The sequence below is a fragment of the Ambystoma mexicanum genome, chromosome 13, assembly GCF_040938575.1.
Source record: "Ambystoma mexicanum isolate Mex_15411 chromosome 13, UKY_AmexF1_1, whole genome shotgun sequence".
NCBI classification, from domain to species: Eukaryota; Metazoa; Chordata; class Amphibia; order Caudata; family Ambystomatidae; genus Ambystoma; species Ambystoma mexicanum.
This window is the reverse complement of record NC_090938.1, coordinates 622,128,133-622,200,221: the sequence shown is the minus strand read 5'-3', so window position 1 is coordinate 622,200,221 and position 72,089 is coordinate 622,128,133. Positions and strand designations below refer to the sequence as shown.

Sequence of the window (72,089 nt, the reverse complement as noted above, 5' to 3'; positions counted from 1 at the left end):
AGAGTCAAGGTTTGAGAGCAGGTCCTCACGGATGTTCAGGAGAGCAGTTTCCGTGCTTCTGGCAGCTTTGAAGCCAGACTGATGGTCATGAAGACTACCAACAGATTCAGCATGGAGATTAAGCTGGTCGATGGCGAGTTTCTCAAGGAGCTTGCCCAGGATGTGAGTGATAGAGATTGGGTGATAGTTAGCTGGGCAGGAGGGGTTGGAAGAGGGTTTCTTAAGAAGGGGGTGCACAAGGGAGTGCTTGAGGGGGGATGGGAAGACTCCAGAGGCAAAGGAGTGATTGCAGAAGTCAGCCAGGGCAGGAGCCATGGAGTCGATGTGGTCCTTGATAGTTTTGGAGGAACAGGGGTGGACCTGTTTTGACGAGACTTTCATAGATCGGACTTGTCTCGAAACCTCCTCAGCAGAAAAAAGGGGAAGGCAGAGAAGGAGGGAGGAGGGGTGGCTGCAGAAGGGCCAGAGGGAGAGCAGGGAATAGAGGGGGGGAGTTCATAGGAGGAGAGTGAGTATGATATGATATGATATGATATGGTATTTGTAACGCGCCTATACACGAGTGTTTCAAGGCGCGACGAGGCAGGGAGGGGGGGAAACAAGGGGAAGACAGACAAACGATCCTACTAGGCCAGGTGTCATTCAGATCGCGCAAGTGCAGAGGTAAGGGGAAAAGGAGAAGTGCAGGGGGAGGAGGTGGGGGGAAAGTGCAATACAAGGTAAGTAGCGTAATAAAATAATAAATAATAAATAAAAGGGCCAGCTGGTGGCAAGTGCGAGGGAAGTGCAGAGTAAGTGCTGGGAAGGGGGCTGTAGGGATGCAGTGACAGTCCCGCAGTGCAGGGGGAGCCAGGGAGGCCGTGCAAGTGGAGAGTGGCTGGGCCCTGGGCCGAGGTCACAGAGTGGCCCAGATGCAGGTTAAGTGCAGACTTCGGAGGGGAGTTAAGCAGGTTTAGCAGGGGAGAGGGAGAGAGAAGGCAGAAGCGAAGAGGAAGGTTTTGAGGTGCTTCCGGAACCGGAGATGGTTCTCCTCAAGTTTCAGGGAAGCAGGAAGGCTGTTCCAGAGGGAGGCCCCTGCTGCGGAGAGAGATCTGCCCCCAGCTCGTTGCTTCGAGAAGCGGCTGACCATGAGGGAGTTGGAGACGGATGAGCGAAGGGCTCGTGAAGGCAGATATTTAGGAAGAGAGAGTTGAAGGTATTGTGGCCCCAGGCCCCAGAAGGCCTTGTGGACAATGCAGAGGGTTTTGAACTTAATCCTCGCAGCCACTGGGAGCCAGTGAAGAGATTTCAGTCCTGGAGAGATACGGTCCCTGGGCTTGAGGCCAAGGACAAGTCTCGCAGTTCTGTTCTGGATAAGTTGCAGAGGGCGGAGAGTGGAGGCAGGCAGATTAAGATAGAGGCTATTACAGTAGTCCAGCCTTGAGAGAACCAGGGCTCGGGAGACAGTGAGCTTCTGGGGGAAGGAGAGGAAGGGAAGAATACCTCTGAGGAGGTGCAGCTGGTAATGTGACTTCTTAGAGACGTCGGAAATATGAGGAGAGAAGGAGAGTGTGGAGTCGAAGATGACCCCGAGGTTTTTAGCTTTGCAGGTAGTGGCAGGAAGGGGGCCAAGGGAGGCCGGCCAGAGAGCTGCAGGAAAGGAGGGAGTGGGTGTGCCGATGAGTAGAATCTCAGTCTTACTGGCGTTAAGGCAGAGGTCATTGGCGGCACACCATTCCTGGATAGCAGACAGACAGTCGGAGATGAGGGAAGGAGAGGAGGAGGCCGAGGGTAGCCTGAAAATGAGCTGGGTATCGTCCGCATAGCACTGAAAGTGGGGGCAGAGAGCGGCGATGCGGTGGGCAAGGAGTGCCAGATACTGATTGAAAAGCCAGGGAGAGAGGTTGGATCCCTGGGGGACACCACAGGTGGAGAAAAAGATGTCAGAGAGGAAGGAGCCCATTTGGACCTGGGAGGGTCGACCAGAAAGGAAAGAGGTCAGCCATGCCAGAGCCTGACCAGTGATACCCAGGTTATCACGGAGACGGTTGAGCAGGATGGCATGGTTGACAGTGTCAAAGGCAGAGGAGAGATCGAGCAGAATGAGAACACAGGGAGTGTTGGAATCGAGGTTCAGGAGCAGGTCCTCACGGATGTTCAGGAGAGCAGTTCAGAGAGTAGAGGATGTCCTGTGTTTTTGAAATGAAGTGAGAGGCCAATGCCGTGCAGAGGGCCTGGGAGGGGACAGGAGAGGTGGAGACAGCTGCAGGGTTGGCCAGCTCCTTGCAGATTTTAAAGAGTTCAGCCGAATTGTTAGATGCCGCAGAGATGCGGGCTTGGATAAGGGTTCTCTTCTTAGTGAGGACGGAGAGCCGGTATTGCCTTTGGAGCAGGCGGCAGGCCAGTTTGTCAGAGGATGAACATGAAGCACGCCATTTCCTCTCTGCCACCCTGCACTCACGTTTAAGGGTGACGAGATCCGAGTCATACCAGGAGTTAGATTTGGCTTTGGGCTTCAGGCGGATTCTCATGACAGGGGCAAGGATATCAAGGAAATCAGATATAGCAGAGTGGAGAGTGGAGAGGGCTGTGTGAGGGTGTGAGTCAGCCGAAGGGGGAGGGGGGGCGAGAAGGTGGTAGCGAAAGCCTCAACTGACACGCGCTTCATGGGTCGGATGACCGTGAAGGTGAGTGGCAGTGATGAGGGTGACTTTGCCTGTGGGGTAGGGAAGGTGAGGTGGGAGAATAGGAGAAAGTGATCACTCCAGGAGAGAGGAGTGGAGAAAGGGACAGAGAGGGGAAGGTCAGAAGAGATCAGGGCATCATGAGTGTGCCCTGCAGAATGGGTTGGCCCAGACGGGAGAATAGAGAGTGAGAGAGAGTCGCAGAGGTCGCGAAAGAGTCCAGAGGGAGGACAGGAGGCATCAATTCGGATATTGAAGTCTCCAAGAAAGAGGAGTTGAGTGGTTGAGGACAGGAGTGAGGAGGATAGGTCAGCCCACTCCGAGAGGAAGGAGGAAATTTGACCAGGTGGCCGATAGATAGTAGCCATGGTCAGGGAATGGCTAGGAGAGAGAGAGAGTCGGCAGACGAGGCATTCAAAGGAGGAGTAGGTCTGTGTAGGAGTGACGGTGGCAGGAATCCACTCAGGGAAGATAAGGGCCACACCCCCCAACAGCACGGTTGGGCCTGGGCAAGGAGAGGATATTGTAACCGTCAGGTAGGAGTGTGTCAAAGCTGGTGACAGAGCTGGCTGTGAACCATGTCTCGGTGAGACCGAGGACGTCAAGGTCCAGTTCCTCAAGAAGGAGACAGATATCAGAGGAATGTTTGACGGCAGAACAAGAGTTGAGAGTGGCAATGTGGAGAGGGTTGCCATCCTTGAAGGACTTCTGGGGAGGGGAACAGATCAGTGGTACGCCCTGCAGAGGTGAAGAAGAAGGAGCAACAGAGAGGGCAGGGTGAGAGGGTGGAGGCAAGGTAGCCGAGGACAGAGAAGAGGGGACAGCAGGAGAGGTAAGGAAGTTGATGAGGTGCGGGAAGCGTCTATCAAAGAGGTGGAGGTTGGCCTGAGGGCCTTGGACCAAGACGGTCCCATTAGCATAGACATTAATGATGGCCTTAGAGGAGCGAAGGGGGCCACGAGGGCATCTCAACGGGTGCCACCATTAATGGGAGAAGAGGAGAAGGGAGAGAGCACAGAGACCATATGAAGGGTCCATTGGTCAGGGGAAGGCACGAAAAAGAGGATGTCAGTAAGAGTTTCCTTGGAAGAGGCACTGGTGTAGGTGTCAGCGATAGGGAGGCCTGGGTTGGAGACCAGGATATCCTTTTTAAACTTTTTCCTACCAGATTTAGTGAGGAGAGCATAATAGTCAATGGAGAAGCAGTTAGAGAAGATAGGTGAGATAGAGAGCACTATGGAATAAGGAGGGAGTGGGGGGGGAAGACAGACGAGAACAAGCGGACAGGACTGAAGTGGCAAGCCCTAGTTTACCACAATTACAGAGCAACAGTAGCACAGTAAATACGAATTAGGTACCCAGAGTAGAGGCCACCTAAGTTTGAGAGTCCTGCGAGGGGAGAAAACCCTAGTTTACCACAATTACAGAGCAACAGTAGCACAGTAAATACGAATTAGGTACCCAGAGTAGAGGCCACCTAAGTTTGAGAGTCCTGCGAGGGGAGAAAAACCCTAGTTTATCACAATAGCGGTACACACTGGAATGTAGAAACCATGTGAATGAAAAGGAAAGGTGTAGGTTGGTGGGCTGGGCGAGCACGTGGCGCTGACCAGAAAGAAAGGCGGACCGGCGCCTGGCGTCCCCTGCGGACACCTGCAGACACAGTGGGAGCCGCACCCGTAGGAGCCGCCCTTTGCCTAAGGGCCCTTAGCTGAGGGGGCTGCCGGGCAGGGGGCTGCCCAGGAGGAACAGGTATAAGGCAGAAGGAGAGGAAAGGGAGGGGGGGTGTGGGCGGGCAGGGAGGCGGGCAGGGGACGAGGACCAGGAAGTCGCTGAAGGGGAGGGGGGGAGCAGGCACAACAACGGGCTGTGCCATAATGTCCCCAGTATTGGGTGGTTGCACAGTCTTGTAAGTTTTGGCCTGGGGACCCATAACCATTCTGCGAGAGTTGCGGGGGTTAGATTATTGTTGTCCAACTGAACCCATTGCAGGTCCCTTCTGTCGCAGAGGTGTGGAATCAGTATTCTGAGTTGTGCCGCCTGGTAGTATCGTTCTATATCCGGAAGACCCACTCCTCCCTGCTCCTTTGGTAGTATCAAGGTTTCGTAGGGTATCCTGGGTTTCTTTCCTTTCCTCAGGAATTCCGATATGGCCTTCTTGACTTGTTTAAAAAATTGGCCCAGGACTGTAATAGACAGGACCTAAAAGAGGTATAGGAAGCGTGGGAGGCTCACCACCTTAATGGCATTTAGACGTACCATCCAGGAAATTGTAAGTGATTTCCATTTTGTGAGATCCGCTTTAAGGGCATTGAGGAGTTGGGGAAAGTTTGCTTCATATAGGTGTTCGAGATATCTTGTTAGATTGACCCCCAAGTATCTCAGTGTTGGGCTTCCGATGATTAGTCCTAGGCGCTCGAGGTCTATTAATTGGTCTGGGGAGGGTTCGTGGAGCGGGAAGAGGATGGATTTGGTTTTGTTCATTTTGAAGCCTGAGAGTGCGCCATATTCTTCTATCAGGCAAATCGCGCGGGGGATCGATGACGTCGGATTCTATACATGGAGCAGGATATCGTCTGCACACAAGGCCAGCTTATACTCTCTGCCGTTTACTCTCATCCCCTCTACACTGGCATCTGTTCGAAGCATTTGAGCAAGTGGTTCCAGCAATAACGCGAAGAGTATTGCTGAGAGGGGGCAACCTTGTCTTGATCCTCTACTGAGGGGGAACCAGGCGGAGTGTTGGGAATTCACTACTACAGCTCGTGGCCCAGTGTAGACCGCTTTAACCCCTCATCGGAGAGTGGAACCTAGGCCTATTTTCTCTAGTGTGGCCTCCAGGAAGTGCCATTGAACTCTGTTGAACGACTTCTCGGCATCAATTGAAAATAGTGCGGGCATGTTTGGCATCTTTTTGGCCATGTGTATGAGGTGAAGGGTTTTCCGGGTAGAATCTGCGCCTTGTCTGCCGAGGATGAAACCCACTTGGTCATTATGAATTATTGCGGGCATGTGTTACTCGAGCCGCGCGGTGAGAACTCTCGTATAGATTTTGGCGTCAGTGTTCAGGAGGGAAATTGGGCGGATGCGCACTGTTTGGGATCCTTGCCTTCTCTAGGTATGACCGTTATAAGTGCTTCTGAGAAGGATTCGGGCGCCACACCAGATTGGAGGATGTTGTTGAAGAGGTGGACCATGAATGGGGGGAGGGCATCCTTGAAGGTCTTTTAAAACCCTGCTGTATAGCCATCATTTCCGGGGGCTTTCCCCGCTGGAAGTCTTTTAATTGCCTCCTCAATTTCCTCTCCTGTGATAGGGGCATCTATGGCTTGTGCTATGTCCAGGGGGAGGCTTGGCAGGAATACTTTGTTCATATATTTTGTGATCGCCCCTGGGTGTGGGGCCGCATCTGAAGTGTATAGCTTCTCGTAGAAGTCAGCAAAGACTTCAGCAGTATCGGAGGATGGTGTCCGTGAGGTGCATCTTCATTCTGTATTGTTGAAATTCATCGCTCACTGCGTTGCCCACGGAGTCTTGCGGCAAGTAGGTCGCCTGCTTTGTCCCCATGTTCGTATTGTTTTTGCTTAAGGCATTGGAGTTGCGCACAATGCTACCAGTTTCTATTTGCCGAAGTTCCTCCCTCTTGTTGTTGGCTTGCTTGATTTTTTTGATTCTGTCGGGCCCGAAGATTGGGCGACGAGGTCCAGTTGGGTGATTTCATTTCGGAGCCTGTTTTCTATGAGTTGGCATTCTCTTTTCTTCGCTGCCCCTTCTCTAATGAGTATTCCTCTCCAAGTGGCTTTACCCGCCTCCCATACTGTATTTACGGAAGTTTTGCCTGTATTGTTTTGTTCAAAGTATTGGGTGATGTCCTGCTCGAGTTGATCTTGAAAGGTCGGATCCTTGAAGAGAGTCTCATGACATTGCCATTTAGAGTTTCTCTGGGGGAGAGCCATCCGATCGATGATGACCGTGACCATGTCATGGTCCAACCATGTCACAGGAGATATACTGGATTCTGACATTGCCTCGGTGGTGTGCAGTCATAATATCGAAAATAAAATGTCGAATTACAATAATGTCGAAAAAATAATGTCGAAAACAAAAATGTCGAATTTTAAATTTTTTTATTTACATGTTTTTTTTGGGTTCTGGGGGTAAAAAAATGGGTAAAACAAAAACAAAAAAAAATATACAAAAAAGGGGGGTTGGGGTGGAACCCCCCCATTTTGAATAAAAAGCAACCAAAAAAAGAAATTTGATTTAATGACTATAAACCTGCCTCTGTGAGTTCTGGGGTGAGATATATATAGTCAATTCTGGTAAACGTAGCATGCGGTGTCGAGTAGAAAGTGAAACCTGTTTGATTCGGGTTCATGTATCGCCATGCATCATTGAGGTTGGAGGCATCCATCATGTCTGTGACCTGTGAGCATCCGGAGCCAGATAGGGGGGTTGCAAGTGAATTTCCCGCTTGTCTGTCCTGGACTGGATCCATCCACGAATTAAGGTCACCTCGCAAGATCACTTCGCCTTCCACTTCGTTCATGACTTTGGGAACAATTTGTTGTAGGAACCTGGTCTGTCCAGTGTTAGGTGCATATATGGCTGCAAGTGTGATGATGGTGCCTTGTATTTTGCCAACCAGTACAAGGGCTCTGCAATTTACGTCAGCCCAGGTTTTCAGGAGTTCAAACCGGATCGCTTTGTTGACTAAGATGCCGACCCCAGCTTTCTTGAGTGGGCCTGAACCCCAATAATCAGAGCCTGCTTTGCTGTAGAGGACCTTCCTCTCATCTCCCTTACTGTATTGGGTTTCCTTTAGAAAAAGTATGTCTAGGTTCGCCCTCTTGAATTCTTTGGACACTAGCGACCTTTTGGTGGGAGAGTTAAGTCCCTTGACGTTCAGTGTGCCAATTTTGAGTGTGCCATGCCTGTCACTTGATTTGTCATGTCTGTTGATCAGTGATGTGTCCTTTGGGTTCGCTCATCACGTTGCGTCGCCCGTCACTGAATGTCGCTGCAGTGTAAGTAACCAGATAGGTGCCCCCAACTAACTGGGGCTGTGAAGCTTTCCACATCCGTCCCGCCTCCCTCCCCTTCAAGGTATTAAACGTAATACCCCTTGCCCTCAGTTCTGTCTCTTTGCCCTTCCCTTTTTCCATGAGGTTCTGCATCTTGGTTCGGTGACGTCCGAGTTGGACTGAGTGTATACAGCCGGTCCAATATCGGACCACCAGTGAGGGTCGTAACCGCACAACCCCTACTACAACTATTATCATTATAACATTCTGAGCCTCCTCCCCCCTTTCCTTCAAACATTGTATTAAACAACAACAAATTTTACTGTATAATAGTAAGTTTAGTGATACATGCGATTTCCGGATTCATCGTCCACTGACTGCTTTTTCCTGTGCTCCAGGCGGGAAGTCCGCTATGAATCAGGCCCCGCAGTAGGGGTGTGCCGGATTTCGGGGGTGTTGATAGATATCCGTGCAATATTATCGAGGTAAACATCGTTGAGATATAGACTTAAGTGAACAGTACCATTTGTTACTGTCTGGCGTGTCGTTGGGTCGTCTATACTTTCTGGATCCCTTGACTCTTTTCCTCCTCGGGCCCTGGAGCTCCCATCTCGCTCTGTCCTGCGTGGGGTCCTCTTGTGTTCCTTCTTTTGGGCCTGTCCCAAGAAGATCTGTGATGCATTCTCGTATTTTCTCTTCAGAGCGGAGCAGTATCCTCCTGCTTCCATGCTCAAACGTGAGGGTGAAGGGATATCCCCACCTGTTTCTCGTGCCTTGGTCTTTAATCCATTTCATTAGGGGGCTACAGAGAAGTTGCAGGGTCAGGGTGAGCGAGGATAGATTCTGGAAGATAGTGATCTGAGCCCCACCCGAGGGTGAGGGGGACCCCCGGTCCAGGCTTTGCCGCGTATCCTTGTTCTGTCCTGATATCTGTGGAATCTGGCGAGGACTGACCTTGGCCCGCCCGCTGGGCCACCGGCTCTATGTATTCTCTCGGTTTTAGGTTCCTCGATGTCTTCATCTGAAGTCAGGATTTTAATGATATCATGTATTGTTTGTTTGAGGTTTTCTTCTGTTTCCCCTTCGCGCTCCGGAATCCCAAAGAATCGTAGGTTATTCCTTCTTTCTCTATTTTCTAAGTCGTCCATCTTGAGGCGTATCTCATCCTCTCTCTTCTCTATGTTACGTATCCTGAGGTCCAATTGGGTTTCCAAGATGTCTATCGAGGCTTGATTGTTCTCTACGCCCTCCAATCTCTCCTCAATGTTATCAACTCTCTGTGTTATCTTATCGATTTTGCTGCCGAGGTTAGCCCCCATGTTTCGGATGTCTGTCAGGAGAGCTGCGATGTCTCCCTTGGTGGCTGCCGCTCCCGTTTCCGAGGCTTCCAACGACATTCTGGTTCTTCGATCTGAGTCCGGAAGAAGCGGCGTATATGCTTATCTCGCAAACTTGCTTTTAATATTCATATGGTGCTTTTGTGCGAGGAGGCACACGCCCCGGGTCTGGGGGCCCCACCCGCTGCACTGCTGTGTTGTATGGGTCTTGAAGTATGCTGCGGGACGTTGTGCAAGGCGTCTCGTGGATCATGGGTCTGTGGATGGGAGGAGGCACACGCCCTGGGTCCAGGTGCCCTACCCTCCGCCTGAGTTGGCTTCTGTCAGTGGGCTCAGTGCAATTTCAAGGGTGCTCCGCTGTTGGTGTGGTCCTAAGTGTAGGCACTGGTGGTGTTGCATGGGAAAGATCTCTTAGCAGGGGACTTTGGCTCCAGTTAAAGTTCAGGGGGGACACCCTCAGATGCTTGGTTTCTCTTTGTCGCTGGTCCGCCTGTCCGGTTCTGGGAGGGACAAAAGACTGGCAGTTGCTCAGAGGAGCGCACACACCCCGTGGATGGGGACCCAACCCTCTGCACTGCCCTCGCTGTGGGCCAAGCCCCTTGCCTTGCTGTGGCCTTCAGTGATGTATTTTGCAGAAATTATATGAATAGGTCCTCAGTCGCTTGCGTTGGGTCCAGGGCCGCCAGTTATGGTGTTGTGGTTGGGTGGACGGGGTCTGGACTTTCTGTGGGATGTTCCCAGCGCAAAACGCTTCACATGGCTGGTGGGAAGAGTTCCTTAAGTCTGAGCATGTTGCTGCCCTCCGAGGGGAGTTAGATGGCTGTTGGTTCCCTTGTGACTGTGCCTGGGGGAAGCAGTGCCTCTATAGGGGATGTTTAGTGGAGCAGCCTCACTCAGTGGTATACTGCACCCTTGTGATTGAAAGGGGTGTGGCACAAGGTGTGCTGTAGGGTGCTTATAGTTGGGGGCAGTTTAGTGGCCCATATAGCTTTGTGGGCTGTTGTCTTGGGCTGGAATCAATGTTGTGCGCAGTACAGGGAACGCGGCAGGGCCAACGGCTCCAGCTGGGAGTTAGGGTCTCCTTCTTTGGGCCCTCGATGCTATGTTTATTGGGGTCCTCCGGGGCTGCTGGGGCAAGGGTGTAGACAGAGTCCAGCGTATAAGTGGCCCGCCTCAGGGACCCGTGTGTCAGGCCTTGTTGTGGGGGGCGGCGCGCTCAGCGAGGGGTCCTCGTGGGCCCGCACGCCACCAGCTACAGTGGCTCCTGTCCGGTCTTCAGTTGGGGTGGGGGCTGCAGGGGGCGCTCTTCCTCTGCAACCCGGGCACTGCCACCCAGCCCCGGACCACGGGTGGGGAGTGTTCCAGGGGGAGAAGGGGCCCCAGGACGGACGGGGTGCCTCCGCGTGTTCCGGGGGGGGCCACTTACCCTCTCCGCAGCTTCTCTTTGCTCGGCGGGGTGCCGGAGTCCAGAGCTGCACAGGCAGCCACACGGGGAGTGCGCACACAATCGCCTGTGCGAGGTGTTTGCCCGTCCCACAGGAGATGCGGGACAGGCGGAGAGACAGCGGCTGCTGGGGGAGCTGCAGCGGGGCCTGCGCCTTCCACAGGGGAATGGTAGGAGGAGCTGGGTACCTCGGGTCGCGTGTAGCCACGGCCTGCTTTCTGGCTGCTGCGTACGTGGCTGGGAGGGGGAGGCGCAGACTTTTCGCTTGGTTGGCACGTCCGTTTTTCACCAAATGGGTGGGGTTCAAGTCGGACAGCTTGGGCAGCTGTTGTTGTGCACAGGGGGGGTCAAAAGTGGGGGCTCAGGTCACCTTTGGGGCACGTGGGTCTGGAGCTCACACGGAGGTGTTCATCATCCGTGCGGCCCATGGTGGCCAACTTGCTAGCACCTTTTACTTCCAGTTGAGGGCTCAACACCTTCCTCCTTACGCTGACTAAGTATCCACTCCTCAGATGGCAGATCTTCCCTCTCTTCCTGATACATTTTCCAGAGTTATAGAATCGCTAATATTTTCTCTAATTTCTTCCCAGTGTACGCAGCGTGCAAGTATGTTGTCATGTGTTGCAATACCGCTTTTTACAATGATACCCCTTGTGGCCACGACAAGAACATTTTATCTGCCGTGCCTTTCACCCATTCCGCATTATACTGTTTGAGCTTGGGCATGTGATTTGGCAGTGTCTTACACAAGTGCATCAGCGGAGTGTCTCCCATGATGACAAGACTCAATTGACTGTCAATACTTACCAGGCTTATAAAATAAGCTCTATACTTTTCCTTAAATCACCACTTTTTCAATGCTTTTAAAACAACAAATATGAGCGTGTACCATCAATTGTCGCTAAAGCCTCTATTTTCTTAGTTAGCTATCTCTGCCTTTGGATTGGTACAAACCACTACGCTAGGGTAGTTACTATAGCTCCTCAACTGTTTTCAATGACTTCACAACTTCTATCTTTGATATTTTTACTCACCAAACAACAGACAGACTAGTCGACATTACACCTTAAAAACATTGTGATAACCTTTTTTCTCTCGCCTTTTCTATGTACCCTGTACAGGGATTGTGACGTCACCTTACGTGAACCTGTTCACGCATTTTATATTTCAGTCTACTCCCATTGGAGTTTGAGAGGTCTCCTTCTTATCTCCCTTGAGCTAGGACTCTAGGCGCTATCTCCTCTTCACACAATATTTCCTGTTACTCAAAATTGATCACAACCCCATTCCCTTCATTTGCCATCCCCCTAGTCTACTCACCATTCGTTCATTAATTGACTTGAGGCCTTCGGTATTGACTCCTACTCCAATTTAACCACTTTGCCTTTCGTCCACAGAGCGCCTGTGGAAATCGGGCAGGGATTTCATCAAAGGGGGACCTTCTCACCGTCTCGGTTCTTCTTGCAAGTTTATTTCTATTCGTCCGCTCTCCACAGGAAACCACGCAATCTTCTGGCTAATTACAGAGGATGCCCGATTGTCCGAAACTCTGGAGAGAAACTAGTTTGGATATTGAACAATCCGCAGTGCAACCACGAGAGCGTAAGGCCCTTTGGATAGCGTGCATGCAATGGATGGGGATGCAGAATAACTCAGATATCAAATAATCAAACCAACTCAGGAAGATGGCAAAGGTTGCTGTTTAGTTAATAATTATCTATAACAGGGAGTTACAATGGACATCAACAGACGTTTGCGCTTGCTCTCATGCATTTTGCATAAAAATAGCATTATAAATGAAAAATATGTCAAAGGTGGCATCATACTACGTGGCAAATGAGAAAAACCTATGAGGGGTTGTGATAGGATCAAGGGGAGCATCTAAGTATATTTTTTATAAGGGGTGGGATTGTGATTGGAGGTCTCCTGTCAGGTGGACAACTTATGTCTACTGCTAAAATGTGTCAGCTTCAACACTGTTAAGTACACGGTATATCATTAGCTCTCAAACTTTAAGGCCCTTCATTATACGGCCCTCTATAATTGGTAGGCATGCGTGTGCCATGTCTGGAACATTCAGTTCATTTAGCAGCACGTAAACTCAAACCCAGGTGCCAGGAGGTGGACTGACTTTACCTTCCCACCCAATTAGCCCATCATCTCTCATTGCCCATGCCTTCTGCCATGAAGATTGTCTTTGAACTTGGCCTTGCAGAGTATTCTTGTCTCTGGGAATGTAAGGGAGTGCGAGCATGCTCTATCGTTGTTCTTGGACTCCAAGATCAACTCTATTTCCATCCTTGACTCACATGACAGGAGACCATGATTTGGTCCATTTTGCAGCATTTAAATGTCTTAAATGAATAAAACGTGCCACGCTTGGTATTCTTTCTTTGCACCTTAACAAGGCATGATTCAGCTTCTCATGTTCACCGCCTTCAAGAATAGATAAGCAGCCTTGGTTTGCTTCTGCTTTGACAAAAGGCCAGACAGTGTTGCCATTCATTTTCATGATCTCAGCTAATTCTTGCTGCGACACAGCTCTCGGCAATTCCTCTCCATCGGTACGGGCTTACTAAATACATGACACTTAGGCCCAGTTTCTATACAATGGCGGCTACACCTGCAATCTATTCACTATGCATAGCCAGCTTCTAAGATTACTGCATCTGTTACAGCATCTGTACAGTTATTGAACGGCTTGCATTTTCTGCAGTGCGTCACACTCGTGCAATCTTCTTCTCGCATATGAAAGTTTTACTCGATTCTTAACTTCGCATCAGTTGTTATAAGGTCCATGCATTCTCTTCAGCCAGTATTCTCAGAGCATCACGCTCATCTTTCAGGACATCAGCAGCTCCTCTTTCGCTCTTTTTCATATTCCTTCAGGGAATTTCTCCCTCAGATTGTTATCTCTATGGGAAAACATTTAACAGGGTCTTCTTGGAGGGTACCGTCTTTCGAATATTCTCCGGGGTATGGTCACAACTGCTGGTGCCAAGCATGGCACAATCCCAGGCTTCCAACATACAGGATGTAGGGTGCGGGATTTCCTGCATAAGCATTCAGCTGCTACTCTACTAAGGCAAACAGGAGGAGGGACAGGGTGCACCCCTGACAGACTACTCTCAACATCTCAAGTGGTGGGTGTCGTGGGGGTAGAGAGCGTCACCTCGATGCGAGCCATCAAGTGTTGTCTAAATCCCATTATACTTATTGTTTCCTTAACGAAGCCCTCATCGCTCTGTCAAATGCTTATTCGAAGGTTAGACCCAGAAAGACTAGGGAACATTGGGTGCATGAGTCAAGATCCATTCAAATACTAGCCCTTTGAATGTTCGCCCTGGGAGAGCGACCTGGAATAAAACCAGTTTGGGCTTGATTAATGAGAAGTGGGAGGGTCGTAGCCAGCTGTGTGGCTTAGATTTTCCCATACATTTTGGCATCGAAATTTAGGAGAGCAATTGGCTGGCACGAATTACAATCTCAGTTATTCTTGCCAGGTTTAAGAAGGAGTAGTGGCAGAGACTCCAAAAAGGAGGCAAACATAGTTTTAGATTCTATGAAATAATTAAAGAGCTTTATGTGTGGAAGGTGGGGGGCCTGAAATGCTTCTTAGAAGTGTTGTGTAAAACCGTGGGGGTCTTATGAAGGGGCATGTCCTTGATGGCCGACTCTATCTCCTCTTTGGATATTGGTGCTCTAATAAAGCCTGTATGTGATGAAGAGTGATCCCTTGGAGATAATTAGCCCACACTGAAGATGGTGTGGGATTGTCGTTCAGTAGTTGGGAGAAACATTGTAAATCTATATGGATTTTTGATTCATCATTGGAGTGAATTTCCCCTATTGTGTCTTTTAATTTTGTTATGCAATTCCTATTCCTAGTTAAGGTCAAGAAAGAAGCCTATTAGTTTTGTTATCCCGGGTGTAATATATTTGTGTCGTGTGTATCGTAAACTGTGCTGTTCAGTCTGAGAGGCGGGATTCATAATTTTAGCAGGCAACACTTAGGTCGCTCAGTGACTTAAGTGAGCCACTATTTTTCACATTTCTTTACCTCAGTTTCTAAGATAGTATGGAGTTTGTCTCTGGAGGTGATGAAGGCCAAGGCCTTACAGATCAATATGCCGATAATGACAGATTTAAAAGCATCCCAGGAATATTAATGGCTAATCCCGCACAGTGTTTGTTTCAAAATAGGTAGTCGCTGCAGAGTCCTGTTACTGGCAGTTTAGAAGGAGCCTGCACCGGAGAAGTCTGTTCACAATTGCTATCCTGGAGGCAGAGCGGGTTAAAAAACCCATTGTATTATGGAGTGTTGCAGAGTCGCTGCAGAGTACTGCAGTTATTGGCAGTTTAGAAGGAGCCGGCACCGGAGCAGTCTGTTCACAATTGATATCCTGGAGGCAGAGCGGGTTAAAAAACCCATTGTATTATGGAGTGTTGCAGAGTCGCTGCAGAGCACTGCAGTTATTGGCAGTTTAGAAGGAGCCGGCACCGAAGCAGTCTGTTCACTATTGCTATCCTGGAGGCAGAGCAGGTTTAAAAATGTATTGTATCTCGGAGCGCCACAGAGTCGCTCTAGAGTCCTGCAATTATTGGCAGTTTGTGGCTGGAGTGGCGTGTGGCCGTTGGGGGGTCCGTGAGAACCTGAACTACTCGAACTACTTGAATTTCATCTGTGTGCAATCTGTGTGCCCCAGGTCCTTTGAAGTACGTGGTGCTTTGAGTTTTGCTTTGACTTGCTTGTACCATCTCTAGCCATGTGTACTTATAACCTTTGAGTCGCATTATCGCGCTCACAGCGCCCAGATCTTCAGGCCCTTGTTCTTTGCGTTTTCCAAAAAATCAGCTGACATCCTCTTTTCCTATACCTCCGGTTGGTGACCGGATTACGGATTTAGGCAATTCTATACCAGAATCAGAACCAGCAGTGGAAAGTCCCACTTCTGCTTTGGAATTTGAATTGATGAATCCTCCTGTTAATTTGGACTTCCATCTGCCGATAACGGGGAGGGTCAGGCTGGGGGTTGCTCGAATTCTCCCCTTCCCCAGCAGTTAAAGAAACTGTTACTGGAGTGTGTACCACTGTTCTCCTCTCCTGTGCTGAAGCATGTCTGTTTTCACGCATGTCACAAAGTGCTACGCCCAAGCACAATCTCACTATAATGTACCCCCCAAAGTCAGCTCCTCCCAGGGTCCCTGTGATGAACCCAGAGACTCTGATATTTCACTTTGGGAACTCTCACTGTCAATCCTTTTCCTTCCAGAACGACTATAATAAAGGGCCATTTTATGCTGGAGGGCAATCAAAGAAGGACACTAATACAGTGTCTGGAGCAGTCACTGAAGGGAATTTTAGGGGAGAATGACTCTTTTTTGGCCCTCCTCACCAAGACCCAGGAAATCCTCAAAGAAATAACAGACTTGGAATTTGGTTCTTTTTTCAGTGAAGAGGATGCTTGGTCCACCATTTTCATGTCTGCAAGTATTGTGGCTGAGAAACACATGGGCCCCGTCATGATCATTTCCTCTCTGGACCCCTTTGACGATGGCCTAGATCAAGCTTGCTTTCTTAACTCTGAGCTGTTGTCTCTATCCCCTACCCAGTAAAACATCTTCTGGGAAATTCGGGGGCTTTCCACTCAGCTCCCTTGCTCTTGGTGCCCTTGAACCCTGATTTGATTACCAAGGTCCACCAACCTTGAACACTTATCAAAAGTGAAGAAGCGGGAGGTTACTGTTTGCAGCCACTAGCAGATGCAGTGGGCAGTTTCTTTGAAGATTCTGAGGGGATCATGGTGGAGTCGTCGATCCACATCGACTTTGCCATTATGCAAATGGCTGAGGCCCTTTTGGTTGAAGGGAGGGGGGACGTGACCTGCTGTAATCTTGCTGTGACAGTTCCTGCCCCTGAACCTTGAGAGTCCTTTGCCATTTTTGGGGTTTGTAGGACTAAGAAGCTAAACAAGCCAGCCAGAGCCAAATCGAGGGAGCAGAGGGTGAAGAGCACATTACAGACCTTGGTCCTTAATAAGACTAAAAACAGGAAAGATCTCCATAAGAATGCGGGTAGGGGCTCAAGAACATTCTTGCAGAATTTAACCCTCCTGCAGCTCCCCTTTGAGCCCCATTGCCTCAGGGTGCATCAATTACTGCACCAGCAACAATCTGTGGACAAGGTGCAGTCTCCACTAAAACCTGTGACATCATCAAAAATTAGTGAAACCACAAGCCAAGCTCTGTCTGAAGCTAGGGAAGAGGGTGATTACACAGAAGGTTTAAAAACTATGACGAAGGTGATGGAAGCTACCCTGTGTGGGGTTGGTATGGTGCAGCAGAACCCCTGTATCTCCCAAGTCCTCATACAGGGTTCGTCCTCCATGCAAGAAGCGACTTCTGTTTGCCCAGCACTGCTTGATGTCCCTCAGAGCCCCCCTAGAGTGTGTGAAGAACAGTGCCGGGGTACTCAGAGTTTTGACTATCGCTACGTGGGTGACAGGAGTCCCCCCCAGTTTGCAACCATGGAGGAGCGACATGCTCAACTTCTAAATAAAGCTCAAGTAGAGGCTCTGTTACCCAAGTCGGCATCTCCAAATTTGTTATTGCTTTTGTCTTCAGAGCTAAAAGACTGTGTCCAGCTGATAAGAAATAGGTCGGCAGTTTTGAAGCTACTAACTAAAGTACCTACGTTATCATATCTTGTCTTAGATGACATCCAGTAGGTGGAGCTTTGGAACAACCTTAGATTGGATAGTTATTTTCACTTTGCTTCTGTCTGGGTTTGGACCAGGTTCTATCAGCCACGGCCCATTTGAGATCCTGGGGCTTCTCTAATGTTGCCTATTCTGGTAACCTGCAAATGCCTAGCTTGCCTATTCCTGTTGACACGCAAGCCACTCATTGTATTGATCAGGTAGCAAAGATGTTGCAGTGTCCTCCCATCTTAATAATAACATGCAGAAGGATGACTCTGTTGGCAGACAAGCTACTAGCCATTTAATGGGAAATGTGGAATCTCAGGGTGGCATGAACTGGAGTTGGGTAGTGGGGCTTGTTTGAATGCACATGGTCATTAGCAACTAAACCACTCAAGTGTGTTTCATGGAACTCAAGGGGTTATGTCAGTTTGCTCTCCACTTCAGTTTCGCCTATTTTTGAAGCAGACTTGTTCTGTGTCCAGGAGTGCTGGCTCCTGGAGCCCCCAAGTGTGGGTGGATATCATTGCTTGCTGAATCCAGCCTACAAGGGGGACAAAGGGAGACCGGCTTCTATACTCTTCTTTGGGATTCGTAATGGCAATGCATAATAGCCACTCCTTATGCAACTCTGAATGCTTTTATACAAGCAGTGGAGCTAACCGGGCACAAGGAGATTTACTTAGGAATGTCTTTCACTCTGATAGTTAATCTCTACTGGAACCCCAATGTGATTACATAAAATGCTTTACTTGATGCAATTGAAGATTTGATGTATGCCTGGCAGATGGAGAAAAACTGTAACTCGATCATGTTGTGTGGCGATCTTAACTTGTTTTGTTTGGAGCACGTTGGCTTGGGCATGTCCAACCATATCCGGACAGCAAGGAAGCGCGTGGATGTGCATGGATGGAGCTCATGAATGCCTGGGAATTGAACATGGTGAATGGTATGGTGACGGGTGACATTCCTCCCAATCCTACATGGCATCGAGGTAGCTCAAGTAGTATCTTGGACTACTTCTTTGCCTTGGGTGAAATCCTACAGAATGTCACCTCCCTGACGATTAAGAAAACTGAACGTAGTCACTACAACCCTTTATATTTGATCTGGAAGGTGGGAAAATTGGAAGAGGGTAGATTCACCTATGACCAGACGCTAGAGGTAAACTCGGGAAAAATAGGGTGATCTGGAATAGGGTGAGTATGGAGAAGTTCTATGTTGCACTCCTCCATCTTTTCCCACCAAGCAAACATGAGGTGGGTCTGTTAACCGTCCCTTATGGGAACATTTTGGATCAAATCTATGCACTTATACCTCACCCTGGCCAGCCAAGAAGTGTATCAAGGAACCATGGCTATGACCTTGTAATTCATTTAATGAAAAGGGACTTGAGGTGTACTTTACACCTCTGATCAATTGTGGATGCTGAACAACGAAGGGCCTTGAAGCTTACATATAGACAATTTGTCTGGTTTCATAAATATGACATGCTGTTGAATGATGCATCCAAGATGCTGCAGCCGGTTAAATTTACGAACGTTAGCTCCTTTAAGCGTACGATCAACAACCTTGTCCAACCGCTTTCACATGCCCTCATTAACCCTATTAGGGAGCAAGGGTGGATTGAGCACTTCACTGAAGCGTTTAAGGGGGAACTGTGGAGAGTCATCAGCATTTGGAACTTCCATCAGGTTTGTGGCGTTTGGTCTGCTCTGAGGAGCATATTGCCTCAATAATGTCCAGAAGTAAGAACTCTCGAGCGCCAGTACCAAATGGTCTGTCCAATGTGGTGCTAAAACTTGACCCTTATTTGTGGGTGCACATTTTGGGCATCATTTTTAGTAAAATAACTTTGCCAGATACTATGCCAAAATCATGGGCAAAATCCATCATTGTCCCGATTTACAAAAAGGGTCAACAATCGCTTCCATCCAACTACAGGCCTATTGCGCTTCTAGATGTCCCTGCTAAAACTTGGTTACTATCGTCCTGAAGGAACTGACTGACTGGACTTGTGATATGGGGAGACTGGACCCGATGCAGTCGGGCTTCAGATAGGGAACTGGCACTAATGCCAATATTATTCTGGGCATAATGAAAAAGGAAGCCATTGTGAGGTCAAGATCAACATATATGGCATTTATCGACTTCTCTGTGGCATTTGGCAGTGTAGACAGATCCCGCTTGTGGACCAAACTGAGACAGTGGGGGTGTCCGGACAACTTGCTTGATATCCATGTGGCTTACATTCTAACACATCAATTGGACTGTGCCTTAACGCCAAGGGTAAACTGCCAACATCTATTGCTACCATGCACAGTCTCAAGCAGGGTTGGGTCTTGACCCGCTACTCTTTAGTCTTTTACTCTCGGATCAAGGCGAGATCTTTCAGAACATCTGTAGATTCTCCCCATGTTTGGCTAACTTTAGTTTGGAATATTTGTTGTGGGTGGAGGATCTTGTTTTGTTTCATTACACCCCGATAGGCCTACAGCATAAGCTAGATGCCTTGGTAGCATATGCGGATCAGAACAAGTAAAGTACCTATATAAAAGAATCTCAGATACTCTCATTAAGACCAGGAATGGAACAAAGGTATAAGACCTTTGACTGGAATGTAAAGGACCTGTCTCTGGAAAGAGTGTCAAACTTATGCTACCTGGGCTGCAGATTGTTTGAACTACAGAATAAAATCGAGTCTCAAAGTCACTATCGCTCCAAAGTGTCAAGCATGTGCTGTGAATCACAAATTTGTTAATGTTTCCTTATCTCCAGTTCTTACATTTTATACAAGATGAAGGTTGTCCCAACTATAACTTATGGGGGCGTGAAACTTGGGTCTCCCAATATCCTTGGAATATGATGCTCTGGAGGGGTTGTTGTGGAGGAAAGTCTTGCACTTACCTAACGGAGTACCCACGGCTGTTATCCGCTACGAGTTAGGTGTACCCTCCATTCAATTTTATCTCAAGTGGAAGAATCTTTCCTTATTGAGGAACATTCTTAGTGCAATGGAAGGCTCGATTTGGAGGCTACCAAAGTTGTTGCTTGATAAAATAAAATCCTGGAATGCCTTAAACACTTGGGAGAACAAGTGTTATACCATCTGTGAGAGGTATGACATCTCCAGGGATATAACCTTTTACAACCAACTGTTCTCAAAAGGAGACTTAAGGAATGGGACTCGATAGACACTATTGGCAGAGTTCGAACATATCATCTATACGCAGACTTGCTGATTGATGTCGGACTAGTGGGAACCTATCATAAATACTTGATTAAATCCCCAGAAAGTTCTTGGCGATTTAGGGTGATGAGGCTGCAGTTAAACACGTAGCCGACTAAGGAAAAAACTGGTGCTAGGAATAAAATACCTAGGGGCTTGAGATTGTGCAGATGTCTGCTGTTCACCAGATAAGGTGGAAATGTTGCAACATATTTTACTGTACTGTAAGTGTTTAGAGGGGAGGTGCATGTTTTTCTTCGGTGACCTGCTAAAATATTATGGCAGGTTCCTACCAAAAGAGTATTGCAACTTATTATGAGCTCTTAGGGTCGCAATAATTGGTTGGTTGCTGCAATTCATTTTTAAAAGAAGTTTTAGATTTGTAACATGACATTATGTTTGATTCACGATATTAATGTTGTCTATTTGCTGCATATTTCCTGGGTTTCAAAGGTTTTATTTTTACTGTGATATTGTTCTCTTTAGTTAAAGGTTACTTTGTTAACCAAATAACAATAATAAAAGAATAGGGATCAATTAAGGAGGCAGTGTCTTTACATATGCAAGGGTCTCCTGAGGGAGCATCTTTCCAGTGCCAGATTGGTTTGGGCAGTGCTTATGCTTATGTGCGACGGCACAGGCGGGAAGTAGTCAGAAAGAGCTCTAATACCAATGTTAGTTTTGGAGAAGCAAGGTACTACGGCTGTTGAGACCAGGATCAAGCCAATTCAGGAATATCCTCTGAGGACATGGAAGGAGTGATAAAATCACATTCTCCCTCATGCTGGAGCCGTCAAATATCTATTAAGTATAATTTGCATAACAACCTTAACAAGGCATGAGTATTTCTAAAGTTCGCTGGGTATGGAACAAGGGATTTGTCTACTGCAGGATTTAGTAAGGTGTTGAAGTCACCACTGCCTATCAGCAAGCCCCTCATGAATGAGGCTATTTTAGGAGAGAAATCTGAGCCAGGGTATCTTGTTTCTCATTGGGAGCATATGTTGATGTTTTGGTAAGAGGGTGGCAAAACAGTGCACTCCTAAACATGAGGTAGCTGTCTTTTGGGTCTCTGAGGATAACACCCAAAGGAAGCAAGATGACACAGAGCACCACAGGTTCGATCTCTGGGTCCGTGCTTCGAAACGTTTGGGTATTAAGCGCATTATAAATAACCTATCATATCATATCATGTTTCTCAAAGGCTGTGCCTTTAGCCATTAGTATAATCATACTTCTCTTCTTCTCACCACCTGAGGCAAAGAATTGGGATATAAAGTATCTGAAGCTCATTTAATGCTCATCATCATTGAGAAGGTGGGTCTACTGCAACAAAGCTATCTGGGACTCCAAGAGTGCAAGCCTAGAAAGGGTGTTACAAGGGGGGAGTTTACACACTGAACATTCAGGGAGATTATGGGAAGCTCAGTTAGGCTCATTGGTAGTTAAGACAGTGGTAGTAATCAATTTCCAGTCCATACCCACTTGATCAGGTACCACCCATCTGTGTCGGTGATATTGAAAAAGAAAAATATAACAACTATGACCAATGGGATCTTGATGAGCCATTTAAGCAAACAAGAGTAAATAAACCCAGTCCTAAATGTTTTAGACATTGCCCACTAAAGAGGGGACGGGAACCTGTTGCAACCGTAGAGTCAGTTAGGCGCTAGAGTAGGTTACTCATTTATGTGCCCTAAAGAAATAGCCATTTCATACCACTGCAGTGAGGTGGAGGGAAGTAACATCGAAGGAACAGTATTGTTATGCAGAGGGAAACAAATTGGCGACGGAAGTGTCAGGGCTTGCATGAGCAACCCAGATTATTCTGAAGCACTGCTTCTTGTTTTTCTCACTGACGTTGGCCAACCAATAGGTGTTCTTCCTGGTTTTTTCAAACCGGGTCTTGTGGTGATTGATTCCTCAGGCTTATCTTGGGATTCTGGATGGAACAAGGTTTCTGACTCGCGAGGGGAGGTGATGGATGTGGGGCGGTGCTCATAAGAAAAAATCAAGCATACTGGGTGGATTTCAATTGTACTTTATCTTGCAACCAAGTGGTACCTTTCGAAAGATATCAGTGTTCGGTTGGGTGGAGACTGCAAAGTCCTGATATATTTATATTTTGTGGCTTTGAAATTTATCAGGCATTTGGCTCATGGCGCTCTCAGGAGTTTGTCTTTCAGGTGGAAATAGTGGGCCCTTGTGAGGACGTCCAGCAATAGACCTTTGTCTTTGTGGAAGGAGAACAAAACCTGATGTTTGTGATCCAATAGAATAAGGTACTTCATCCCCTGGTTGTAGAATATCTCTGAAAAGGTCTTGAATATAACAATCTAAAACCTAGTCTCCGGTGTCCCTGGGCACTGCGCGAATACTGAGGTTGTTCCTCCTTGATCGGTTTTCTAGATCCTCCTGCTTCACCAACAATGTCTCCAGTCCCTACATCTTGTGAGAATTGGAATTTTGCAAACTTGTTCACCGGAGGAGTTTTCTAACTCAACTATTTGCATTTCCGCTTCTGTGATGTGCTTAACCAAGGAGGAAACATTTTGCTAATTTAGTGGCTTGGGAGTCTAAAGACAGGTCTGGGCTGGTGGATTGTGGATTTGTTGCATGGTTACCACATCCTGTGCCCATGCTTTTAAAGTGAGATGTTAACTGTATTTCATGGAGAAATGCAATTGTCCCTTTCTCTCTCTCTCTCTCTCTCTCTCTCTCTCTCTCTCTCTCTCTCTCTCTCTCTCTCTCTCTCTCTTTTTCTTTCGTGTGGCGCAGGACACTTTTTAACATTTTTGAAACTTTTATACTATGAAAATTATTCTGTGATGTAGCAATTCAGGTCTGCCATTTGTATTTTCAAACCTTGAACTTTTGATATCCTGTTTAATTGTACATTAAATTACCTTTGCAGCGTTATCCTTTTTTCGGTTCATGGGTTTGCCCCACAATGAGTTCTACTCAAGGTGTCTTCTCCCTCCGGGGGTGCTGAGGAGCAATATCCCTCCATTTCTTTTATCCATTTCTTATTCTTATCCTGCTTTTCTTCCATAGAGTGGCTTCAGTCTTCAGGCAGCACAAAGCAGCCATCAGTCTCACCATGGGATCGGATTGGTCAGTTTGCCCCACTGTGTTGCCCTCCTCCCGACTTCTACACAAAGACTGCACAGGGGCTATTTTGCAAACTCTTGAGCAGTGTACAAGTTCAGGCAAGTGAAGGAAGCTTTCACTGTGAACGCACCCCGCCATATTGAGAATTTCCAAGCATGAGGCAAGACTGCATTGAGGTTGTGCATGGGTCTCGAGGTGGGTGTGGGAATTTAGTGTACATGTCTATGTTGTCCTCGTAAACCTTCATTGCCCACACCTGCTCCCCTTTCTTTTACAGTGTCCCTGTCTATTATAATGGACAGAACAGAATTGCAGGTCTGTGCACCCACCAAACAAAAAACAGCTATACCAGTAAGCAGGCAGTGGGGCCTGGTTTTCGAACAAGAGAGAGAGTAGCCTGGTGCTGCATTTACAATTAAACAGTGAATCATCTCCTCAGGTGCCGGAGATAAGAGTAGAAACAGCAAGTGATTGTGATTGCACGAAGGGAAAATCAAAGTTTATTTAAGAATTTGCAGCATTCACGGTTCCATCCCAAGCAGAGAAGGAAAGAGGGCATACAGTCCTGGAGAACATTCTCATGTTAAGCAAGCACATGTAAAACAATCACATGTTGATGGTTTCTGATCATTCAAGTGACGACATTCCTTGAGGGTGCAGATTAAGGACTCAGGGCGTTCTCAGTCTCTTGGAAGAGGCCTGAAGTTGGCTGGCAGGTGATTTCTTACTGTAAAACGAAGCCAAGACTCCTGGCCCTTCTGCGGCACCCAACATGTGTCCTGCTGCCATATCTGTACTCTCCCTCTGCAGAATGTATGTATTCGCAAGGAACAGCCCTATTGGCATTTGAAGATCAGAAATACCCCAACAACAGTGCAAAGGCCATGTTTTTGAATGTTTGCCCGAAAAGTGCAGGATTGATTCAACATAAATTCTGGAATTCTTCCCACATTTTCAGAATTCCAATCCCATGTATGACCATAATTACACAATGATGAGTCAGAAATCAAGTCAACTGCATTTTTCCATCACAGCTTTAGGCTTGTTAGTCACGGAATTCTTTTCCTGTTACAGACTTCTCGGTCGCGCCGAGGCAGCATGGTATATATTGGAACATACAGCCTGAAAGAAGCAAAGCATCCTGACCAGAACTGGTGTGAGCAACTCCTGTTGAACAACTGCTTTTAACAAGAGAATTGTAAGCAGGACAGGTTACCATGATAGGTGAAAACAGGCAAAGAAACCATTAGAAACCAGACAAGGTGCAACCAACATAAACTCCAAGTCTACACGAGGTTATTATCGACTCTGGTTTCCAAATTCCCATCTTATTGCACAGAAAGCATTTGTGCATAGTTATTACTTACAACGTTGACACTACGTGATCCAAAATGCATTGGGAAAAGGTGTTGGAAAACCAGTAGAAGATTAACAGATCATGCTGACACGGAGTTAGTTGTTAGGTCACGTTCCATTATAAATTCTTCTAGCACATTTCATTTCAGGTTTTGGAGTCCGGTTGAAAGTTGACCTTGAGGGACATCTTATTTTCGGATCTGTGGGGAGGAGCCAGTCTGGGAACCATAGGAGCCAGACTGGGAACCATAGGAGCCAGAATGGGAACCGTGGGAACCAGACTGGGAACCATAGGAGCCTGACTGGGAAGCGTGGGAGCCAGCCTGGGAACCGTAGGCGCCGGTCTGGGAACTGTGTGAGGCAGACTGGGAACCGTGGGAGCCGGACTGGGTGCCATAGGAGCCCTGTGTCTCATGTGACCCTGTGAACAAAAAAGAGGATTGTTTAAAGTACTCAACTCTCAGAACTTGACAGACATTTCACTGCTGAAGGTTTCCATTCATAACCACTGGTCTAAAGTCTTCATACTTAGAGTTTGACTGGCGATGGGAATCTGGCAATTTTGTGACAGGTCAATGCCTTGGGAAGATCAGTAAAGCTCCAGCAAACTCAACTGAAGGCCAGCATATTCTAAAATGTGATTAGCTCCGCCCCAAACGCCAAGTCAAAATCACCTGATATTGACACATTGCTTATTTGTTCAAAAAGTTGTTAAGACAAATACTGCAAATAACATGTTTAACTTGAGCTGAGATATTTATTTTTTGGGGGAATTTCTGTGCGGACAGGACTGGATACTGTATGTCGCTGGTATACAGGATCTATTAAGATATTCTGATGACAGCTGCTGCATTGTGGCTTATAGTTGTGTTTCCCCCTATATCCTCTTGACCACCTTTTCTTAGAGAGCTTCACATTTGTCGCCTGTTAGTGTATGTCAATATGATTCCAATCATGATATTTATTTAGGCCATGGCACAAAGGAAATTGTCTCTATGGGCCCAGATAATAGATCCTATTTTCCGCTTAATTATGGCATCTCAGAAGGACTTCAAAGGGATTTGAATCACAGCCGGCTGTGCAGGATTTGAATGTGTATTCTTAAAGTATCTGGGTAAGGGTTTTACCCTCTGCCAGCTATGCAATCTAATTCATTTAGTTATTGACTTGTTGAAAAAAAAAAGAAATTCATATGCAAACTAATCCAATAATTCCAAATTCTATGGAGGCACCATGTCACATTTGTTTTGGTATTTTAGCCTTACGGCCTTGTGTAGTGCACTATAAAAGCCGTGGAACCACTGGGGACCTAGTTAGCACTTTTGCAGCATACCCTGGTGTTTATTTTAGTAAATTAAAAGCTTTGAATGCAACATGAAAGAGCTTTCGACAACATTCCCATTTCACAAAGAGCCATCACTAAGGCTTCAGAGTTGTCAGATGACTCAGCAGTCCTCTCATTGGATGCCGAAAAGGCGTTCGATAGAGTCAACTGGCAATTTATGTTTAAGGTACTGGAAAAGATGGGTTTCGGGAATCAATTTTGTTCCTGGATTCGACTGCTTTATACCAAACCCACAGCAGATGTTAAAACTAATGGTTGGAGCTCAAGACCGTTTGACTTGGAACAGGGCACGCGACAAGGTTGCCCGCTGTCTCCTTTGTTATTTGTACTTAGTATTGAACCTTTGACGGCCTGCATGGTATTAACTGCTGGGGAATGCTACAAAAAGTGTGGTTATACGCTGATGACTTGTTATTGGTCCTCAGTAACCTTGGTGAATCAGTGCCAGTGCTCATGAATATTTTGGATGTCTTTCATCAGTGCTCTGGATACAGGATCAATTGGGCAAAATCAGAGGTTTTGCCCTTGGTACCATTATGTGACAACAATTCATTACACGCTTGGGCTTCAAATGGTGTGCTGAGAAACTGTAGTACTTGGGGTTTTGGATTTTGCCTAATGTTGTTGATTTTGTGAGAGTGAATATGAATATGGTGTGCACTACTTTCAAATTGGATTTGGAGAGATGGTGGCCCTCATTACAACTGAGGTGCTAAGTGCACCAACTTTACCACCATGGTGTAAGCTACGTTTACACCATGGTGGATGGCGGATTTACCGCCCCATTACAAGGTGAGTGGGGCGGTAAATCCCCATTTCCCATTTTCCCTTCACCATTCCCATTTTTGCCCCATAGGGAATAATGGGAGTGGGGAAGGCGCTAATTACGGCACCGTAAATTACGGTGCCGTAATTAGCACCATGGAACTTAACGCCTGCAAAAAGCAGGCGTTAAGGTGGGAATCAGGCGTTAAGGGTTAACAGTGGCGTTAACCCTTAACGCCTGAGTTGTAATGAGGGCCGGTATCTATTGCACCTTTCCCTTTGGGGGAAGGTGAACACTTTGAAAATGGTGTCGACTCCTAGAGTTAACTTTGTACTGAGTATGATCCCATTGGATATTGAAAGAAAATTTTGGTGTGAGTTTGATAGACTCATGCAAGATTTCTTGTGGGATCATAAGCCTCCGCGTCTGAAGATTAGTAAGTTACAGTTGACCTTGTCTAGAGGTGGACTGGGTGTCCCAAATTACAAAGCATACCACCTGGCTTTTATGTCACGTACTTTGTTTACCTTTCTCACACCGAAACAGGATGATTGGGTTTGTGCGGAATCTAGCCATGTAGGCCCGTTATTGCCAAGGGCTCTGTTAATGAGTAAACAATGCAAAACAAAATTGGAGAATCCGTTGACTAGGAGTTTACGGAATTCGTTGTTGGTTTTGAATGATTGTTTGGGTTTCAGTGCATTGAAAGATCAAAATGCTTCAGTTTCACTGAACCCAAGTGTTACACATGAAGGGAAAGTTTTGTTCTGGCATGATTGGTTCTTGGCTGCTGGGGTGCAGTGGATTGGGGATCTTTTCAATGGTGTGGATTGGATGACGGCTAGGGAGTTACAGGTGAAGTTTGATATTCCTTCTTTTTGTCTGGCAGATTATCGGAAGATCAAGAGGGCAGTGGGTGAAGTGAATATGGAAGAAGGGATCAATGTGGATATGCTTGGTTGGAAGCCAGGGGTGAGTGGTTGTGGCTTGGTTAGCTATGTGTACAGACTGACTGTGTCAAAGTATAGAACAAATGATGCTCTGAGATTGGATTGGAACCGGAGGATCGGTGAGAATATTACGGAGGATCATCGGCCATGGATCTGTGAGAATGGGAAGTTGTGTTCTTTAAGTCTGGGTGAAAGATCACGTCAAATCAAGATTTTACATTGAACTTACTGGACACCCGAGAGACTGATGAAAAGGGGAATGTGTGACAACTCTGAATGCTGAGCGTGTGTACATGAGATTGGCACCATTGAACATATGTTGTGGGAATGTTCAAGGCTGAGGGGTATGTGGTTCGAATTTGACCAGATTTGTGAGAGGGTTCTTGATGAAAGGATTCATTTGGAATTAAGACTGTTGTACTGGGTAGTGATGAGGATCTGGATGACTTGAGTACTTCCCAGAGGAAATGGATTTTCCGGGGAGCGATGGCAGGGAAAAAAACTGATTTTGAGAAATTGGAAAACGTCTGCTCCTGTTACAATTGAGATGTGGGTTGCAGAGATGCATAATCTAGCGGAAATAGAAAGGGTGTTGTATCATAGGGATAAGAAAGGTGCTTTATTCAACAAGATTTGGGTTACATTTCTTTTATTATATTAGACCTGATTTTTGAATATGTTGTGCCTCTGTGGGGGGGTGTCTTTCACTGTATATAGTTTGTTATTCTTTGCTTTGATTAATGCATATTGTTTTGCAATTGTGTATGTATCTCATTATTGTTAAAACATTTTGAAAATAAAATTGGGAACAAAGAGCCCAAACAAAGATGGCCACCCTGGAAATGAGGACCTTCTGCAACGAAGGAGACCATCTTCTATTTCCATGGTGGCCAGAAAGCAACAGTGCAAAACGGCCCTAGAGGACATGATTGGGAAATGAATTGGCACCCAGAGCTTTATGCAAAACAAAGAGATAATAACATTGTTTTAAAGAGAACTCTGAGGATCAAGGAGATAATCAGAGGATTCTGATTGCAGGTTCATAGCAGTGTACATTACAAGCATTCCGAGCCATCACATTAGCCAATGCATGCTACCTCGAAAATTAAGTGAGGTTAATCCAAATGCTTAATCATAATCAGAAGGTGGGACGGATTATATTGCCATTGAAATGAATGTGGTAGCATAGCGATTGTAATGACAATTGAATTCCCTGAACTCCACAGATCCAATGTGTCTATTCAGTTGCTCCTTGAGTTAATGGGATTATCCTTGCTTTGTGGTCTGAGTATTAAAAAAGCAATAAGGTCCCAATGGTAACACAGCCTTTATATGTCCTCTCTCATGTTAAAAGGCCACTGGGTGAGTGGTCTTGTAACAGCTCATAATGCCCCGATATGCATGTATAAAACAACATCTTTGCAGTCCAAAACATGCATCCAAACATTGATCTGATGAAATTACTTGCGAGAAGTCCTTCAAATTGTAGTTTACCAAGAGAATGGATATCAGCAGTTCCAGACTTAGTTCCTGGTGGTGTCTAGGCTGTGCAATTCCCATTACGTATTCCTGTCACATCAGACACAAAATCGACAGCTCAGCCCTGATAGCCCTCAAACATCCCGAAATGAAGACCATGGCTTACCTGGCTTGCCAGACTGAGAAGTGGACGACGAGGAAGTGTGGTGGGACGAGCTAGACGTCCCATGGTGGGAAACATCCGGGAGCCTGTGGAAGATTCAGTGTGGTTATTTGGACTGAAAGCAAAAGGGGTAAAAGAAACCCAAACCTGGATAGATACAAACTGGAGATATCCAAAGAAGATATGAGCATGAAGTACTCAGGAAGACCATTGAAGTATTTGGATTCCTGGGGAGTTTATGACCACTATCAAGAAATGGGGGGCTTCTAGCTTACTCAAAGGACAAGCAACTAAGCTTGTCAACTTTGCTGCTGCTCTTAGTCGGTGTGTTCTTGAAACAAGTGAGATGGGTGTGCTCACTGGCTGTTGAGAGTGATATGCATTGGCTGAGTCTATCACTCACCTTGCCAGTAGTTTGGCATAACTAATGGAGAAATGTTAATAGCAGAATATAAAGACAAGCAAGGTCAGCCTGAGGTCATTGCATCCATCTCAAGAGGCAGTAGACCCCCAGCCTGCAGCACAGTAGCTACAAACAGGTAGAGGCATGAACCGGGAGCTGTACAATGTCCCATGCATGGAGTAGTAGTCACAAAGCAGAACTGACAGCTTAATATTCAGATGCCAGCTGATGCCCCAGAAACTGTCCATTGTAAGTGGAACTTACGACACATGGCAAACATATTGCACCCTCAATATGTATGGGTGTGATATAAAATCTCGTAGTTCATTATCAGTTGCGGCAACCTGACCTACTGGTGAAATTATAACCAGGGCACCTGACATTTATTTACAGATAGACAATTTACCCACATTGTATGATGCTTGGTATATAAATGACCGTTCATTATTCCATTCTGTTAGGGTAAGGAGTGGTGGGAGGAAAAGGTAAGGGACCAGAGGTTATCCCTCTGTGAAATATACACTGGACGCGCACCAGCAGTTTCACTGTCAAATTGAATGATCCTCCTGATCCCTTGCATGAAAAATGGTGGCACTTGCAGGCAGCTAACTATTGGACATGAATGCTGTATAGAAATTAAAATGGGTATCTCTTTGGTAGCGATACAAATGGGTGAAGCATTCTGCGAAATAGTAGGAAACCTGACTTTGTGGACACTGTTTACTTAAACATGGTACTCTCCAAGCTAGAACAGCCAATGGTTTTGCATTGGTTGCAATGTACATGCTATTTTTCATCTTTGATGGCAGCTTTCCATGGGAGCCCCTGAAGTGACTTACTTGGCATTGTCGCTGTCCAGCAGGCTGCGGTAGGTGGCGATCTCCTGCTCCAGGCGGTCCTTGATGTCTAGCAGCATCTGGTACTCCCTGCTTTGGCACTCCATCTGACTGCGCAGCTCTGATAACTCTTCCTCCACCTTCCCAATGGTGGCCTGCAGCTGAGCGAGCTGCGCGCAGTAGCGGCCCTCTGTTTCCGCCAATGATGATTCCAGGGCCGCTTTCTGAAAAAGGGAAAGCAGAATTTAGACATGCTTGTCTACAAGGCAACCGGTTTGCTCCAAGTAGATGGAGAGGCCAGTTTTCTGTGCTGAGATTTATTTATTTTTAAATTAATGAATTCTGGGATTTTCAGGTTTGTTTTAATTAAATGCAACCTAATTGAATCAATGTAAGGTTTTGCAACTCGAGCATCATCAGACCTCATGGGTATCCAAAAGAATAAGAATTCACCAGAATGTGTTCAGGTGGATGCAGATTTCTCTAATACCAAAGGTCCTCTTCAGGTGGTTGATGTGGTTCACACAGCTGACAGTGCTCCATCACTCACCGTGCTGAGCTGGGCCTGGAAGTCGATCTCAAGGCTCTGCAACGTGCGCCTTATCTCGACGATCTCCATCTGGCTAGACTGGATCTCCTGGGAAGTTGTGGAGACCTGCTGGCTGACCTCCTGGGACTGAAAAACAGAATCACAGGATAACCTTCAGGTGATTTTCATTGGTTAAGACAAAGCTTTGCGCTGGGCCCAACGAGTGTCAGTGTTACTGTATAATACAATGAAAAGTGTCTAAAAAAGACACCATGGGGCGAACCAATGTATGGGTGGATGTGTTGTCTAGTGGTTATGAAGCCCCCCTGCCCTGATCAGACCTACATTTCAAGACCGCCTTGCCAACTTGACTGCATTATTTAATCCCATGAAAATCATGCTAACGCCTTGTGCCTCAGTGCTCTTATCTGAAGAAAACAGCCCACACACAGACAGGAAGTCTGTATTTCCAAAATGGATATTTGCATTTATTTAAAACAGTGACTGCTTAGCTAGCAACTAACACACACACATTGAATTCCACAAGTGTATTTAAAAATTAACACATTGATATTAGCTACATCAGATGTTTATCTGACTATCTTTTGAATATCTTTCACTTTTTTATGAAAACGTTTGTTTCTTAATTGAAATTTTTTATTTTCTGCTGATTTCCCAACTAAAAACGTATTCCACCTAGGCTGATTTGAAAAGATTTCCCAGCATTTTTCTTGTGTAGATTGGCATGCATTTTTTGAGCTGCCGCCAAACACTCAAGCCGAAAGCGACATCAGAGGAGGAGAAGGAGTGCACTCTTAAGATCCATGGAAGTAGCAAAGAAGTAGGGTCTTGGACTCGAAATGGACAGGGGCCGTGCAGGTAGAGGGCCAAGCCGTGAAGCGAGCGAGACAGGAAGGCAGGGCTATTTCAAGGTGGTGGAGTAACTTTGCTGAAAATGTTGGGGGGGACATTGCACCTAAATGAAAGTGGTTCCTGCCAAATGAGTGGGATAAAATGGTGTGCCACAAAAGTTGGTGTGGAAAAACACCCTTTTCCCACCTTAAAACTAAGCCCATGTTTCCAGGTGACGCCAGGCGCACCCTAGAAAGGGTGAGCAACAAGCAGAGGGAGGCAGCGCCATTCAGGTGTCACGTGTGGGGCTCGAGGCAGTGCTCCTCACCCAAGGATTTCAAAGGGGGGCACCATAATGGAAGTTCAGGGCTATAAGGAAGGACCACAAGGAGGGAAATAGGGTACCCAGCGGGGGGGTGCTGATATGCTGGGGAGTGTGCCCCTATACACACGTTGCGCCCAAAAGGATTTTTTAAGCAAGAGAGGATGTCTGAACTACACTCTGCAGCTCAGTTGCTAACTGCACCCCTCACAGAGGCAGGTTGTGCTGATAGAGAAGTTCTTCTTTCTGCCTTCCCACTCCAACAGTTCTGAATAAATAAATAAATAAAGTGTTTAAGGAGCAATGGTGAATAAAGATGCAGGCTGTGACAACACCAACCGTGCCCCTCGCGGAGGCAGGCAGTGCAAAGGGGAAAACATGGAGCGGAAGGGCAGGGAAAAGCTACTGTGATTAAAATGAGAAGCAAAAGCCGAAGTATTGTAGATAAAGAAGAGTGTAGAAATCTAAAGGAGTGATTGGCTAGAAGAGAAGCCAAAGGAGCAGAAACAGCAAACAAAACGTGGCAGGAGAACGGTGGCATGGGTCAGAGCAGAAGAAGCCCACCTGTGAATAAGGGATTGTCAGCAGAGTAATGAAGGAAATGATAAGGCTCATGGAAGACCAGGTCCTGCTTGCTGAACGCAAAAGGAGACCTCGGTGAGAAAACTAGAGCATTAGCCAGATAATAAATAGGACGGCATGGACGCACATCTGGTTCTGGGAATTCATTGCAATCAAGGCTGGCGGGAGGTGGGCTTACTGTTCCTGACCCCGTGGTGACCAAAAGCACCTTACACGCTGATCGTGTCAACTCTTGTGTTGTAATAATATAGCCTGCGGCCAAACGTTTTCCACCTACATATAGTGTTCATGGTTTTATTTCATAAGGGTCGCAATATGTCTCTGCTCAGCTTAACCCCTTAAGTGCCAGGCTATTATGCAAGTTTATGCAAAAAGGACGAGCATACTCGTCCTGAAGTAAGAGGCTGACTGTGTGTTTCCTTTCTAGCAAGTCTGCATATATATTAACCATGATGCAACAGTAAGCAACATCAGTAATACCAAAAGCCATATCTGTAGTCAGAGTCGCGTCACTTCCAGAAGAGGCAATGCTATAGATAGTATTGCCAATACTCATACTACTTAAATGGGTACCCCTACCATGATAATTAGCAACAGTACACGTGGCAAATGTAGCAGTAGTAGCATTAGAGTTGGCAGTAGTATAATTATTATTAGATGTATTGCTAGTCATATTACAGGTAGTACCACTAGTTGTACGGGCACAGCTCTTAGTTCTACTAGTAGTACTCAAAGTAGAAGCAGTAGTAGTAATGATAGTACTAGTAGCATTAGTGGTAGTGTTACCAGTGAACCTGCCAGACTCCACCCATATAATGCAGAAATCTCCAGGTCTGCAATGTTTACCCGTGTTTCGTAAATATTGTTTGCTGTTAAACTGGCATTTATTCTAACATTATCCTCGTCTGCATCAGTGACCCATGTCGGGAAATTCCTCTGTTCTGTAGAGGTTTCTCATAATCTGGAATTTCCTCCTAGCTTATCTACATGAGTCTAGCTGTTCTGTAAATGTTTCTTATAATCTTGAGTTCTCTTTGTCTCACCTCCTAACCTGTCTACATGTGTCTAGGTGATCTGTAAATCTCATTTTCAGCTTCACCTGCTCAGAGGCGTTCTTCCTTTCCTCACCTTCCCCAGACACTTAATGTCTCCAGAGCTGTGAGATGTGTCCTTGGCCTCAAGCCCAGGGAACACATCTCTCCATCCCGAAAATCTCTTCACTGGCTCCATGTAGTTGCAAGGATCAAATTCAAGACCCTCTGCATCGTCATCCACAATTCTTTCTGCGGCCTGGAACCTAACTACATGCAACTCTTTCTCCCTAAATACCTCCCTTCTAGAGTCCTTCGGTCTTCTACCGCTAACTCTCTGCAGATCAGACGTTTCTCCAAGCAGAGAGTGGGGGTCGAGCTCTTTCTTCAGCAGGAGCATCCCTCTGGAACAGCCTCCTTGTCCCTCTCTGTCTAGAGCCGGATTTCCTTAAATTCCAGAAGCATCTCAAGACCTTCCTTTTCTCCTCCTCCTTCTCTCTCCCCCTCCCCTGCTAGTTCCACCTGCCTCTATGTCTGGTAGCCTGTATCCCTTATGAGACTTACTGGGGCCAGATCCTGCTTCAGCCATTTTCCCCCATTACCCTTTAACAGCACTTGCCCTCGGGCACCCTTCCCCGACTAGCCTACTGAGTCTAGTCCACTCCCCTCACACTAGCTAAACCCCCCCTTCTTTCCTGAGCACTTGCCCTCATGTGCCTCCCATAACACTTGCCCAGCCCCGGGCCATTCCCCCCTGCATTTCTCCCTCTTTCCTTCTCCCCACACTACATGACAATGCACTTGCATGATCCCAATGTCACAAGGCCTAGTAGGACTGCTACTTTCTCCTCTGTTGCACCACCCTTTTTTGTCTTGTGGCACATGGAAAAGCTTTCTGGTGAATAAGCACCATACAATTGCCCAATAAATAAAAAATAAATGAAATGTTTCCTATGCTCTTGAATTTTCCTTGACTGGCCTCCGAGCCTATCTGCATGTGTCTAGCTGTTCTCCAAAGGTGTGTTGGGCTATTAAATTCTCCTAAACCAGATTCCTTGTTCATTTTCTAGAGCTTTTCTGGACCAAACTCCTAGCTTCTATCGTAAGGGAATTTACCTGTGTGTGGAACCAGCCCTCAAGCTCTTTCTTGTTCTTCTCCATGACGACTTCGTAGCTCTGCCTCATTTCATCCAAGGTTTTCTGGAGATTGATTCCGGGAGCAGCGTTCATCTCCACATTGACAGTACCTGTCAAATGTCCTCTTAGTTGGTTCATCTCCTGCAGAGAAATAGCAATTTGGTTATTTCAGCATTATTATTAATTATTAGGGTTGTACACTTGTGCAGTTCTCGACAGGTAACCACAAAATTCAATTACTAAGACATGACTGATGTCAGAGAACATTAAAACAATTGGGATCATAGTGGAAGGACCTAGACCATGCATTTGCATGTATTAGGTCACCCACCCCACGTGTGGAAAACATGGGCATCTCCAGCCGCACCTTGGCGGATGCTGACTAGGTGGTATGTGGAGTGGGCATGAAGGCAGAGAAAGGGCTCGCTAATGTTGGGTAGCAGAATAGTTAAATGGGGAATGGTGAGGATACACAGGTAATGTGGAGGTATTTCTAAGTGCCCCTGGGCAAGCAATAGGGTTCGGGTATGAGTGGGTCGTAAGTGAAGAATGTTTTTGGGGGATGTAAAGCTTGTGTCAGTGGCAGGGCTTGCAATGGAACTGTGGTAATCAGAACAGAGTGATTTGTTAATGGATGTGGAGTGTGCAGAAGTGGTAGGGTTGATAAGGAAAAGTGGGGAAATAGAGAAGAATAATGGTAGTGTAGAAAAGTGAACAATGATAGGTAGGGGAACAGGTGTTCAAAGTAATGCATGATGGAGTAGGATTTGACACTGAGCATGGAACAGTGGTTTGTGGATGGAAGTGTGTGTTATATGTTAGCCAGGATGGGCTAAGTATCTGGCACTGATACGTGAACGGTGTTAGTTGGTGGAGTGTGGCCTTCCATAAATGGCAGTGTAGGTGTATGCTAGGGACTGCAAATGTGATGCACCTGGGCGCAGCAGTGCACAGTGTAAGAATCAGTGCTCCGTGTTGAAGTGGGCGGTTGATTAAGAAATGTGTTTCCAGGGAGACACGGGCAGTGTGAGAAGAGTGGATCTTGTAGCAGTGTAAGACTGAGACTATACTTTGAGGTATGCATTAGGTAGTTCAGTGCTAGCGGTCGAGTAGAGAGGATGTGTGGTAGGTCTGGGAAGTTGGTGGGACGTGAAGTGGTAAATGACGTACAGGGCGTAGTCGTGGTACTTGTAAGAATCTCAAGCATCATTGAGCGAGTAGTATGGTTGGTCTGAAGGAGTGAAAGTCTTAAGAATGTCCTCCTCTACTTGTAAACTGGAAATCCAAGGCAGTGATGTGCAATGTACCTCCTCATGGTTCTTCTTCAGGGCAGCTAGCTCCTCCCTCAGGGACTCCAGCTGCATTTCCATATCAGACTTTTCCAGGGTGAGGTCATCCATGACCTTGCGTAGTCCGTTGATGTCGGCTTCAACACTTTGGCGACAATACAACTCGTTGTCATACCTGCATTGGAGAAGAAGGAGTGTTCTTGCTATGTTTCTCCAATGTCAGTATAACACCAAGCGGTTACAAATTCAGGAGATTTTGTTTCAGAGTGCAGATTCTAATGTTTAAATAATGCAGATCCAGGTATGAGGTGTTGAGGGAAAGAATACAAGAAAAATGGGAAGTATAAAATGATGGAATCAAGGATGTGAAGAGGAGGGAGGCGGATAAACAAAGCCAGGGAACATAGATAAAAAGGTACATGGCAAGGATCCCAGGGAAGCAAGAAGGCAATGTGGAATAAGTAAAGGGAAATGGAAGAAACAAATCAAAGAAGTGGGGAACAGTTCCAGCGAAGCAGCTTTGCCATGTGGAACAAGAGAAGGGAAAGTGAAGACACAATTCAAAGAAGAGGGGATCAATCCTAGAGAAGCAGGAATACCATGTGGAACAAGGGAATGGAAAGGGAAAAAACAATCAAAGAAGAGGTGTCCAATCCCAAGGAGCAGGAAGGCATATGGAACATGGAAAGGGAAATGGGAAAAATATCCATAGAAGAGAGAAACAATTTCAGGGAAGTAGGAAGGTCACGTATAATAAGCAAGGGGAAATGGAAGAAACAAATCAAAGAAATGGGAAACAATGGTTGTGCAGCTGGAAGGCCATGTGGAATTAGAGGAGGGAAAAGGAGAAATAAATAAAAGAAGAGGGCAATAATCCCAGAGAAGCCGTAAGGCCATGTGGAACAAGGGAAGGAAAAGTGAAGAAACAAATCAAAGAAGAGAGAAGCAAACCCAGAGAATCCAGAAGGCCATTTTGGAACAAGGGAAAGGGAAGAAGCAAATCAAAGAAGAGGGGCTGATTCTCAGGAAAGCAGGAAGGCATAAGTAACAAGGAAAGGCAAGCAAAGACAAAAATCAAAGAAGTGGGGATGAATCCATGGGAAGCCTGAAAGTCACGTGGAACAAGGTAAGGAAAAGGAAGACAAACAATCAAGGAAGAGAGGGAGAATCCCATGAAAGCAGGTATTACATCTAGAACAAGGGAGCATAAAGGGAAGAAACACGTCAAAGAAAAGGGCATATAACAAAAGAAGCACATAAAAGAGAACAGGGTGTGACTGTGTTAGACAAAGAAGAGGGCAAAGGCAGCAAACAAAGGCAACAGGAAGTAAAGATTCCATGTTTCAGGGAAATAAGCATGTAACTCTTGCGCGTGTAGTCCCAACGACTGTGGCATCTACTCACTTCATCTTATAGTCATCAGCAGTCAGCCTGGCGTTGTCGATTTGTAACAAAACTCCAGCATTCTGCACACATGCATCTGAGATCTGAGGGAGAGGGCAGAAGGGATGATGACCAGCACACCAGGGATGTCTCAGTTAAAGCAATGTAGATTTAGAACATGAGCTGCTCAGTGCAGCTTGTCGTGCTATGTTGGTGGTCAAGGGTTAAGGCCGCCATTACTGGCACAACAGGGCCCAACGAGGAGGCCAGCTGTCACTGACATGACCAACCTCCTACAATCATCTCAGGACCCCACAGGTCAAATATAAAAAGGAGATCAAACAAAAATAGGAAAATGCAGCTTATAATCCTTGCACCCATCATGTATTGAGAAAATGTATTGAATCATTTAAAGGCAAAACTTCTGTATAAAATAATGTATTCTCTACATGATAGTTTCCCTTGAAAGTGTTATAAGCAATAAATGTATCTCCATAAGTATGAACTGATGGTGTGATGCTAAAAATGGTGTGATAGTGACATCTACTGGTAGAGAGAAGCATTGTCACTCATCATGATTTCATTTACTTTGAGAGTGCAGGGAAATGAGGTAGGGAAGCCCAGGCAGTTCCCCGGTTTAAGAGCGATTTTTGGACTCTTCCGGGACTAAACTCTAGCCGACTGATCTGCCATGTTAGCTACATGCCCATGTAGCAAATCTCAGCTGAGAAATCAGTGAGTTTGCCGGCAAGTCTGTAATTCCATGTAGGACTTGTGGCAAACTCAAACCCTGACACACCGGTGACTGACGCAGAATCTGGTCTTTCTGAGACATCAGCCTCTCTTGTGTAAACGCTCCCAATGTCCCAACTTGAGATGGTGTAGAGAGGCTCGGAGTTCTCGCTAACAGCATGAGCCTTAGCAAGGTGTGCACCCAATCATGGTGCTTCACGAATGTCTGTATGTCATGTGTCGTGGCTGCACAGGCCGCCATCATCACAATGGATGTGGCATGCCGAGACGATGCAACCTTTACAAGCTAGGTCAATGCCAATGAGGAAGCCCACATCCCAGATAGGGAAAGTTGTTTGTTAAAAACAATGAGGTATCCTGCATGCATCTGAGAAATGGCTCTAACATTTTTCTATGGAAAGTGCCACAGCATGTTTGCATTCTCCCTATCTTAATAGGTAAGAGCTATCTCACTTATATACCACCTTAACACAATTGAGCTGTATGTCATGTTTAACATCCCACAGACATGCGCAGGAAGAGCTCTGTAGACGTGCAATATGGTCATACCCAGATAGTCTTCTGCAGAGATTCTCATAGATTTACAATAGACCAACAGCATGTTTCTCATAGACTTACATGGGTAAATAACCTCTATTTTTTTTTTAATCCTGTAGCCTAACATGGAGAGGGTGCCAATATTTTATATGTCCATGGGTTTAAATGAAGAGTGCTCCATTACTTCATATTCTCATAGGTTTGCATGCAGAGATCTGTAATACTTCATGTTTGCATACATTTACATATAGAGTGCCATCATTGCTTCATATTGTCCTGGATGTATATAGAGAGAGCTCCAGTACTTCCTTTTCCCGTAGGATTACATCTATCGAGCACCAGTACTTCATAATCTCATAGAATTACAAGAGGAGAGCTTTGGTAATTCATTTGCACATAGGTTAACATTGACAAAGACCCAGTATTTCATATCTTATGAATGTGCAAGAAGAGAGCTCATGTGCTTCATATTGCCGTAGACCTACATGGAGTGTGATTGACTAGTGCATGTTCCCTTTGGTTTATATGGTAAGAGCTGCAATATTTGATATTTACATAGGGTTATATGGCGAGCTTCAGTCCTTGATATTCCCATATGTGTACATGGAGAGAGCTCCAATACTCCATATTCCTATAGACAGAGACCCATTATTTCATATCTCGTGAACTTACAAGAGAGGTCCAATACGCCATATTCCCATAGACGTACATGGATTGTGCTTGATTGTTTCATATTCCCATTGGTGTATATGGCGAGAGGTCCAGTATTTCGCATTCACTCATGGCGAGCTCCAGTCACTGATATTCCCATATCTTTACATAGGAAGAGATCCAGTACTTCATATTACCATAGGTTTATACAGTGAGTGCTCCAATATGTCATATTCCCATTGGTGTATATGGCGAGAGATCCAGTATTTCGCATTCACTCATGGCGAGCTCCAGTCACTGATATTCCCATATCTTTACATAGGAAGAGATCCAGTACTTCATAATCCCATAGGTTTATACAGTGAGTGCTCCAATATGTCATATTCCCATTGGTGTATATGGCGAGAGATCCAGTACTTCATATTCCCATAGGTTTATACAGTGAGTGCTCCAATATGTCATATTCCCATTGGTGTATATGGCGAGAGATCCAGTACTTCATATTCCCATAGGTTTATACAGTGAGTGCTCCAATATTTCATATTCCCATTGGGTTATATGGGGAGCTCTAGTTATTCTCTTAGATTTACACGGAGAGAGCTTCATTACTTCATATTCGCATTGGGTTACATGGCGAGCTCCAGTCTTGATATTCCCATATGTTTACATAGGGAGAGCTCCAGTATTGTTTTATTCCCATACAAACCAACTACGGACTTGGGCCATGCAAACGTCGCTAGCTAGGGTGGCGCAGATAAAGGCATTAAACACCTAATCATTTTAAATGTTTACCTGGGTAGACAGGTCCTTCTTTTGTGCTTTGTGAATTTCCCTATGATACCTGTGGAGTAAACAGGGCTTTTTTTTATGAAATGATTGATGGTCTTTCAATTGTATATTTGATGATCTTTTGTCTTATTTTATAGTATAATTAGTTTAAAGGACGATCTTTTTAAACCAAAATTATCTGATCTGACCTGATGTTCACATGGTGCGAGCTACAGCACTTGTATATTCCACAGACTTCCACACAGAAAGCCCTGGCATGTATGCAAAACCACAACAAATTGGTTATTTATAACGTGCTTAATAAACAGAGATTTCTAATCTTGGGGTCCAGAAGCCCACACATCTTCTTACAGCAACCCAGGACCTGAATCCTGCGGAGAAATCGAAGGGTCCTGCATTCGAATGCATGTCACTCTTGATTGGATCTGTATCTGTAATTGGACACTTACCTGAATCCTCAGACTGGCTTCTCTGGCTAGAACTGTGAAAAACAGTGCTTACGCTGTCGCTTCACAGAGCACAATGAGAAAGGATCTACCCCCTCGTTTGCGTTATATGTGCGTCCCTCTTCTGAAAGACCAACAGTGCTAGGCGGTCAGCGCAGATCAGAGACATACACACCTGTGATCATGGCAAATAAAAATACTCTGATACTGTTAACCCAACACTGACAGACAGGTTTAGGCACACATCAGAGCTTTAACACCTGTAATAGTGGCAAACCAGAAGCCTCAGATTCTAAACCAACACTGCCAGTCAGGTTGAGGCCCAAACCAGAGTCCTGAAGAACCTGCGATTGTGGCCAATCAGAAGCCTCCGATTCTACTAACCCCGACACTGACAGTCAGGTTGTAGCCGCCACCAAGGGCCAGACTGAAAGGAAAACAACAAAGTGGTGCAGAAGAAGTCACAGCCTATTTCCAATGTTTGATTCCTTCTTTTTTAGAGAGGTCAGGAAGGGTGAGTGTGACTTGTTTAAGGGGGTTGCATTTTTGGGGGGCATCAGCCTTTGGGTGCTCTTGCACCGTTGACTTTAAAATCAAATCCCAGTTTCACATTTTCCCAGGATGCAGTGGGCAGATGCTCGACCCACTGTCATGTAAACCCACCTGTGCAAGCAGAAAACATTTGAAATAGTAAGAGCACAAACAAAGGGAGAATATGTTAAGAGAGCAACATTGACATTGATAATGTATTTGAAAAGGAAAAATATGCATAGGAGATCATGCAAAAGACCCTGTAATGTAAGCACTCATTCTAAGATACCTTGAAGTGCGGAGTCTGGAAATAATGAGTGAGCGTGCCCTACAACGGTGGATGCCATAGGTAGCATTGGGTCCAATCAGTCACTGAAGACTACTTTGTAGAGTAGTGTCAGATGCCCTTACCTTTTTTTGGAGATCTTGGATGGTTTTGTAGTAATGGCTGTAATCCTCTGCTGCTTTAGGCCCATGTGTTAAGTACCACTGCCGTATCTTTTCCTCCAGGTCACTGTTGGACTGCTCCAGTGAGTGCACCTGGCTCATGTAGGATGCAAGGCGCTCATTAAGATTCTGCATGGTGTACTTCTCACTGCCACTGACTAGGCCACCATCGCCGTCACCGGACCAAGAGCCTAAGCCTCCACCAAAGCCACCGTAGCCCCCACCAAAGCCACCGGAGCCTCCGCCAAAGCCACTGGATCCTCCGCTAAAGCCACCGTAGCCCCCGCCAAAATGGCCTCCAACGCTTCTGCTAGACCAGCCACCATAGCTCCCACTTGAGCCACCCCCAAAACCACAACTGGATCCTCCGCCATATCCACCAGCACCCCCAAAGCTAACGCTGCTCTTTCCCCCTCCATGGCCGCCGCTCATGCTACCGCCATAGCTCCCACCACCCATGCCACCACCTCCCCCACTGGAAGTGTACTTCCCAGAAGAGAGCACGGATGTCCGGGAGAACGAGCTGCCGCCGGTGCTCCCTTTCCCCTTCACTGACCCACTTCCAGACCCATAGCTATGGCTCATCCTGACGGCAAGCAAGTCTTCAAGTCTACACGGAACGAGATATTATGGTTGAGCACAAGTCTTTCTCCTCACCCGCTTCTCTATTTATACCCGTGCAGGGATGGGCGTCACCACTGGCAGTATTTTTATTGGAGTCACCAGCCCGGTCGCTCTGCCAACTTTGGATTTTTCCTTTTCGCTGCATTCAGCCCACTCCACAAGATTCAGGATTTGGGTGTTTTCCTTTTTTTTATTCCCACTTTCTCACAAGGTATAATTTAAACCTGCTTGCTCTGCTTGCTGTGTGAGATATGATGTGGCCCGCTGCCACCCTGACACACCTCGCTCTGTCCAATAAATCATCCTTTTATACTATAGAGATGCTGAAAGATGCGATACCCCATAAAACCTGGGGAACAGGGATATTATTAGCGTTCAGCTGTTGCAGTCAATTAATCACCGATGCTTCTCTGCATGTCTGGTGTTCTCAGTGTTCTAACCCTGAGACTAAGAAAAATGCCCCCATCCCTGAGAAACATCTTTCTTTTCCTGAGGTCCTCTTTGGTCCCCTCCAGGCCCCCCAACCCATTTCCCGCATCCCCTTATCCCACATTCCCTGATCCCATGTTCCTAAAACTGAAGTCATTTGTCTTGAAGGATTTTTCAATTCGGATGGATCACATGGTCTTTTGACAGGACCCATGCGTTGCATGCATTTCAGTTATGAGACATACAAGAGAGAATCGGACTGGGCTATAAAATTATCCCCGGCACCAATGAAAAAGTGGCCCACAGTTGCAAGCGGCATTTCACTCCTTTTGAGACAGACGCAGTAGCACCCAAGGGGGACGTTTTTGATAAAATGTGCTGTACATTGTGCATTTTAAAGAATATTTATTCAGTAACACTGGTTAAAACTCATGGCAACATGGTGAAGTAACTTAACAAACTGTCCCACATAAGCCAAAAAGGTGGCCTGCTTTGATCAGAAAAACTGCCCCACACTAGCATTTTGCATTTTTGGTTTGGGATTACCATATTGCCCTATGGGCCAGTGCGACCATGGACGAAAATGTAGTTTATGTCGCCAAATTACTCGACCATAGGTCTTATAATTTCACAAAACTTTTTGCCTTTTTATGATTTATTTTTTACTTTGAAAATTATGGAAAAACAACTTTGAAACACCTGCATCCAAAAGTCTGTGACCTCTCAAGAAACTGTTCCAAGTTTCTCCATCCAAAACCTTTGGAGACCCCCAAAACCTATACTTCTCAAATCACACTAATTTTGAGGTTGTCACCTTCAAACTAGGGTGACAGTCCATCCAATAAATTGCACATCACGCGAAACTATCAATCCCCAAGATTCATTTAAATTTGTTTCTAAGCAGAACATTGATCATTACCCATGTATTACCCCATAAAAGCTTATTGGGCACTGGAAATGGGGGCAGTGGAAATCACCTCTCCTTTGCTCACAGCAGAGATCATACTTCTTCTTCCAGAAATCTTATTGGGCACTGGAAATGGGGGCAGTGGGAATCACCTCTCCTTTGCTCACAGCAGAGATCATACTTCTTCTTCCAGAAATCTTAAAACAGGGCCATTCGGTAGCCAATAGAAGTCGGCCAACCTGCTGTTATCCTGAACCCACAATAATCAGTATTGGTCCTCCAGTGATCCCTCCACTGTGTTTTGAAGGAAATATATGTCCTTCGGACCGGGGTGTTAAAATAAAACTCTCTCTGTTGAGATCTACATTAGTGGCCTGTTTGCTGTGCCTCTGGTAGAGGACGCCATGTTGGCTCGGGATCTGATTAAGCACATACACGTAGTTGCCACTTGTGAAGCAAGGACATCTGAGTTCTAATCCTTTTCCCCCACTCAAGCGAATTATGTTACACTGGGGACATCACTTTATCTCCCAAACATGTGCATCTGATCAGCAAACATCGTGGACACTTTGAATCACCAGATGTTGGTGCTAGATAAAACATCTGGAGATTTACATTGGTGGCTTTGAGTGTTCCAAGATGGAGGCAAGCTGTCCAAGTCTGAAGCTGAGCTAGACTGGAAGATAGTGGGAATTGCGCATAGTAACTACCTCTTATGATCGGCTTCCACGCAGCGAACCAAGGTTACGGTGGCATGGCAACGAGCGGGCCGCTATGCAACTAAAGGAAATATGCTGCGTGCATGCGCAATATACGTCCTCTGAGCAGTCCCTATGACCCTTCATCAAAACACCAGCATCACTACTCTGCAGAGGTACATTATAACATGTATGTTTAAGTCATTAGTAGAATGCTCAAACAATTGGCATCTCACCTGGGGGGCTTGACGGGAGTGTGTGCATCACAACGAGGGGAGCTTGAGAACGTGATGAGTGAGGTTTGTGCATTTCCCTGAGTGGAGCCTCTGCTTTGTACGTAAGGAGGGTGTGTGTCTCACTGAGTGGAGCTTGTGCGTCTCACTGAGTGGAGCTTGTGCATCTACCTCTGAGGTGCCCATGTGCCTCCCTGAAAGGAGCTTGAGTGTCTCACTGAGTGGGGCTTGTGCATCGATCTGTGAGGTGCTCATGTGCCTCCCTGAAAGTAGCTTGTGTGTCTCACTGAGTGGAGCTTGTGCATCTACCTCTGAGGTGCCCATGTGCCTCCCTGAAAGTAGCTTGTGTGTCTCACTGAGTGGGGTATTTCACAGAGTGGAGCTTGCGAAGCTATCTCTGAGATGAGGCGCTCATGTGCCTCCCTGCAAGGGGCTTGGGTGTCTCACCGAGTGGAGCGTGTGTATCTATCTCTGAGGTGCTCGTGTGCCTCCCTGAAAGGAGCTTGTGTGTTTTACTGAGTGGAGCTTGTGCATCTACCTCTGAGGTGCCCATGTGCCTCCCTGAAAGGAGCTTGGGTGTCTCACTGAGTGGGGCTTGTGCATCGATCTGTGAGGTGCTCATTTGCCTCCCTGAAAGGAGCTTGTGTGTCTCACTGAGTGGAGCTTGTGCATCTACCTCTGAGGTGCCCATGTGCCTCCCTGAAAGGAGCTTGGGTGTCTCACTGAGTGGGGCTTGTGCATCGATCTGTGAGGTGCTCATTTGCCTCCCTGAAAGGAGCTTGTGTGTCTCACTGAGTGGAGCTTGTGCATCTACCTCTGAGGTGCCCATGTGCCTCGCTGAAAGTAGCTTGTGTGTCTCACTGAGTGGGGTATTTCACAGAGTGGAGCTTGTGAAGCTATCTCTGAGATGAGGCGCTCATGTGCCTCCCTGCAAGGGGCTTGTGTGTCTCATTGAGTGGAGCGTGTGTATCTGAGGTGCTCGTGTGCCTCCCTGAAAGGAGCTTGTGTGTCTTACTGAGTGGAGCTTGTGCATCTACCTCTGAAGTGCTTATGTGCCTCCCTGAAAGGAGCTTGTGTGTCTCACGGAGTGGAGCTTGTGAATCTACTTCAGAGATAGCCATTAGCCTCGCAATAAGGAGTTTGTGTATCTCACTGAGTGGAGTATATCACAGAGTGGAGCTTGTGAATCTATCTCTGAGATGAGGTGCTCATGTGCCTCTCTGCAAGGAACTTGTGTGTCTCACTGAGTGGAGCTTGTGCATCTATCACTGAGGTGCTCGTGTGCCTCCCTGCAAGGAGCGTGAGTGTCTTACTGAGTGGAGTGTGTGCATCTACCACTGAAGTGCTTATGTGCCTCCCTGAAAGGAGCTTGTGTGTCTCACTGAGTGGGGCTTGTGCATCTATCTCTGAGGTGCTCGTGTGCCTCCCTGCAAGGAGCGTTTGTGTCTTACTGAGTGGAGCTTGTGCATCTACCTCTGAAGTGCTTATGTGCCTCCCTGCAGGGAGCTTGTGTGTCTCACTGAGTGGAGCATGTGCATCTATCTCTGAGGTGCTCATGTGCCTCACTGAAATGAGCTTGTGTGTCTCACTGAGTGGAGCGTGTGCATCTATCTCTGAGGTGCTCATGTGCCTCACTGAAATGAGCTTGAGTGTGTCACTGAGTGGAGCTTCTGCATTTATCTCTGAGGTGCTTATGTGTCTCACTGAAATGAGCTTGAGTGTTTCACTGAGTGGTGCTTGTGCCAGTGGCGTAGCACAAGATCTGGGCCCCCCCTCGAGCCTTGCTGAGGGCCCGCCCCCCAACTCGGCAAGAAATCATGAGTCGCGCCACACTCTGGGCCGGCCTAGATTACCACATGTGCGCAATACGCACAAACCTGTTGCTGAAGGAGTATGCCACACACTGCACTAGGAGAAAGATATAAATATGTGTTTTAATGCAATATACAGCACACTTTCTGAGAAAAATTGGCAAAAAAGCCACAGTGTTTGCTATTGTTGTGTAGGGTAACACCAATCCAATACATGCAAGTCACCCACAGTGCACATGAACATTAATGCTTTGCTATTAAAAGTGCCATGCCACAATGAAAACATGTCCAACTGGCTGCACAATGTAGACCAGTGTAGACACATAATAACTTTACAGTAAAACATGCCAGGTCGCATTAAGACATACCTAGACTGGTTGCATCAAAATGCAAGTCGAAGCAATGAGACTCATCAAGAAGAGATTACACATTCAAGCCTGCATCTCTGCTGCCTCTAACAACACAGCCAAACTCTTTAAAATCGGCAAGGAACTGGCCAATCCTGTTGCAGTTTCTACCTCTCCTGTTTCCTCAACAGGCCCTCTGTACGGCTTTGGCCTCTCGCTTCTCCGTTAAAACTCAGGACATACTGTCCACTATCTCCTCTTCCTCTCCCTCTTTCTCTCTCGGCCCCCTTTGGCCATCTCTCCCTCTCCTCCTCCTTTCCCCTCTTTCTCTCTAAAGCCTGATGAGGTTTCTAGAAAAGTCCCATCTATGGAAGTGTTGTCGAAACAGGTGTTCGCCTGCTCCTCCTGAACCATCAAGGACCACATTGACGCCCTTGATCCAGCCTTGGCCGATTTCTGTAATCATTATTTTGCCACTGGAACTTTCCCCTCTCCCAAACTCTTGGAAAAGCTGGCAAACTGCCAGCTTACTCTCCATACTGAATCTGTTGGTTGTCTCCATCACCATCAGTGTGGCTTAAGAGCTGCCAGAGGCACGGAAACTGCTCTCCTGAACAGCTGTGAAGATCTGATCTCTAACATTGATTCCAGCATTCCTTCTGTCCTCATCCTACTGGAACTTTCCTCTGCTTTTGACACGGTCAACCACGCCATCCCGATCAATTGACTCTGTGAGAACTTGGGCATCATGGATCAGGCCCTGCAGTGGCTGGCCTCCTTCCTCTTGGACCGCCCCTCCCAGGTCCAACTTGGTCCCTTTCACTCCGCCACCTCTCTCTACATGTGGCGTTCCCCAGGGCTCTATCCTCTCACCTTGGTTTTTCAACCTCTACAAGGCCCCTTTGGTCCACCTGATCTCTATCTTCTCCTCTAACTTACAGTGTTATGCGGATGACACCCAGCTTTCCTCCATGCTCCCTCAGCTATTCCCCTCTCTCGCTCAATCCTGGTGTCATCTTCAACTTCACTCTCTCTTTCTCTCCTCACATCTCGGAGGTCGCCAAGAAGTCCCACTACCAGCTGCACCTCCTCAAAGGGACTTTTCCCTTTCTCACTTTCTCCCAGAAGCTCACTGTCTCCAGAGCTCTGGTTCTCTCTAGGCTGGACTACTGCAACAGTCACTTTCTCAATCTGACTTCCTCTACTCTCCACCCTCTGCAACTAATCCAGAACATGACTGCAAGACTTATCCTTGGCCTCAAGCCCAGGGACCTTATCTTTCCAGCCATGAAATCTCTCCACTGGCTCTCGGTGGCTGCAAGGATCAAGTTCAAGACCCTTTGCATTGTCCACTATGCTTTCTGGGGCTGGAATCCACACTACATCCAACGCTCTTTCCAAGCCCTAAGGGTTAGATGTTTCTCCAGGCAGACAGTGGGGGGGTAGCTCCTTCTCCCCTGCAGGTCCTCCCTCTGGAATGGCCTCTCTGACCCTCCCAAACCTGAGCCAGACCACCTGAATATCCGGAAGCAGCTCAAAATGTTCCTCTTCTCCTCTGCTTTCTTTCTCTCCCTTCCCTGCTGTCCTACCTTACCTACCTGTCTGGTGTACCAACTGATTGCTTGGCCAACCTCAGTCTCAATGAGTCTGGGCTCTTTCTTGATCAGTCACCCTTGCACTGCTGCGGGCCGACCATGCTGTTAGGGGCTGTCAGTGAACCCTATAGTCCCTTGTTCTCCTTGCACTACCCAGAGCCGCGCTGCCCTGGCTGCACTTACTCAGAGAATTGCTGCCCTGTTTTCCCCTCCCCTTCTCCTTGCACTTCTCGTTCTCACACTTGCATGATCTGAATGACGCAAGGCTTAGTAAGATTATTTGTCTTGTCCTCCCTCTGTTTTCCTTCCATTGTTTTGTCGTGCCTAACAACACTTGTGTACAGGTGCGTTATATATGACTTATCATATCATATCATTTTATCACAGATGCCCAGAAAAATATACAGTGCCGCAGTAAGAAACGGCTAGACTGGCAGAAACCAAATGCCAGTCTAGCCAGGTAATTACACTTAGCAGGACTGCTTTATCAGAAATGCCCAGTTAAAAAAGTCATACCAAACTGAGGAATGACTAGACTGGCTGCACCAAAATGCCTCTCTCCCCACTAATACCACATATCGTACCTGCTTAGCATGGACCTGGACGACCATTATGATTTATTGCACAACACCACCCCTCACACATCCCTTCTCCCTCCCATTTTCTACCCCAACCTCCAAAATAAGCTCATTGGCCCAGAATTACCTCCATGTCCCTCTTCCTTGTCCCAGTGCTTATGTATGAGGCTCCTTGCCTCACTGATAAGTACTGGGATGAGGAAGAGTGGAACTAGGCGTAATGAAGATTACAGGTAGCTAAGTCAGGCATTACCTTCATGTACCTCTACCTTATCCCAGAATCTTCTAAGATCTTTAATCCTGCCCAGGCAGGTTTTAGGCCAGGAAGAGGGACGGAGAGTGTGCTTGTCTCAGTGCAAGACGATATGTCCAGACTTGCGGACGCAGGTGGAGTTGGAGCTTTGATTTTGCTGGATCTGTCCGCCGCATTTGATATGGTGGACCATCCTATCCTCCTCTCACGTCTAGCACAAATCGGGATTTCTGGATCAGTCCTGGCTTGGTTTACCTCTTTTCTTGCAGACCGCACCCAGACCCTTGCTATGCCCCCTTTCCTCTCTGTCCCTTGTGCCCTCACCTGTGGTGTCCCCCAGGGATCCTCTCTTTCCCCTATCTTATTCAATATTTATATATGGGCACTGGTCTGCCTTATCCGCTCGTATGGACTTAATTGTTATTCCTACGCGGATGATACTCAAATCCTGATCCGTTTGGATCAGGATTATACCGAGGTCGCAGCTTCTCTTCATGACTGTCTGACATCAGTCGGTGTCTGGATGGACCAAAATTGGCTCAAGCTCAATGGCGATAAAACTGAGGTGATGCTGGTGGGCTGTCCTCCCAGCCCGTCATTATGGACCCCTGCTTTTTGGCCTACTTCACTGGGCCCCCTGCCCTGTCCAGTGGACAAAGTAAAGAACTTAGGGGTCATTCTTTCCACCTCCCTGTCCATGACAAATCAGGTCTCAACGGTCTGCCAATCCGCCCACCACCAGATTAGGGTACTTAAGAGGGTCCTCCCTATGATCCCAGAGGCTATGCGCCCTCCTGTGGTAGCCGCATTAGTCCTCTCACGGTTGGACTATTGCAACTCCCTATACCTCGCCCAGCCGACGGGCCTTCTCCAACGTCTCCAACGTATGCAGAACCTGGCAGCTAGACTGGCCACAGGTTCTCCCTATGGAGCTCATATCTCGCCAGTGCTTCGCCAACTCCACTGGCTCCCAGTGGCCCAGCGAGTTAAGTTCAAGTCACTGTGTATTGTCCACCGAGCAATCCAGGGCCTAGGTGCTGAGTTTCTTCAAACCAAATTTGTTCGTTATATCCCGGAACGCAATCTTCGTTCCCTGAACACCAACCTCTTGGCGGTTCCTAGGTATAACCGGGAAAGACTCGGTGGCAGAGCCTTTTCCATTGCTGCGGCAAGGCTGTGGAACACCCTTCCATTATCACTCAAGTCTACCTCTAACCATTTGGCTTTCAGGAAAGCCCTGAAAACTACTTTATTTTAGCTCTTTGACTATTACTGTTCTTCCTGTTTGATAGCTTCCTCACCAGCGCCATGATGCCCTTGGGCGAACGTGCGCTCTACAAGTTCAGGTAACATAACATAACTTGTGTATCATTACATACACAAGTACTGGGAAGAGGAAGAATAGGGCTAGGTGTAATGAAGATTACCAATAAGTAATCAAGGCATTATACACAAGTAGTGGTGCAACTCAATTGAGCTGACTGGGCTTCAGCACCCCACCCCCACTGAAATTGTGGGCTATGTTGACTTGACCTTGCTGACAAACAGAGCAGTTGCCGGACAGAAAAGGACACAGATGTTAAACAGCACATGGGTTTAGCTGTTAACAAGGGCCCATCCCAGCTATTATTAATGTACAGCATTTCACTGTTAGTACCTGCATTCAAATGCCACATTTTTTAAGCAATTGAAATTGTGATGTGGGTTTAGTACTTGCATGCCAGGGGAGTGATTGGAAGGGTAGAGAGGGAACAGGAGACCAGTCATTCTCACAGCAGTCCTTAAGTGGGTGCTTTCAGACTAAAAGGAGAGAGTGAACTGCTTGTAACATTGAAGCTGCACTAGAATAGTCTCATTGAAATGTGTAAAGAAGTTAGATGCCCCCTCACAAATAAGTTTGCTCCTCTCCACCGCAGGTGAAGTTAGCGCCTCTCCCAACATTTAAGAGGTTAGCCACCCTGAAATGTAGGTTTTGCTGTGCCCTGAACACAAGCACACACACCATTCACCATATATACACATGCACACCCAGCCATCCATCTATTTAAGAGTGCACTCTTTCAGCATACAGGCACACCCATGCAGCCATTCATACATTTAAGTGTGCACCCTTTCACTATACAGGCACACCCATGCAGCCATTCATACATTTAAGTGTGCACCCTTTCACCATACAGGCACACCCATGCAGCCACTCATGCATTTAAGTGTGCACCCTTTCACCATACAGGCACACCCATGCAGCCACTCATACATTTAAGTGTGCACCCTTTCACCATACAGGCACACCCATGCAGCCACTCATACATTTAAGTGTGCACCCTTTCACCATACAGGCACACCCAGGCAGCCACTCATACATTTAAGTGTGCACCCTTTCACCATACAGGCACACCCATGCAGCCACTCATACATTTAAGTGTGCACCCTTTCACCATACAGGCACACCCATGCAGCCACTCATACATTTAAGTGTGCACCCTTTCACCATACAGGCACACCCAGGCAGCCACTCATACATTTAAGTGTGCACCCTTTCACCATACAGGCACACCCAATCAGCCACTCATACATTTAAGTGTGCACTCTTTCACCATACAGGCACACCCATGCAGCCACTCATACATTTAAGTGTGCACCCTTTCACCATACAGGCACACCCATGCAGCCACTCATACATTTAAGTGTGCACCCTTTCACCATACAGGCACACCCAGGCAGCCACCCATACATTTAAGTGTGCATCCTTTCACCATACAGGCACACCCAGGCAGCCACCCATACATTTAAGTGTGCACCCTTTCACCGTACACCCACACACGCATACCCAGCCACCCAACGCTGCAATACGTTGTGCGCTCATGCATCCTAAAAATGCATAGACATTCTTCCTATATACTCTGGCATCTATTGGATTGTTCTTACGAGTATCCCTAAAAAAAGATTGTAAATGGTATGGATTTTTATGATTTTTTCACTAAATATGTGCTTTAAAATGGCACTTTTAAGCCATTATTTAAAAACAATGTGTTGGGAAAGAAACCCTGATCCCCTTTTGGGAGGTTTGAGCTCCATGCATCGGCTGCATTTCTGGATAGTATTTGTCCCCCTCGAGGGTAACGATTTGCCAGCAATAGAGCAGGTCCCACTTGACAGAGGATTGGCCATAGCAGGAATATTCTTTTCCTGAAACACATCAGCAAATGATAGAATCGTTCTTGGCTGTTTTGGATAACTAAAAAGGAAAACAAAATGATCCTGCTCTGTCAGTTGGACATTCAAATGCACATGTTTAAACTAGCTTTGTCCTGTGATGACTAGCTGTATGACACATGTTTGAGAGCTTTGGAAACACATTTTAAATGTAGCCAGCTATTTTTGGAGGCCAGAGGTTTTTGTTTTGCTAAAAGAATCGCATTGTCAGCAAAAAGCAAAATTCCAAGCTGTTCCCTGGTGATCTCGCGAGCATCTGCCTCTAAATTCGATATATCAGATCCTTATATAAACAAGAAGCAGCACCCTATTTTTTGGCACCTGATAAATGTTATTAAGGGGGACTAGATTGAAGTTCATTCATAGTTCCTCTCATATCTGATTGTTGGTTGGCATTTACATTTATTTAAAGGAATTTTTTTTTTTTTGGGTGTCCATTGCTCCTTTAAGGCGAGATTCTGAATTTGACTGTGAAATGTTTTGGTCAGGCAAATCCCCATGTAAAACAGGTCAGTGTTTTGGGCCGGTAAGTACACATTGCATGTTGCGATTCGAGCCCGCTAAGCGGGTGGGGTGATGAGCTATGTAGTGGAGCAGCTGAGATTATGTATAGGTCTCAGTAGGGCACATTATTTGTTTTCCTGTATGAAGGATAGGAGGATACACTGGATAAAACAGTCACTCAGCCGTGCCAGGCATCCCTTTATCCAATTTTGAAAAGCTCTGTTATTGATACCTGGGGAGAATTCAGGGTCGCCTATCACTGCAGAGCCAGGGTTTGTCTGCCATAGTGTTTGCTCCTTGTACCATTAGCATCGTGATGTTTTTGCTGCCGGGAGAAGGAACCAGCATTGCAGCATGTTTCTCTCCTTACGAAAGGGCGATGGGGCAGTGGGATACAGAAAGCAGCCTGTTCTTTCTGTGTCCATCTCTGGTCTGCAGAGAACTGTAGACAGTCAAAGAGGTGGGTCATCTGGGTGGCCAAAAGACAGCTGTCATTTGCGGGAACTTACAGACCCCAAGCATGGTTGGGCATAAGTACTTTCCGTCCAATACGGGGAGGTCTGTAATTCCAGATCTAGTAGAAAGGTTTGCGTTGTAAGTGAGATAGGAGAGGTAAAGGGATCAGAATGGGGAGACTGGTGAGTGAGCAAAGTAATTCAGGTACTAGGTTAATTCTCAGAGCATGTATCCTACCCATCCATGAAATTCCATGTGTTGCCCATCTCCCTAAGTCTGCTTGTAATTGTTTGATAAGGAGGGGTACATTGTGGTGAGAAAGCTTCTATTAATAATTGGAACACCAGATATTCAAGGCCTCCCACTTTAATGGCATTTTTCTTTTTTGATCGTTAATTTATCATTCACGCTGTGAAATGTGATTTAGAGCAATTAATAGTGAAGCCTGCTGCTTTCTCAAAGTTGGCTAGTTCTTCTATTGTTGGAGGAACAGATGTATCAATGTGCTTCAATTGGGAATTATGTCGATTATAGGAACTATCATTACGCTGTTAGACCTGATCTTTATAGTCCAGGGCTCGATGAATAAGGTGAGCGTAAGGCCCTTTGGATAGTGTGCATGCAATAGATGGGGATGCAGAGTAACTCTGACACTAAAAAATCAAACCAACTCAGGAAGATGGCAAAGGTTGCTGTTTTATTAACAATTATCTAAAACAGGGGGGGGGTAACAACGGACATCAACAGACGTTCAATTGAGCTCTCACTCATTTCACATGAAAACAGCCTTATTTACGAAAGATACGTCAGAGGTGATGTCATACTATGTGGCAAATGTGAAAACCCTACAAGGTGTTGTGATAGGATCAAGGGGATCATCTAAGTTGTCTTTATATAAGGGGTGGGATTGTGATTGGATGTCTACTGTCAGGTGGACAATGTATGCTTATGCTTCTAAAATTATCATTTGTAATACAATCCTCAAATCTCTTTTACACCTGTAATTGTAAAATGTGCTCGATTATCGCAATGATTTGTCTCCTTATCATTTTTAGGATTCTGGGAATATCAATGTCTCTTCTGACAAGAGTAGGATAAGCTTGAAGTATTAATATAAAAACAGCTAGCACAAGCTGATGCACATCACTGTCTGTAAGGACCATACCATTTAACTGCTTCAAATAGATATGAACCATGAAATTAATCTGAATGCTGATCTTGTTTCCAATTTTTGATCAAGAATTGACGATTATGCATAACTTTGGTACATCAATGTGTCTCTAAAGTTCATTTTTGGCCTACTAAAATGTGCTGCAAATCTTTGTAATCCAGCTAAAATATCTTTAAGGAGCATTTGCTGAATTTTAGTCCAAGCTAAATCTGCATCATTCACTGGTCATTGCTTTATCGTCCTTCTTCTTCGTCATTGATCGATTCTACACACACTGAAATTCCTCTTCTAGTCTTACTTCTGGATCTGCAATGGTGGGATTGAAGGTCTCACTTTTGTGGACTTCACTTCTCCTAAGTGAATTTAAGCTTGTCTCCCTTGGAACTTCACAGCGTAAGGGGTTATATTTTTAACACAAAAGGGTCCATTAAACCGTGGCTCATGACACTTTCGGGTACCGTTTTTTATAAGCGCAAGATAACCAACATACAACTTGGTTGCTGATAAAACTTCAGTTGAGCTGGTTGTTGACTTGTCTTCATCTGTGTTGTGAGACCAATCACCATAGCCCTTGAGTGTATCTGAAATGAGAGAGATGCTAGAGGTCATACATGTCAAATAGTCATACAATTCATCACCTAATGTTTTAGCTACACTGTGGGCATCACTTCTACTCCTAGATGGAGGTGTAAGAGGCGTTCTCATTTGCCGCCCGTTCACTAGATAGTGAGGAGTGAAGTGATGGACTGAACCTTGCTGATTCCGAAGGGCATATAATGCAAAGGGTAGACAGTATAGCCATCCCTTCTTCAACATCAATTTAATCTTGGCAATCCTTTCTTTAAGGAGGCTGTTGAGACTCTAACATACCCTGTTTGCTTGCAGGTGATAAGCAGAAGAAAACGTATGTTTAATATTCAATAGTAGCCCTATTTGTTCAAATAGCTCATTAACAAAATGCGGCCCATTATCGGATCTCAGCACTTCACACACACCCCATCTTGGAAAGACTTTGCTCACTAAAAACTTTTCCGCGCAAGTGGCATCAAGGTGTGTACATGCACCTGACTCGATCAGTGGTCGAAATGTATGAAAAGAAGTAGTAGAACTATGTGCTATGCCCAGCAGTAACCTTTTCACACACAATGCATTTTATCGTAAATAGTGCAACGTATTCCAGCAAATTCAGAATGAACCACACTTCTGCAATCGTTGTAGCAAGACTCTCCCTAATTACATGCACGGTGTATTGCAGCTGTTCAAGCGCAACCTTTAATAACGCTACTGGCATCACAGGCTTTCCAGTGCTATCTTGTCAACATAATGAATCTGTGGGGGATAAAGAACACCCCCTTTCGCTTCCATAATTTCTGCTCTTCCTTTCGTGCACTCCCTTGAACTTCCATTAGTTGGGTTATCAATAATTTATTAAAACCTTCTTGCATTATCATGGTTGTGACTAGTTTCTCTTTAATATTCTCAGTATTACAATTCCAAATATCTGGTGAATATTGCAATTGTAATTGTTTATTCATTTATAGTGCATGCCGGGCCCATAGCCATCTGTGCGCAGAGCATGTTACAAGGTTACATATGACAGTATAAAGATATACACAATAAAGAATAGGTACAATGTGCGGTTAAAGTACAGCTAGAGCAGGAGAATGTGTCCTCGAGGTACATATATACACTGGATGCATTACTAAATTTTTTTTCATATTTAGGTGAAATCAACGGATGGAAGTACAAGAAAACATAATAGGGGTCAGCAGTCTAGGGAATGCAGCCCCTTCTTGGCGTTAGATTTAAAGCAATGGAAGGGAGATATGGCTCTTAGTGAGTCCCATATAGAGTTCCACAGTTGCACGGCCATGACTGGAAAGCTAGCACCTCCTATTTGTTTTTTTTAGCTTGAATTTAGATATTCTGAGACTGTTGGTTTGTGCTTTTCTGATGGGACGTGTGGAGGTGTGTTTAGAAAATCTGTCTGTGAGGTAAAGTGGAGCCTTATTGGACAAGCATTTATGAGTGAGGTTGAGTGATTTGAGCTTGTTCGGTCAGTTATGGAAAGCCAATTGGTATCATGTCTCACATGGGCGATGTGTTGGGATTTGGGTATGCCTAGATCCACTCTTAAGGCATTGTTGTGGATTGTTTGTAATTTAGAGGTGTTACCTTTGCTGTAGTCTACTTTGGAAAGGATTAAGGCTCTTGCAATTGTTATGCAGCTTGCCGCAGACAGGAATGGTCTTCATGTAAAGATCAGTTTGCATGTGTAGTTGGTGGGAGACGCTGTGGCGTTGATTTGTTTATTAAGGTTAAGACCCGATTCATGGTAGAAGCCTAGGGACTTGACCTCCTTAGAAACTGTGATCTTAATTCCATCAATGAGGATGGAATTAAAGAGAGTGGATAGTTTAGTCAATTTGTTAGGGGACACAACGATTAGGAGCTCTGTTTTTTCATCGTTGAGGCATAGGCCATGGGGGGCCATCCATGTTTGTAGAATTAGATAGATTTTATTGATCATGAATGTATCTTTGTCATAGTCACCTAGGATAGGGATGAGAATCTGGGTGTCATCTGCATAGGTGGTGTATGAGACACCCAGATTGTCAAGTATGTCAAACAGGGGCTTTGTAAAGATATTATATAGGGTTGGGGAGACGAAGGAGCCTTGTGGTACTCTGCATATGATAGGAACTAGGTCTGCTGCGGAGGTGGGTGAGAATACATGCAAGGACCTGTTGTCCAAGAATGAGCTTATCCGGGTGGTGGCTTCCTTGGAGAAGTGGGTGGCAGTTTTGCGGTGATTGCACAGGTTATTATCTTTTACGAGGTCAAGCGCGGTGGACAGGTCCAAGAGGAGAAGGGTGGAAGCTTCACCTTTGTCTTTCCCGTCGTGAAATTGATTGTTCAGGTCTATGAGGGCTGTCTCTGTCCCATGTCTGGGCCTGAACCATGATTGGCGTTTACCCACTAGGTTATTGATCTGCAGATTAGCTTGAATCTGGAGGTAGGTGGCTTTGTCCAGGATTCTGAGAAGAAAGGGTACATGTGTGATTGGCCTGTAGTTGGTGGGAATATTGGGGTCTAGATTAGGCTTTTTAGTAGGGTTAGTACTCAGGCAACTTTGAGGTTGAAGGGTACTGAGCAGGATTTGAAGGAGGTGTTCATAAAAGTGGTGATGAAAGGAGCCAGGCTGCTTGCGGCTTCTTTAATAATAAGTGCTGAGCAAGTGTCCCCAGGCATTTGGATGATTTTAGGGAAGTGATTATTTTCTCAGCCTCAGCGGTTCAGATAGAGTTGAATTTAAATTGGTGGCTGGGACTAGTTTGCTTGGAGGAGGTTTCTTGCAGAATGGCTTCTTGTGTATCCGGGGCAATCTTATATAGGGTGTTTTTTTTTGGCATTCATTTTTTTCTTGGAGCATGGTTATCTTATTACAGAGGGAGTTTTGGATGTCTGTGCACCAGGATTTGTTTTTGATGCAAAATGGTGGACTGTCAAATTAGGAAGATTACTACTGTAAAAATGATTTAAAAATGATTTAGAATGTCTCTATACAAACTAGATTGGATTGTGAAGATGAATGGTAGAATGGTGTGTTAGTGATATACACATAGGAGAAATGTTACACAAAAATGCGCTATTTGCACAAAAAAACTTTGTTCACAAAAATACATGTTGATTGGAAATGAATTGTTCTTTTATAATTGTTCAAAAATGATGTATTTTATGAAATTGTAACAGAATAAAATGTTATATTTTTAATAATAACACACTCTCTGGTCCTCAGCATGCGTTTTCTGAAACACATTTATGGAATTTTTCAGCACATAGGGCATCCTCTCTGTTTAGTATATATTGAACTCACCCCAGATGTCCATGTAGGGGTCCCCACCTTTGTTTTTGGTTTTTCTATTCTGTCATTGAAGGTATCTTTTTTGTTTGAATGATTTCCTTTTTATACTTAGCGGCCTTGGAGGTGAGAAGAATCTTATTCTGAGCTGTTGGGTTATTTTACCATCTGCTCTCAGCAAGTCTTTTCTCGATGCGTAGGGCTTTTAGGCTTGGAGTAAACCAGGTGTTTAGGTGGGCTATGGGTTTCTCTTTGCTGAGTTTAAGTGGTGCAATGGTGTCAATGGCTGTGTTAATGGTGTTATTGTATAGGTCGATGAGATATGTGGGATTGGATGGTAGGTCCACAAGGTTGGTGATGGGTTGAAGCATGGGCAGGAAGTTGGGAACCATGATGTTCTTCCTGTTTCTAGCTAGGGTCGGAGGGGCCATGGGTCTGGTAGAGTTGGTTTGGGGATTGTCCTGGATGGTGAATGAGATCATGTTGTTATCTGTCCACATGCAAGGTTCTGAATTTGTAACGGAGGACAGGCAGAGTATGATAGTTTGGGAGCTGGATTTGGTGTTGGTGTTGAGAAGCATCGTTATGTCTTCTACAAAGGTCCCTAGTGGTCCTAGGGGACGGTATATCAGGTGCATGGAGATAGTACGGCTGGCCGATAGTTGTAATTTGACTCATAGCAATTTGGCGGAATGAGAGGGGGTAGATTACGTTTCTCTCATATCGAGTCTGGATTTACAGATGAAGGCTATGCCTCCTCCTTTAGAGTTTTCTCTGTCTTTTCTGATAATGGTGAAATTGTCAGGGATGGCTACGGAGAGGGTGGGGCCAGCTGCTTTGTGAAGCCAGTTCTCTGTGACGGCAAGGAAATCAAGCTGGTTCGTTGTAATGATGTCTGTGATTTGGGTGGCATGGGCTACTAGTGATCTAGCATTCATGAGTGCTCCTCTGATTTTGTGGGTTTACCTAGCTTTTTTGTTGGAGGGGACTTTTTGAGGGGGTGAAGGATGAGTGGGATCCTGAGTGGATTTAGTTTTGTGGTTGTTGGTGCATGGCTTAGGCTTTGGAGTTGTTCGGTTAGTGAGTCTAGAGCATAGTCTGTGATTTCTTCAGATGGTGGAGCACGGTTGGTTGGACTTTGGCTTGCTTGAGAATCAGAGGATCCATTGGGTAGTTGATAATATCTCTGGTGTGTGTAGGGTGTCTTTACTGGTTAGGTGTGTTGTCTGTTGTGTGGGGTTGAAGTGTGGTAGGAAGTATAAAGGCCTGATCTGGTTAGATGTTGGTAGCAGATTTTTCATAGAGGGCAGTTTGATAGTTGAGTTGGTGAAGGCCATAGTGATGGCTTTAATGTTGGGGGGGCGATACAACGTGGATAAGCGGTTTGAGAGTGGGGTGAGTGTCGGTGTTGGGTAGAAATGTTTACATTAGGATGATAATACTTTTGTCTAGGACAAGAAACATGGCTTCTAAGGTGGGTACTGTGGGCTAGATATAATTTAGCAGTATAGGGCACAGTAAAAACATTTAAGTGATCTAGGTATAGTTTGTCAGCAGTTTTACTACATTTTAGTCTGGGTGTGGTTAACTAACCTGAGCTTAAGGCCCAGTGATCGGGCACTATGGGCTGAGTACAGTTTGCTAGCATAGGCACTATGATGAGCCATAATGGGCTAGGTGCAGTGTGTCATGCTGCGGCATGAAGCTGAGGCACAATGATGAGGTTCTGCAGGCTAAAGCAGTTTACATGCATAGGGCTGGGCGCAGTAACTGCAGGCCTTTGCCAGTGTTAGTACACAAGGGCAAGTATGCTCAGCTCTAGAGCTTGTCATAGGGTAAAGGGGAGGTGGATGGACCAGTGGAGCACAGTTGATGACTTCCGCTGGGCAGCACAATTAAAACAAATAGCAGGGCAGCATTGATGAGAGGTACTTCGAAATACAGTAGGTGGCTAGATCAGGGCACCAATATTGGAGTTTGGCAAGTAGTCATTAATATCAGTAGCAATGCAACATAATTGGCCGGTACATGGTAATACAGTAGGTGGCTAGATCAGGGCACCAACACTGGAGGTTGGCAAGTAGCAATTAATATCAATAGCGATGCAACACACTTGGGAGGCGCATGGTAATACAGTAGGTGGCTAGATCAGGGCACCAAAATTGGAGTTTGGCAAGTAGCAATTAATATCAGTAACAATGCAACACAATTGGGCGGTACATGGTAATACAGTCATACAGTAGGTGGCTAGATCAGGGCAACACAATTGGTAGATGGTGGAGCAATTAATATCATTAGCAATGCAACACAATTGGGAGGTACATGGCAATACAGTAGGTGGCTAGATGAGGGCAACACAATTGGTAGATGGCCTAGTGGAGCATAATGGCCATAGAAACATAAAGGTGGCGTCCTGCCACATACATTTTCTCTTGACATCTATTCCATCAACAGCACCAATTTTAACATGTTTTATTTTGTTGCAGAGAGAGACTGCTATGTGCTGGCTTAAAGGAAGTTAGGAGATCGAGAAGCAACAGAAATTAACGAGTTCACATAGCTTTTTAATATTTTAGCCAGTATTAATGAAGCAGTGTTGACCCAACTCATTACATTTTTCATGACAAGGGTTTTCAATCAATGTCGCATTCTTATTCAACTCTTATTCAATTCTTTTTTTGAAAATTGTAAAACAAAAAATATTCAGTACATATCGTAGTGAAGAAATAAAATGCTACACGTCACAATATATACAGGTACAATAGATATTTTGGTACTGTCACCAATAGGAGTCACCCTCTCAACATAAACATACAATCAGTATAGTGGAGGGCACTTCAGTGCTGGACACAAATACATTTGCATTTTATGGTTTGTGTTAATATTTCTTTCTTTTTGCTATTGGTGATTTTTTTAAGAGCACCAAATGTTCAAAATAGAGCCAGACTGAGGGGTGACCTAGTCAGCGGTCTACGTCTAAATATAGATCAGCTGTACTAGAAAGTACAGAGGGACAGTTCCAATCCTGAGGGTGTTCCGTCCCGTGACGTTTCAGCAAGTCGGTCAGACAGCCTTCATCATGGACCTAGACCGGGTCTCCCTAGAAAGGGGAATATGTAACAGTGAACTCAGTTAATGTTGAGCTTCTCCATGTACGGCCAAGTGGCTCAAATATCTGCATGTACTAAAATATACTATTAAAAAGCAGTATGCTGGATAGATATGGAAACAAAAGTTTCTCATACAGGGACAAGCCAACCGTTGACTGACCGGATCTCATTTGTGCTTAAATATGGCTTCCTGGGGTGAAGAAGCATGGGGTCTTGCGTCTTACTAGTTGTAGATGTCCCCGGCAGTCATATTGCTGCTGGGGTGCTGGTAAACAGGGAACAAGAAGCATTGGAAGGAGTCAGAATCTTTAAGTGGGAAAAACAAATCTGTACATTAGCAAGGAGGAAGCTGACGGAGCATAATGGCGGCTGGTGCCTATATGGGAGTTGGCCCAAAGAGAATAAATGGTGACGATAATCGCAGAGCAATATATATGGTGATTACAGCATGCAGCAAGGAGGGTGGTAGTGGTGCTGGGCCCCCACTTTGTATGTAAGGTGGGGTGGTGCAAGCGGGTAGATTGGGTAGATAGCCGGTATGGTGTCTATATCATGGAAGCATGTGGTTATGCAGATGCAGCCCTAGGACTGTACTCTGCAGGTCACCATCGGCGTAGGGGAGACAAACAGAGAGAAAACTTGAGCAAGTGGCTTAACTGTGGACCTGTAATCATGCAGAGCGATCTTCATATAAGGGGTGAGGGCAATCAGAGAGTGGATATGGTTACTGTAATGGTGACAGTTCGAAGTTGTGTTCACTGGAATGTACCTGTGGGGTGCGATGTACGTTGATGTGCCACACGTATTACAGTTTTAGTGGTGGTGGTATGTCCCGGAGCATTTCTGTTCCCATAGGTGAGAGCAGGCGGAAGATAGAATCCGGTGGGAGTCGGGCTGTTGAGGTGTGCGCTCAGTATTAGGACGAGTGTCAGAGCAGCAGTGCAGCAGCGTTTCTGGTTGGCAGTTGGCGCACCGTCACGGACAGACGCAGACAGACTCCCGGCCTTATGTAGCAGGCCTTGGGTGGTGCAGGCTGGCGATCGCCATCCGGTCTCTCCGGAATCAACAAATAATGGCAGGAGGCAAATCAGGAACTTCGTATTGTTGGCGGGGCAACCATTCGGTGTGTTACTAGACAAGGTGACCACAAATCACAACGGCAGCCATCTTAACACTGGCCCAGCGTGTAAAAGCAAGCTGCTTCAGATCAGCCAGATATGATTTCAGAATATCTGTGTTGCGCACAGAAGGGCCTCGCAGTGAGAGATAGTGAGGAGTTTCTTGTAGATGCTGGAGTGCTCAAAGTGACGCACTGATTCTTACCGCAGGATCAGATGGGGACAGCTTCTCTGTCGTGCCGTCTGGTCTGGGAATACCGAGAAAGGGCTCCAGCCCTCCTCGTTCAATGAGTCGTGAAATAATACAGAGGCAGACAGACCCTCGGCCTTATGTAGCAGGCCTTGGTGGTGCAGGCCGGCTATTGCCTTCCTATCTCTCCGGAATCAACAAATAACGGCAGGAGGCCAATCAGGAACTCTGTAGTGTTGGCGCAGCAACCATTCAGAGTGTTACTAGACAAGGTGACCACAAATCACGGCAGCGGCCATCTTAACACTGGCCCAGCGTGTACAAGCGAGCTGCTTCAGAGCAGGCAGATATGATTTCAGAATATCTGTGTTACGCACAGAAGGGCCTCGCAGTGAGAGATAGTGAGGGGTTTCTTGGAGATACTGGAGTGCACAAAGTGACTCACTGATTCTTACCGCAGCTTCAGATGGGGACAGCTTCTCCGTCGTGTCGGCTGGTCCAGGTATACCGAGGAAGGGCTCAGCCCTCCTCGCTCAATGAGTCGTGAAGTAATACAGACGCAGACAGACCCTCAAACTTATGTAGCAGGCCTTGGGTGGTGTAGGCCGGCTATCGTCTTCTGGTCTGTCTGAAATCAACAAATAACGGCAGGAGGCCAGTCAGGTACTTCGAAGTGTTGGTAGGGCAACCATTTGGCATGTTACTAGACAAGGTGACCACAAATCATGGTGGCGGCCATCTCAACACTGGCCCAGCGCATAAAAGCGTCCCGCCTCAAAGCGGACAGATATGATTTCAGAATATCTGTGTTGCGCACAGAAGGGCCTCGCCGTGAGAGATAGTGAGTGGTTTCCTGAAGAGGCTGGAGTGCTCAAAGTGACACACTGTTTCTTACCACAGCATCTGATGGGGACAGCATCTCTGTCGTGCCGGCTGGTCCAGAATACCGAGGAAGGGCTCCAGACCTCCTCGCTCGATGAGTTGTGAAGTAATATGCAACCCTTTTGGCTTCTGAGTCTGAGGCTTCGTTCCTGCAAGAGATCCAATCTGTTTGCTTATTATGAGCTGTGCATTTAACGACCGCTGTGGCTACTGGGAGTTGTAGTGCCTTAATAAGCCTGCCCAATAAAGATGTGTGCTGCACTGGAGTGCCGTCCGCATGGCGGTAACCCCTCCTTTTTTAACGAGTTAGCCCTGCGTGTACTGTTGACATCACATAGACGTAGTCACTGTACACCGTCACTTCCTGCCCTTCATGTTTCTCAAGCGCGACAATAAACACCACCAATTCTGCTGCTTGTAGCCTGGCACTTTGGCACAACTTCAAATTCCCAGTTTAATCTGTGTCTCACACCGCTGCGCCTGAATGCCTTTCCCCACTAGTCTGGTCAATTTTCAAAGAATCATCATCAAAGAGAATCTTCCCTCCTACTAAAGCATTTTCCTTCACATAGGGTATATCATCATAAATTCAACATAATTAGCACAGTCATGCATATGATCACTTTCTGTTATTGGCTCAGCTATAAACGTAGCATGATTCACTATTTTGCATGTTACAATCTTAATCATGGGATTAGAGATCATCACCTCATAGGCTGAAGCTCTTTGGGATGTCAATGTACCTTTCTCTAAAATGGCAAACAGAGCATGCTCCATGAAGAGAGTCATAGAGCAGCCCATTACTATACTTGTAGACTTCTCAATTGCGAACACAGCAGCTACCAATGATTGTCACAAGGAAAATGTCCTCCCATAACTGTGTCTAAAATCCCAGTGTTGTACACTAAAGGCTTTTACCCCAATGTAGTTCTCTGCGTAAGCACTGCTGTCATGACTGTCCCATTTGTGTGTGAAAACAAATAAAATTCCTCAGCATAATTGGGAATTCCCTAAAACAGGGGCTCCACAATTTGCTTTTTTCAACTCCTCAAACCCTTCTTCCATTTCCTCAGTCAATTCTATTTTTACTTTATCCACTTGTGCTTTCTTCAAAGCTTGCAAAAGTGGTCTTGTGTATGAACTGTAATCAAACACCCGGCTCTAACATAGTTGCATAGCCCCAAAAATTGTTGCATCTGTTTCACTGTATTTTGGCTTTGAGGTTTTCAAAATCACCTCAGCCCTTTCAGGTGACACTTTATTTCCTTCATGCAAAATCATTTGACCTATATATAAAACACCTCTTCCTGACAGTATTGTAAGTTATCCTTGTCGTCTACCTTATATCCCTTGTCTGCTAGAATAGTCATCAACTGATTCGAATCTTGTCTGCACTCATCTTGCGTGGCCCTACAAATTAAAATGTAATCTACGTATTGTATCACCCCACTCTTAAGATAAATATTGCCTAAATCCATCTGTAGGACTCTGTTGAAGATCGATGGGGACTCACAGTACTCCTGGGGCAAACAGGTATGTTTCAGTGAAGTTTGGCGGAACGTAAAGGAAGTCAAGTCTTGTGAATATTTGTGCAACGCAATTGAGAAAAATGCATTTTTCAAATCGATCACTGTGAAATATCGGGCTTCCACCGGGATACTACTTAGTATTGTCGCTGGGTTAGGAACTAAAGGAAACTTTGCATCTACAATCTGGTTAATCAGTCTCATATCTTTTATAAATCTCCATGATCCTCCTTTCAATTTTTTGCTGAAAAAGTCTGAAACATACCTTCATCGGCCTCTCGAGACATGGGGTACTGTTTTGCTTGACGTGAAATTACTCCTGGCTTCAGCTTTATTTTAACTTCCCCTGCTCTCTTCAATAGAGCAACGTCATAAGAGCCTGTGGCACCTTCCCCAAGTATTCCTGAAAAAATCTTGGATGCTGCCACATTATTGGCATTCGCGGTAGCACTTCCCTCTTCTCTATTCTCATCTAGTATGTGATGCTCATAAGAACTCCCCTTCAACATCTGTTTGGTCTTCCCTTAACATATCATCAGTGATATCAGTCAATCTGTACCCTTCTTCAAGAGCTAGAACTGTTCTCCATGGTCTATCCTCATCGCCTACTCCTTTGAGAATTGCCATTTCCCTTTGGACTATGGCTGCTTCCAATTCTATTGGGATAGTCTGTCCCCCTTCCTCATCCATAGGTATTTGTGGTCTAAACAAAAACTTGTCAGGTATCCTCACAATTTTTCCCACTAAGCCAGGTAGCCATGTCAGCAAAATGCTTATCCCATATTGACAAATCTCTGGATCTACTGGAACACCTTGCAGATCCACTTGCCCTGTGAATGTCAATATAAATTCTACCACGTTTAAATAGTGTATTTCTGGAGTGGAGCACACTATTACTTGAACAGTAAATGAAATCGTCATGTTAAGTTTTGTCATCAAATCTCTTCCCAAAATGTTAACTGGTTTCTGTCATGAATATAACAAAGGAACAGACATATGACACTCTCTTATAGAGACTGGTAATTAAGCAGTAAAAGGAACTTGACTTGTAGCTCCAGAGAACACTTGAGCTTTCATGCCATTTCCTGACATTGGATATTTTCCCTCTCGTATACATGAACGAGTAGCCCCAGTGTATACTAGAAAAGAAAAGGATTTGCATCCTATCGTCACATCGACACTTGGTTCCTCTTAGGGGTCTGTTGTCACAGATAGTACTGAAGACATCAAGTCACCCTGTGAGCTGTTCTATTATGGGTACAGGCTCATCTCAGTCCCTGTGAAAGGATTTTCTCCTACCACAGTGGCACCCACAATTCTGGGTGTCAGCACTTGTCCTGTGTTTGCATACTGCTCTGTCTGCCTAGGGACTTGTTGCGACTGCCCTTGTGGTGGTTACATTTGCACTCGTTCTTCTTGCTGTATCTGCTTTACTCGTGGCACTTGTGTCTGATACAGTGTAATATCTTGGGTGAACCCTTCCCTAGTTTGTGTGCTATATGGTGCAGGGTAAATTGTCCCCCTCTTGGGAATAGGCCATTCTGTACATTCCCTTGGCTCCCACATACGTGTGCCATGTGCCCTGTCATCCCACATGTCCAACATCCTGGGGGTGCTTGTCTGACAAGATCCCCTTGGTTATATCCTCCCTGGGTACTCTGATTTTCATTCTGTGTGTTCTGAAACCCACCTTGATTATTTTGAAATCCTCCTCTTCCTCTATAGTCCACAACTCTGCCTCGTGGCATGAACCCATATCCACCTTGGTCCATCGGGCGCTGATTATTCACCTGTGATACAACCATTGCATCCTGCATTCCCAAACCTTCTCCGCTTGTCATTACCGCCCATTCTGTGGCAAATTTTGAAAAATATTTCTGAACTAACTTGGCTTCCTTGAATTTCCTAATCTCAGCTTTCTTCTTATTTTTCTCTTGCAATAGCCGACAGTGATGCACTATCGTCAGTTGTATCTCAGCACACAGTTTTGCTTCCATTCTCACTTGTTTCTTCATCTGTCTCTCCACTGGTTCAGGCAACCGCTGGCATAAAATGTGGTAAAATAATGCCACCTTTTTTTCCCACAGCTTGTGAGTTTCAAGTTGAAATTTCTCTTGAATGTCCTGAATGTAAGAAATAGGGTCTTCATAAGCCTTCATCTTGCGTGTCATGATTGCCCCCATATTTGATGCATTGGGATACTGTAACCTAAGAGCCCTCTGCATGTCTGCTCTACAATTATTAAACAGCATTCTGTCATGTGCTGTGTTTTGTGTTGTCAAACTTGATTATCCTGCTCCCCTCCGTATGTCATCAGCTCTTTCCCTAGGGATAGCTGCCAGGAGACCTTTTATGTCCCCTATGGCCAGTGTGTTTCCTTCTGTCATTTTTTCTAACTTGTATATCCATTTGCCAGCACCCAAAGTCAAACTCGGGAGCTTACACCTTAAATTATCCTTGTCCATCTGCGGCAATAGAATATACTGCGGTCTTGCTCACCCTTTTTCCAATAAGGAAAACTGTGTAAACCCCAACCCACAGTCAGCTCCCATCATTACCCTATCCATGCCAGGGACGATCGTCCATGCCCGTCTCCTTGATGGTAGCAATCTTAACCTGTTCACATATGGCAGTGATTTTCCCTTCTCACTATACGATCGTCCTCAGGGACGCTCTGGATATGCTATGGGACTTAGTGCCCGATCGTTAGGTTGTTCCAGATCCGACCATCTTACTTCTTTTTCCATTTGCAAGCTTCCTTCGGGGGCACATGTAATTCCTCCTTCTACCCTAAGAATGGATTCTCTTTCCTCGTCTGACATGTCATGTCCCCAACTGGTGTGACTATCATCCCCTTCACCTTTGTCTCGATTCAGTCTGCTTAAGGACAATGATCGGCGTTCATCACTGCTCAGGCTTCCCTCCTCCCTTTGTGATCGTGGCATTAGGGAGCGATCATCTTTCCCTCGAGTTTCATGCTTGCTATTTTGTCTCAACTGTTGATAGGCCTTATCGATCCTTTATCCAATGTTTTCCGCATCAAATCTTTCCTCGTTTAATGCTAATTTAGATGCCCCTGGCATTCGTTCCTTTATTGAAGGGAACTCTTCTGTATGTCCCATCGTATTTCTGGGCTTGGCCCTACTGGTTTTTTAAGAAAAAGACTGGTATCAAGACCCTGCTGTCTCCTTCTTCGTTTTATTTCTTCACCTAATTGTCTTTGTTCTTCTCTCCTTACTCCTTCCCTTCTTTCCTCTTCTTCCCTTCGTCTATGTATTATTTTGTCCCTTTATTTTTGCGCATCTTACTCTTCTCTCTTCCTTTCTATTCTATCCCTGCCTTCTATCGGTCTCTGTCTATTGTCAGACTTTCTTTGTTCCCATGCCCGCCCTTCTTTTTTCTCTTGCTCCTCCTGATACATCTGTTCTCGTTGCTACCTGTTCCTCCTTTTCTGATCATCCTCTTTCAATCTTCTATCTTGTTCTTTGTCTCTCCTATCTTGTTCATCCATATCTTCTCTTTGCCTAACTTCCTTGATGCTTTTCCCATCTATTTTAAGTAATATTTGTCCACCTATCCATTCATCTGCATAAGCGCTATCTCGTAATCTTCATACTTCTCTCCTTTCCATCTCTCCATTTCCCTTTCTATTTCTTTCGACACATTCGACCACTCACTCTTTTCTTCTTTGTCTTGCATGATCTTACTGATGTCTTCTTTTCTCTTATTCTCCTCTGGACTATCATCACTGCTATAGACAGGAGGTTTGTATTTCAGATTACTATGCACTGTCGCCGCTTACAACTCTTTTAAAGGATAAAACCCTATTTCTTTTGTGCGAGCACCTTTTTTTTTTGTTTTTATTTACATTTTTATTGATTTTTAAACATCAGGATTGAACATACAGGTTGGGGCATGTTATACTTGCAGGGGTACATCAAGATACTATATCGTTCCACCTGAACAACATTTTAACAACAAATGCGTGTCCTGCCATAATGGAAGGAAGTTTTAAACCCTTACCCCCCTCCCTCCCATCCCTTAACAGTGCTCGTAGCTTTTCCAGTTCCTTGGCGTTTATTGTGTCGCTTTGTAATGGGCGACATAACATTTCCCCTGATCTTCTTTTCAGTTAAGGGTTGATGATTAAGTTTGTGACAGGCATGTTTAGCTGGTGGCGTATCAAGTGGTGCTCGGTTCGTACTGGGACGGGGTGTTTTCTAAATTCCTTGGTGCGCTGGGTCGGTCGCCACTGAGCCTGCGATGTAGTGATTGGCAAAGTCACACCAGGCTTCCTCGTGTCATGCAGCCTTGTCGTGGAGGGCTGACGTGATTTTTTCCATTGTGTAGATGTTTGTTGCGATCTGTATCCAGTCCTTTTTATCTGGGAGGCGTGGGGATTTCCATTTGATGACCAGACCCACTCTCTCAGCCAATAGGAGAGGGGATGCTAGCCCTATAACCCTAGTCAGTTCGTCGTCCACTTTTTCAAGACCAAAAAGGATCAGGAAGGGGCATACTTCCCTTTCTATGCCGTCTAACTGTTTTATGCAGGACTTCCTGTCAGTAGATGCAAACTTTGGGGCAGTCCCACCACATGTGCCAGTAATCGGCGTCCATGCCACATTGTCGCCAGCATCTCGGGCTGGAGGTCTGAAACATTTTGGATAGCCTGTGTGGGTCGTACTGCCATCTGTGGAGTAGCTTTATTGCATGTAGTTTGTACTGGGCTGCAATTGATATTCTGGATGGTGTTTCACAAATTCTGTCCCAAGCCTGCTAGTCGAATTCTCTACCGAAATCCTTTTCCTATCTCTCTTTAAGGCGGGGACTTGAAGGCAGTTCCTTACAGATCAGTGCACTATCCATGCGTGCTATTAGGCCTTGGTTTGTGCTGGTCGTGTCCAAAATAGTCTGGAAGGGTGTGAGCTCTCTTTGCGTTTTGGTCTTCCATTCTCTTTTGGATAATACACCTTTCAATCGCAGATACAGGAAAATCGGAATCAGGTGTAGTTGGAGAGTTTCCTCTAGTTCTGTTATTGATGTGAATTTTCTTTTTTCTCCACAGCTGGCCAACTCTCTCAAGTCCAGCATCGAACCAGGCTTGGTATCTGGCGTGTTTGGGGATTTCCTCTCTGATCCCGGGGACCAGAGATGGCTCAGAGGAGAAGGCCACGTGGTAACTCCTGACATTCCTTTCCCCTCCTTCCATATGTGATATGATATGATATGATATGGCATTTGTAACGCGCCTATACACAAGTGTTTCAAGGCGCGACGAGGCAGGGAGGAGGGGAACAAGGGGAGACAGACAACGATCCTACTAGGCCAGGTGTCATTCAGATCGCACAAGTGTAGAGGGGACTGGGAAAAGTGCAAGGGGAAGGGGAGAGGGGAAAGTGCAGTACATGGTTAGTAGAGTACAAGATAAATAATAGGGCCAGCTGGTGGCAAGTGCAGGAAAGTGCAGTACATGGTTAGTAGAATACAAGATAAATAATAGGGCCAGCTGGTGGCAAGTGCAAGGTAAGTGCCGGGAGAAAGGGGCTGTAGGATACAGAGACAGTCCCGTAGTGCAGGTAGGCAGTGCAGGGAAGAGTGGCTGGGCCAAGGACCGAGATCGGTGAGTGCCCCAGTTGCAGATTCAGTGAAAGTTCAGTGATTTTAGCAAGGGAGAGAGGGAGAGAAAGCAGAGGCAAAGAGGAAGGTTTTGAGGTGCATCCGGAAACGGAGAGGGTTCTCCTCAAGTTTCAGGGAGGCAGGAAGGCTGTTCCAGAGGGAGGCCCCTGCTGCGGAGAGAGATCTACCCCCAGCTCGTTGCTTGGAGAAGCGGCTGACCCTGAGGTAGTTGGAGGTGGATGAGCGAAGAGCTCGAGAAGGAAGATATTTAGGAAGAGAGAGTTGAAGGTATTTTGGCCCGAGGCCCCAGAAGGCCTTGTGGATAATGCAGAGGGTTTTGAACTTAATCCTCGCAGCCACTGGGAGCCAGTGTAGTGATTTCATTCCTGGAGAGATACGGTCCCTGGGCTTGAGGCCAAGGACAAGTCTTGCGGTCCTGTTCTGGATGAGTTGCAAAGGGCGGAGAGTAGAAGCAGGAAGATTTAGATAGGGGCTGTTACAGTAGTCCAGCTTCAAGGGCTCTGGAGACAGTGAGCTTCTGGGGGAAGGAGAGGAAAGGAAGGATACCTCTGAGGAGGTGCAGCTGATAGTGTAACTTCTTAGAGACGTCAGATGTGTGAGGAGAGAAAGAGAGTGTGGAGTCGAAGATGACCCCAAGGTTTTTTGCCTTGCAGGTAGGAGCAGGAAGAGGGCCAAGGGAGGCCGGCCAGAGTGCTGCAGGGAAGGAGGGAGCGGGTGTGCCAATAAGTAGAATCTCAGTCTTACTGGCGTTAAGGTAGAGGTTGTTGGCGGCACACCATTCCTGGATAGCAGAAAGACAGTCAGAGATGAGGGAAAGGGAAGAGGAGGCCGAGGGTAGCCTGAAAATGAGCTGGGT

General features: G+C 46.0%; 1 protein-coding gene across 1 annotated transcript; it reads right to left on the bottom strand.

Moving 5' to 3' along the window:
- Positions 1-23,980: 23,980 nt before the first annotated feature.
- Positions 23,981-42,746, bottom strand: LOC138521574 (keratin, type I cytoskeletal 13-like). The gene is made up of 8 exons (XM_069634520.1): positions 42,051-42,746; positions 37,954-38,036; positions 36,568-36,724; positions 35,240-35,401; positions 31,358-31,483; positions 30,811-31,031; positions 29,572-29,654; positions 23,981-25,286 (listed from the first exon to the last, which is right to left on the bottom strand). The coding sequence occupies exons 1-8, from the start codon at positions 42,669-42,671 to the stop codon at positions 25,054-25,056; spliced, it is 1,686 nt and encodes a 561-aa protein (XP_069490621.1). The 5' UTR covers positions 42,672-42,746; the 3' UTR covers positions 23,981-25,053.
- Positions 42,747-72,089: the final 29,343 nt, after the last annotated feature.

Bases quoted from the DNA above. Each gene is read 5' to 3' on its own strand.
- LOC138521574 (XM_069634520.1), bottom strand. From the start codon at position 42,671: ATGAGCCATAGCTATGGGTCTGGAAGTGGGTCAGTGAAGGGGAAAGGG. The intron at 38,037-42,050 runs GTAAGGGCATCT...CCTCTCCCTCAG, and splicing joins TCCAAGATCTCCAAAAAAAG to ATCTCAGATGCATGTGTGCA. The intron at 29,655-30,810 runs GTAAGTCACTTC...AATCTTCCACAG, and splicing joins CTGGACAGCGACAATGCCAA to GCTCCCGGATGTTTCCCACC.